At 42.4% G+C, this 71595-nt stretch overlaps 4 protein-coding genes across 11 annotated transcripts in view; 3 read left to right on the top strand and 1 right to left on the bottom strand.

Moving 5' to 3' along the window:
- Window positions 1-21158: 21158 nt before the first annotated feature.
- Window positions 21159-37750, top strand: klhl21 (kelch-like family member 21). Of its 2 annotated transcripts, none has more exons than XM_029722736.1 (5): window positions 21159-21354; window positions 28657-29781; window positions 34495-34906; window positions 35164-35236; window positions 35415-37750. In XM_029722736.1, the coding sequence occupies exons 2-5, from the start codon at window positions 28707-28709 to the stop codon at window positions 35739-35741; spliced, it is 1887 nt and encodes a 628-aa protein (XP_029578596.1). In that variant the 5' UTR covers window positions 21159-21354; window positions 28657-28706; the 3' UTR covers window positions 35742-37750. The 2 variants fall into 2 exon arrangements, with proteins under 2 accessions (XP_029578596.1, XP_029578597.1); XM_029722737.1 differs by lacking the exon at window positions 21159-21354 and adding an exon at window positions 28269-28491.
- A 2542-nt stretch (window positions 37751-40292) lies between these two features.
- Window positions 40293-50104, bottom strand: zbtb48 (zinc finger and BTB domain containing 48). 2 transcript variants are annotated; one of them, XM_029722728.1, is made up of 11 exons: window positions 49934-50104; window positions 45254-46045; window positions 44311-44621; window positions 44001-44118; window positions 43694-43786; window positions 42834-42920; window positions 42537-42691; window positions 42247-42383; window positions 41819-41983; window positions 41523-41611; window positions 40293-41383 (listed from the first exon to the last, which is right to left on the bottom strand). In XM_029722728.1, exons 2-11 carry the CDS (start codon window positions 45980-45982, stop codon window positions 40772-40774), a joined length of 2496 nt encoding a protein of 831 aa, XP_029578588.1. In that variant the 5' UTR covers window positions 45983-46045; window positions 49934-50104; the 3' UTR covers window positions 40293-40771. The 2 variants fall into 2 exon arrangements, with proteins under 2 accessions (XP_029578588.1, XP_029578587.1); XM_029722727.1 differs by lacking the exon at window positions 49934-50104 and adding an exon at window positions 46464-46533.
- nol9 (nucleolar protein 9) lies at window positions 46573-54120 on the top strand. Of its 6 annotated transcripts, none has more exons than XM_029722730.1 (13): window positions 46573-46679; window positions 47623-48177; window positions 48372-48594; window positions 48793-48923; window positions 49100-49241; window positions 50267-50363; window positions 50463-50560; window positions 50748-50909; window positions 51102-51357; window positions 51583-51697; window positions 51897-52071; window positions 52851-52984; window positions 53267-54120. In XM_029722730.1, exons 1-13 carry the CDS (start codon window positions 46677-46679, stop codon window positions 53387-53389), a joined length of 2214 nt encoding a protein of 737 aa, XP_029578590.1. In that variant the 5' UTR covers window positions 46573-46676; the 3' UTR covers window positions 53390-54120. The 6 variants fall into 6 exon arrangements, with proteins under 6 accessions (XP_029578590.1, XP_029578595.1, XP_029578591.1 ...); XM_029722735.1 differs by lacking the exon at window positions 46573-46679 and adding an exon at window positions 46712-46860; XM_029722731.1 differs by lacking the exon at window positions 46573-46679 and adding an exon at window positions 46885-47003.
- A 13474-nt stretch (window positions 54121-67594) lies between these two features.
- plekhg5b (pleckstrin homology domain containing, family G (with RhoGef domain) member 5b) overlaps window positions 67595-71595 on the top strand; it is a 79287-nt gene continuing 75286 nt past the window's right edge. The window contains exon 1 of the mRNA XM_029722722.1: window positions 67595-68157. Within this exon, the coding sequence (XP_029578582.1) occupies window positions 68073-68157 (85 nt within the window). The 5' untranslated portion in view covers window positions 67595-68072. The remainder of the gene's footprint in view (window positions 68158-71595) is intronic.

The raw sequence follows: 71595 nt of genomic DNA, 5'->3' as shown, positions 1-71595 counted from the left end.
TTTGAAAATACTTAAATACACTGATTTAAATACACTCCCATGCATTTAACCCAGGTATTTATGATAATAGTATTTGAAATATGTATTTTAAAATACTTTCAAATACAGTTTTTTTGTTTTTTTACCAAATAACCTTTCAAATACTCAAATAAAAGTACTTGTTTTGGGCTGTGTATTTTAAAATACTCAAATACACAGAATGTTTTTTTTTTATTACAAATATTCATATACACGTATTTGAACTCAGGTCTGGATTGCAGAGGGTGCTGAAGCAGTGTGGTGTAAATCCACATACTGCTTATTCCTCTTTATTGAACTAAGACCACAAGTCCATCTACAATGGCAGGTTTAAAATGACCAAATACACAAGGTATTGTTCGGCGTTGATGAATAGTGAAAATGCTCCCTTGGTGCTCCACTTGGATGGGGAGCTCATAGAAAGAAACCACCTACATTCCAGTTGGCAGTCATAAAATGCACCCCACATGAGCTCATACATAATAAGCATTTCCTTGGAGACTCACAGGAATTCACCCTTTTTGTCTGCCTGATAGAGGAAAGCCAAGGTGTTTTATTCCAAACTCCCTAAAGCTTCCACCCTATGGAAGAGCAATACTATGAAACAATTAGCATGGCATTTAATTAAGCAAAGCACATCAGAGCACAGGGAGATGATTACTATTGTCTGAAATTAAAGTGTACTAGCTCAGCAGGTTATGATTATCTGTTCCTACCCCATACTGGGTTTTTCCTAGTCCTTCTCTCTCTCTGTCTATCTCTTTCTCCCCCCCCCTCTCTCTCTCCATCTCTCTACCACTTCTCCCTCCAAAGGTGTGTATTGATATTCAATCCCACACTTGAACTGTCATATTAATAATAATTAACAATTCGACTGTGCTGAATTCTTAAATGTCTGGAGTCAACGTCATGGAAACAACGTCATCAGGACTGATGTCTAGCAAGCCGTACATTAATCAGTCCTGCTGTACCATCCCACTCCCAGCTGGAGTTATGTCTGGTTTACGTGTGTGTGTGTGTGTGTGTGTGTGTGTGTGTGTGTGTGTGTGTGTGTGTGTGTGTGTGTGTGTGTGAGTGTGTGTGTGTGTGTGTGTGTGTGTGTGTGTGTGTGTGTGTGTGTGTGTGTGTGTGTAATCACTCTTTTGACGTTGCATCCATTTGGCTGATTCACGACCACAGTCTCATGTGCATCTTTATAAATGCATAATTATATATCAATGACAACACTACACATAAAGTTTAAAAAAATGCTCCATCTTTAAAATAGATTTTGTTTTACATTTTACAAAATGTTAACTGAATAGGGAATAATCTATTTCATGACATGCCCTTTAATTTTTGTTAGGTATTCTGGTACATTTCCATCAAGCAGAGACATATTTCAGTGTGGCTAGTGATGTCAGGAGGACATCAGTCAAAGTTCTTAATGATGGGCTTTTTACCTCTGGTAATATCCTGCTGCCAGAATAAATTATTATCATCTACTCTATGTAGAATGTGATGAATGCAAGCTAAGAATATATCTTTTTTACAGATACAATTAATATCATTGGCAGTGCACTTAGGAGCCATAAGTTTGAAAGAGAAATGTAAACGTGTGATCTTGGGGCTTGTGAGTTTTGGACACTGGCTACAAAATATTGCACTACAATATGAGCCATTTTAAAGAGGCAAGCAAAATATCTGCTTGGGAATTGTTTTTGTTCACTGAACACAGCCTTATATAATTTCTGCTGGAAATAAATCATTTTACCTTCCAATATTTCTCCTACAGCTCTTGATTCAATCTTGAGCAGTCAAGAGAGACAAGGGTGCCAAAAAACTAAAAGTGAAGAATATCTCCATCTAGTGTCTCAAAGGAGGAACATTTTACATATGAAAATTAGCATTTATTTTTTACGAGTTTTAGGCGTATTGCTGCCTCAACGATTTTTTGTTGTTGTTGATTTAATTATTACGAGATAAGATCACGTTATTACAAAATAATCGGTTGCACGTTATTATGATAAATAGCCTTTATTATGCTGAAACACTAGCATAGGCTACTCTGCAGGCTTGGCTCCCTCTCATGCACAGGTTGACCTATTGGCGGTTTGCTTGAGTTGATTCACTTTTATTTTCTCCTCGGTTTGTGACATTGGGAGATATTAGTTTCGTTGAGCAATATAGATGGTGTTGTCATTAGTTTGTGTACATTGCAGAGATTTCTGAGTTGTCTTTCATTTTGTAACGGGTCGCCAAACGACCTAATGGAACTCTTTCCCCTTCACGCGATTGAGATGCTCAAAAACTTCTTAGTGATAGGCGTCCCGTCAACGGGGCAGTTGTAAATCATTCAGCACCGTGTGTCACGATCGCAGATTTTAGAGAAACAACAAATGTCGGTACATATACGTGTCTTATATCGGCTGAAAGCTTAAATTCTTGTTAATATAACTGCACTGTCCAATTTACAGTAGCTATTACTGCGAAAACATGCCATGCTATTGTTTGAGGAGAGCTCCTAACAACAAAACACTTTTTTTTACCGCAATAGGTTTGATAAATTCACCTCTGAAGGTGAAATGTGTAGTTACATTCCGAAATCTTGCTCTGATTTATCATCCCAAGGGTCCCAGAGATAACATGAAGTGTCGTTTTGTTAGATAAAATCCTTTTTCATATCCTAAAAAGGTCCATATAGCATGCACGATCGATTTTGTATTTCCACTCGTTCTATTTGCAAAGAAAGGAATCTGTGAAAAATTAACCCTAAACGTTGTTTCCAGCAGTCAAATTACGTTCGTATTTATTCCTCAGAGATCCTAGAACGTAACCAGACTTCACTATATCCATTAGGAGTGTAGTATATCCTATAGGACACCAAATTTGGTCAGAGAGGGACGCCTTCATGTCGATGACATGGGCGGCCTTCACTTGATTGACTGTAACTTTGTCAAATAAGCACCAATCGGGGTCAAACAAAGCTAGCTAGATAGCCAATGAGCTAGATAGCCAATGGGCTTTACGGGAACCCCGTATATTCATTCATCCAAGATGGCGTAGCAGTTCAGACGTCCTGTCGTGTCCCGTGTATATATATATTTACATATTTTTTTTCTTCACTTATCTTTTTAAATTTTTTTATTCTAAATATTCAACCTCAAAGCACTCTCCTGCAACCCGCCTCACCAATTTAAAAAAGAAAGTATTATTTACCTCATCTGAATTCCACAACAGAAGCTAGCCAGAGGTTAGCCATTTTCACTGGCTAACGTTGAAGTTCAGCTAGCCACGGTTAGCTGTCCTCAGCTATCCATTAGCTCGAAAAGCTATCGCCAGTTTTTGTACAGCGCGACTCAGACCAGAGCATATCGGACCTATTCTCTCTCCTTCCCCCGATTTCTACCGCAGGCTCTGGACATTTAAACCTGGATCTTGCAGCTAACTAGCTGCTACCTGAGTGACTATTGGCAACGTCGGTCACGGAATTAACACACATTATTACGGAGCTAGCCAGCTGAAGAGTTCCGTCAGCCACTCCTGGGCTATTTCTGAGCTAGCCAGCTGAAGTGTCTCCTGGGCTACAACTCACCTATCCTGACCCGTTTTACTGCCGACGCGGAGCCCCATCGGGTCTTCACGACTGGACCACCGACGTTATCTGCCCGAGGGAGTTATCCAACTGGCCCCTCCGTCGCGACGTAATCTGATCGCCCATCTGCGGCCGGCTAATCGTTAGCTGTCTTTTCGGCTGCGATCTGAATAGGTCTATCGGACACTTTTCTTGGGCCACTATAACTAACTATTTTGCCAACTTGGACAGGTCCCCCCTTCCACACGGAACCCCACTAACCCACAGACGGAAACGCACGAGGTGGCTAAAAACAGACCTCCCTCCCATCTTCCACCAGCTTGCTACCTATGGCCCGGCTAGCTGTCTGAATCTCACTGGACCCTTTGATCACTCGGCTAAGCATGCCTCTCCTTAATGTCAATATGCATTGTCCATTGCTGTTCTGGTTAGTGTTTATTGGCTTATTTCACTGTAGAGGCTCTAGCCCTGCTCATTATACCTTATCCAACCTCTCAGTTCCTCCACACACACATGCTATGACATCTTCTGGTTTCAATGATGTTTCTAGAGACAATATCTCTCTCATAATCACTAAATGCCTAGGTTTACCTCCTCTGTACTCACATCCCACCATACCTTTGTCTGTACATTATACCTTGAAGCTATTTTATCGCCCCCAGAAACCTGCTCCTTTATCTCTCTATTCTGGACGTCACAGACGACCAATTCTTATAGCTTTTAGCCGTACCCTCATACTTATTCTTCTCTGCTCCTCTGGGGATGTAGAGGTGAATCCAGGCCCTGCAGTGCCTGGCTCCACTCCTACTCCCCAGGCGCTCTCTTTTGATGACTTCTGTAACCGTAATAACCTTGGTTTCATGCATGTTAACATTAGAAGCCTCCTCCCTAACTTTGTTTTATTCACTGCTTTAGCACACTCTGCCAACCCGGATGTCCTAGCTGTGTCTGAATCTTGGCTTAGGAAGTCCACCAAAAACTGTGAAATCTTCATCCTTAACTACAAAGTTTTCAAACAAGATAGAACGACCAAAGGGGGCGGTGTTGCAATCTACTGCAGAGATAGCCTGCAGAGTTCTGTCCTGCTATCCAGGTCTGTACCCAAACAATTTGAACTTCTACTTTTAAAAATCCACCTCTCCAAAAACAAGTCTCTCACCGTTGCCGCCTGCTATAGACCCCCCTCGGCCCCTAGCTGTGCTCTGGACACCATATGTGAACTGATTGCCCCCATCTATCTTCAGAGCTCGTGCTACTAGGTGACCTAAACTGGGACATGCTTAACACCCCAGCCATTCTACAATCCAAGCTTGATGCCCTCAATCTCACACAAATTATTAATGAACCCACCAGGTACAACCCCAAAGCCGCAAACACTGGCACCCTCATAGATATCATCCTAACCAACGTGCCCTCTAAATACACCTCTGCTGTTTTCAACCAAGATCTCAGCGATCACTGCCTCATTGCCTGCACCCGTAATGGGTCAGCGGTCAAACGACCTCCACTCATCACTGTCAAACGCTCCCTGAAACATTTCAACGAGCAAGCCTTTCTAATCGACCTGGCCCTGGTATCCTGGAAGGATATTGACCTCATCCCGTCAGTAGAGGATGCCTGGTTATTTTTTTTAAATGCCTTCCTCTCCATCTTAAATAAGCATGCCCCTTTCAAGAAATTTAGAACCAGGAACAGATATAGCCCTTGGTTCTCCCCAGACCTGACTGCCCTTAACCAACACAAAAATATCCTATGGCGTTCTGCATTAGCATCGAACTGCCCCCGCGATATGCAACTTTTTAGGGAAGTTAGAAACCAATACACACAGGCAGTTAGAAACGCCAAGGCTAGATTTTTCAAACAGAAATTTGCTTCGTGCAACTCCAACTCTAAAAAGTTCTGGGACATTGTAAAGTCCATGGAGAATAAGAACACCTCCTGCCAACTGCCCACTGCACTGAGGATAGGAAACTCTGTCACCACCGATAAGCCCACTATAATTGAGAATTTCAATAAGCATTTTTCTACGGCTGGCCATGCTTTCCACCTAACTACCCCTACTGCATTCAACAGCACTGCACCCCCCACAGCTACTCGCCCAAGCCTCCCCCATTTCTCCTTCTCCCAAATCCATTCAGCTGATGTTCTGAAAGAGCTGCAAAATCTGGACCCCTACAAATCAGCTGGGCTTGACAATCTGGACCCTTTAATTATTGCAACCCCTATTACTAGCACGTTCAACCTCTCTTTCGTGTCGTCTGAGATTCCCATAGATTGGAAAGCAGCTGCTGTCATCCCCCTCTTCAAAGGAGGTGACACTCTTGACCCAAATTGCTACCGACCTATATCCATCCTACCCTGCCTTTCTAAGGTCTTCGAAAGCCAAGTCAACAAACAGATTACCGACTATTTCGAATCCCACCGCACCCTCTCCGCTATGCAATCTGGTTTCAGAGCTGGTCATGGGTGCACCTCAGCCACACTCAAGGTCCTAAACGACATCGTAACCGCCATCGATAAGAAACAATACTGTGCTGCCGTATTCATTGACCTGGCCAAAGCTTTTGACTCTGTTAATCACCACATCCTCATCGGCAGACTCAGTAGCCTTGGTTTCTCAAACGATTGCGTCGCCTGGTTCACCAACTACTTCTCTGACAGAGTTCAGTGTGTCAAATCGGAGGGCCTACTGTCTGGACCTCTGGCAGTCTCTATGGGGGTACCACAGGGTTCAATTCTTGGGCCAACTCTTTTCTCTGCATACATAAATGATGTCGCTCTTGCTGCTGGTGAATCTCTGATCCATCTCTACGCAGACGACACCATTCTGTATACTTCTGGCCCTTCTTTGGACACTGTGTTAACAACCCTCCAGACGAGCTTCAATGCCATTCAACTCTCCTTCCGTGGTCTCCAACTGCTCCTAAACACAAGTAAAACTAAATGCATGCTCTTCAACCGATCGCTGCCTGCACCTGCCCGCCCGTCCAGCATAACTTCTCTGGACGGTTCAAACTTAGAATTTGTGGACAACTACAAATACCTAGGTGTCTGGTTAGACTGTAAACTCTCCTTCCAGACTCACATCAATCATCTCCAATCCAAAGTGAAATCTAGAATTGGCTTCCTATTTCGCAACAAAGCATCCTTCACTCATGCTGCCAAACATACCCTCGTAAAACTGACCATCCTACCAATCCTCTACTTCGGCGATGTCATTTACAAAATAGCCTCCAATACCCTACTCAACAAGCTGGATGCAGTCTATCACAGTGCCATCCGTTTTGTCACCAAAGCCCCATATACTACCCACCACTGCGACCTGTACGCTCTCGTTGGCTGGCCTTCGCTTCATAATCGTCACCAAACACATTGGCTCCAGGTCATCTACAAGACCCTGCTAGGTAAAGTCCCCCCTTATCTCCGCTCACTGGTCACCATAGCAGCACCCACCTGTAGCACGCGCTCCAGCAGGTATATCTCTCTGGTCACCCCTAAAGCCAACTCCTCCTTTGGTCGTCTCTCCTTCCAGTTCTCTGCTGCCAATGACTGGAACGAACTACAAAAATCTCTGAAACTGGAAACACTTATCTCCCTCACTAGCTTTAAGCACCAGCTGTCAGAGCAGCTCACAGATCACTGCACCTGTACATAGCCCATCTATAATTTAGCCCAAACTACTACCTCTTCCCCTACTGTATTTATTTATTTTATTTATTTTGCTCCTTTGCACCATATTATTTATATTTTAACTTTGAACTTTCTTCAAACTACAAATCTACCATTCCAGTGTTTTACTTGCTATACTTTATTTACTTTGCCACCATGGCATTTTTTGCCTTTACCTCCCTTATCTCACATCATTTGCTCACATTGTATATAGTCTTATTTTTTTCTACTGCATCATTGATTGTATGTTGTTTTACTCCATGTGTAACTCTGTGTTGTTGTATGTTGTCGAACTGCTTTGCTTTATCTTGGCCAGGTCGCAATTGTAAATGAGAACTTGTTCTCAACTTGCCTACCTGGTTAAATAAAGGTGAAATAAAAATAAAAAAAATAAAAAATATGTAGCACAATTGTGCTGCTAACCTTGTGCGATAGCAAGCCTTTTTTCCTTTTGGACAAAAAAAATGCAAGAACGTGAGGAGTTATGAAAACTGGGTGTTTTGCAAATGTTGAACTTACAATATGGCTACTAATACTGGAAAAGCTAAATCAAAGTCCAAGTATAAGATTTGACGATATTCTTGCAGAAAAATGTAATGTAAATGTGTCCTTCACGATTTGCCCAAATGTACCTGGGTGACTTCACACTAAATGTCATGTAGCTTGCTCATACTTCAAGTTATCAGTCTGAAACGTTGCACATACACTGCTGCCCTCTTGTGGACACCAACCAGAGTGATGGCTAGATTTGGGACCTTTCTGTTGCATTTCAATGATGGTGGTAGACATTTTTCTTTTAAATGGTTGTTTTTTTCTTTGTATTTTCTTCTACCAGATCTATTGTGTTATTCTCCTTAAGGGCTCTCTTAAATGGAGTGCTCCTAATCTCAGCTTGTTACCTGTATAAAAGACACCTGTCCACAGAAGCAATCAATCAATCGGATTCCAAACTCTCCACCATGGCCAAGACCAAAGAGCTCTCCAAGGGTGTCAGGGACAAGATTGTAGACCTACACAAGGCTGGAATGGGCTACAAGACCATCGCCAAGCAGCTTGGTGAGAAGGTGACAACAGTTGGTGCGATTATTCGCAAATGGAAGAAACACAAAAGAACTGTCAATCTCCCTCGGCCTGGGGCTCCATGCAAGATCTCACCTCGTGGAGTTGCAATGATCATGAGAACGGTGAGGAATCAGCCCAGAACTACACGGGAGGATCTTGTCAATGATCTCAAGGCAGCTGGGACGATAGCCACCAAGAAAACAATTGGTAACACACTACACCATGAAGGACTGAAATCCTGCAGCGCCCGCAAGGTCCCTCTGCTCAAGAAAGCACATATACATGCCCGTCTGAAGTTTGCCAATGAACATCTGAATGATTCAGAGGACAACTGGGTGAAAGTGTTGTGGTCAGATGAGACCAAAATGGAGCTCTTTGGCATCAACTCAACTCACCGTGTTTGGAGGAGGAGGAATGCTGCCTATGACCCCAAGAACACCATCCCCACCGTCAAACATGGAGGTGGAAACATTATGCTTTGGGGGTGTTTTTCTGCTAAGGGGACAGGACAACTTCATCCCATGGAAAATCTGTGGAGGGAGCTGAAGGTTCGAGTTGCCAAACGTCAGCCTCGAAACCTTAATGACTTGGAGAAGATCTGCAAAGAGGAGTGGGACAAAATCCCTCCTGAGATGTGTGCAAACCTGGTGGCCAACTACAAGAAACGTCTGACCTCTGTGATTGCCAACAAGTGTTTTGCCACCAATTACTAACTCATGTTTTGCAGAGGGGTCAAATACTTATTTCCCTCATTAAAATGCAAATCATTTTATAAAATTTTTGACATGTGTTTTTCTGGATTTTTTTTGTTGTTATTCTGTCTCTCACTGTTCAAATAAACCTATCATTAAAATGATAGACTGATCATTTCTTTGTCAGTGGGCAAACGTACAAAATCAGCAGGGGATCAAATACTTTTTTCCTTCACTGTATGTGAGAGTGGATTCTCGGCCCTCACTAGCATAAAAACTAAATACAGGCACAGACTGTGTGTGGAAAATTATTTAAGACAGAGACTCTCTCCAATACAACCCAACAATGCAGAGTTATATGCATCCTTTCAAGTACACCCTTCTCATTAACCTGTGGTGAGTTATTCACAATTTTTGATGAACAATTAAGGTTTTATATGTAAGATGGTTATATAAAGAGCAAAATTATTGATTGTTATTATTATTTGTGCCTTGGTCCTATAAGAGCTCTTTGTCACTTCCCACGAGCCGGGTTGTGACAAAAACTCACAGTCATTCTTATGTTTAATAAATGTATCGTATAGTGTGTGTGTGTGGCAGGCTTACAATGAGGGCAAAAACCAACATTTGAAAGTGCGCTGACCCTGGTGCTAGAGGGGGTACGCAGCTGGTGATTGAATGTTTGAAGGGGTACAGGACTATACAAAGTTTGGGAACCACTGTTCTATGCAAACCCTGTATTCCTAAAAGTGGAATGTGTTCAGGAAGTGGTGTGTCAAACATGCGGAATCGCCATCTTCCTGACAAATTTCGGTCATTATGACTTTCCTCCAGGAGTTTATGGCTGCAGGGAAGTCCCCATCTACAAGTGTATATGGCAGCCATCTCTATGGGTCACGACCAGATTGCATGTGCATCACCAGGGGCACACCTTCTAGTATCGCAATTCATGAAAAGTGCCCGCAGGTTATAGCCCCCCAAGACTCCTTCAGTACCTTCATGGGAGTTAGATGTTGTAGTACGATCACTTAGGAGCCCACCATTTGAGCCCGTATTCACTTGAGCTATGTATGCTTTCAGTCAAGACATGCACTTTCTACCCATCCTTCATGCCTCACTTTAGCAGAAGATGTATTTAAGGCAGTGCTTCGGCCAAATCCAGCATTTGCGTTCATCATCACACGCTAACCAGTCCTTAATCATAGTGGCATTTCACCTCTTCCTCACTCCCCACAGGAGAGTCATGAGTTGCATACACTTCGCCCGGTTAGGGCATTGAGTGCCTATCTTCCTGCAACAAGAATTGTTCGTCAAACAGAACAGTTTTTTATGTGTTATGGGAAGAAATCCAAAGGGCACACTGTCTTAAAGCAGAGACCGGCACATTGGATTATCAATGCAGTGTCAGAATCATACGCTGGAGTTGACGGCGTGGTAGCACACTCCACCAGGGGTATGGTCACTTCATGGGCCTTGTTCAGAGGGGTCTCCCTGGACTCTATCTGTGCTGCTGCAAGTTGGGCAACACCCATGACATTCATGAGGTACTACAGACTCAATGTTATGTCCACACCATCAGTGGGGTCTGTGGTTCTGGACACGGCACCAAGATAAGTGAGCGTACTGTGAACCTTGTACATACTTATCAACCATCAGTGAGATGGATGTTCTATACAGAGGCCTTCCACTCTTGGTGCTTTTGTACCCAATTGAAGCCTCGTGTTTTAAGTTCTAGCTTTCAGCTTGCTTGTGTATATGGTTGTATACCAGAGTTGAAATTCTGTATTACCCTGTTGAGTAATTATATTCTATTGCATCCTGTGGTGGATACAAGGACATTCCAGTGACTAATCTGGACTAAGTTAAATGGTCAGTTATCCCACTCTGTTGTTTGAACGACCTCTTTGGTACAGCCTCTCCCATAATAGAATGACTATCTTCAAAATAATGACTCGGGACGTCGGGTTTGAAATGAAAGCATCTTTTAGTAATACTACTCATTCACGTTACATTTAACAACTTTAGATTCTACAAAACAATAAAAGAAAGTTGCTAGCGAAAGTCAGGATAATCACTTGTCACTTGTACATAAGTGACCCGTTCGCTCTATCTCCCTCCTGTCGCAAGGCATTCTGGAACTTGCCGTCAATAGCGTAATCCAGGACTAACCAATACAACAGAAATATGTATGTAGTTCTCTCAATCTCCAACACACAAATTCTAATACAATTACATATGTAAATAACTCTAAAGAAAATATCTGTAGATACAACTCAGTGAATTAACTGTAAACATTAACTCTGTAACCCATTTGTCACAGGATCCAACGAAATCCAACGAAATGCTCGGCGGTCGTCGTCGCCGGCCTATTAGCTGCCACCGATCGTTGTTTCTGTGTCTTTTAGTTTTGTCTGTCTGTTCCGCACCTGTTTTGTGTCTGTCATTAGTGGGGGCTTATTTAATGTGTGTTTTCAGTTGGGATTTTGTGCGGGATTGTTGATTGTCCACGTTGTGTTTTCCGACAGTTTTGTCTAAGGATTTACCGGGCTGCGCTCCTTGCTTTTGTGCCGTGGAATATATATTTTCTGTTTATGGGAAAGTGTTTCTCCCAGGCGAACTTTGTATAGCGCCCTGTGTTTTCGGCGTTTGTGTGTGTCGGTTTATTAAAAAAACACTCACCTCCAGCACCTCTGTCTCCTGCATCTGATTCCGCCTATACGCCAGTCCAAATCAGACGTGACACCATTAAAGTTACAACACCCATTGTTGTTTTGTGATCCATTACGAAAACAAAAGAGAACTTTGGGTTATGGATGTAGCCTTGGTTCTTCGAGTAGAGTAACGGGTCGCCAAGCTTTCATGTTGTTCCTCCAGTAATGGTGTGGTGTGACTGTAAACATCTGATATTAAGCCTCTCAATCGGGACTCTGATAATAATATTGAGGGTTATAATGTGTTCAGAGCTGGCAGACAGGGTAGAGGTGGTGGAGTGGCCATTTTTATTTATTTTTTTAATTTCTTTTCTGAAATCTATTTCCCCATGCCAAAACAATGTAGCTTCTATCTTTAAGTGTTTGTCTGGGGTAAAATTATCCATAACTGTTATAGGGGTCTACCTTCCGTGAAGGCCTGATTCATGCAGTCTCCTCTGAACAGTTGATGTTGAGATGTGTCTGTTACTTGAACTCTGTGAAGCATTTATTTGGGCTGCAATCTGAGGTGCAGTTAACTCTAATGAACATATCCTCTGCAGCAGAGGTAACTCTGGGTCTTCCTTTCCTGTGGTGGTCCTCATGAGAGCCAGTTTCATCAAAGCGCTTGATGGTTTTGCGACTGAATTTGAAGAAACTTTCAAAGTTCTTGAAATTTTGCGGATTAACTGACCTTCATGTCTTAAAGTAGTGATGGACTGTCATTTCTCTTTGCTTATTTGAGCTGTTCTTGCCATAATATGGACTTGGTCTTTTACCAAATAGGGCTATCTTCTGTATACCACCCCTACCTTGTCACAACACAACTGATTGGCTCAAACGCGTTAAGAAGGAAAGAAATTCCACAAATTAACAAGGCACACCTGTTAATTGAAATGCATTCCAGGTGAATACCTCATGAAGCTGGTTGAGAAAATGCCAAAAGTGTGCAAAGCTGTCATCGAGGCAAAGGGTGGCTACTTTGAAGAATCTCAAATAACACTTTATTGGTTACTACATGATTCCATATGTGTTATTTTATAGTTTTGATGTCTTCACTATTATTCTACAATGTAGAAAATAGTAAAAATAAAGAAAAACCCTAGAATGAGTAGGTGTGTCCAAACTTTTGACTGGTACTGTATGTTTCTACTGTTGTCTTCCCCAAAGAAAATAGTGACCATTTCCCAGTTGTTTGTGTTGGAGATGAGAGAATTCAATCATCTGAGCCTCGTGCCACCACAAAGAGGAACTTTAATCCCTTCAATGAACAGGCTTTTTTTACATTATCTTTATTTTAATGACCTTGATTGTATTTCATCAATCCCTGAACCTGATTTAGCTTTGAGCCTATTTGCAGATTTCTTCAACACTATTGTGGATAATTGCCACGCTGTATAATGATAGGAGACAGGCGCAGGAATACGTAATAGAGCTTTTTATTTCTCCACCCAAAATAAAGTACGTAATGAAAACGACGGGGACGAAGCCCAAAACAAACACATGTGTGTGTGTGTATATATATATATATATATAAAACACAGGGATGTAACCCAAACAAAAGAGCGAGGTGTAAACCTATAAATAACACATGTGACGAGATCCGTAATAACAAGTGCACAATAACACGTAGCACGAAAGCCGATACAACAGAGCACAGGTACTCACAAGACCAACGGACATGGGATAATAATCAACAAGGACAATGGGGAACAGAGGGCACATATATACACATACTAATCAGGGGGAATAGGAACCAGGTGTGTGTAATGAGACAAGACAGTAGTGGGTTGGTGGTAATGAATCCAGTTCAGTGATAAGCCCGGTGACGTAGACCTCCGGAGCTGGTGAACGGAATGAGCAGCAGTACCGGGGGATCCGTGACAATAATCATGTTCCCTTCAAAAAAATGGAGGGTTAAAGGTAGATCAAATGCCTGGTAAACTCTGGAATTATCAGAAGTCAATCATAAAAGAGATGATGCTTGGGTTAAGGCCAGGAACACAGGCTTAGGCCCGGACTGGCAAGCTTTTAAACTCTCAAGGATCTCTACAGATCGGTGTCCCACCCTCGGGATGGTTGAGCTAATGTGCGCTAATGTGATTAGCATGACGTTGTAAGAAACAAGAACATTTCACCGGACATAGACATATCTAATATTGGCAGAAAGCTTAAATTCTTGTTCATCTAACTGCAATGTCCAATTTACATTACCTATTACAGCAAAATAATACCATGCTATTGTTTGAGGAGAGTGCACAGTTATGAAAAGTTATTAATAAACCAATTAGGCACATTTCGGCAGTCTTGACACAAAATTTTGAACAGGAATGCAATGGTTCATTGGATCAGTCTAAAACTTTGCACATACACTGCTGCCATCTAGTGGCCAAAATCAGAATTATGCCTCCGCTGGAATAATACATTATGGCCTTTCTCTTGCATTTCAAAGATGGTACAAAAAAAATACAAAAAAAGTTGGTGTTTTCTATGTATTATCTTTTACCAGATCTAATGTGTTATATTCTCCTACATTCATGTCACATTTCCACAAACTCCAAAATGTTTCTTTGCAAATGGTATCAAGAATATGCATATCCTTGCTTCAGGTCCTGAGCTACAGGCAGTTAGATTTGGGTATGCAATTTTAGGCGAAAATTTAAAAAAGGGTCAAAGTACTGAGTAAAGCGTCTAAATTGTTATGTAAATGTGATATCTCCATTGTTTTATTTGTTTAAAATTTGCTAATATTTCTTAAAGCCTGTATTTGCTTCATCATTATTGGGTATTGGTGTGTAGATTGATGAGGGGAAAAAACGATTTAATCCATTTTAGAATACGCCTGTAACATAACAAAATTTGGAAAAAGTCAAGGGGTCTGAATACACTGTATATATATATATATATATATATATATATATATATAGCAGGAGCAGACGTGACAGTGACCAGTGTTCAATGACTATGTACATAGGGCAGCAGTCTCTAGAGTGCAGGGTAGGTTACAGGGTGGTAGCTGGCTAGAAAAGTGACTAAGGTTCAGGGCAGGGTACTGGGAGGAGGCCGGCTAGTGGTGACTTTTTAACAGTCTGATAGATGAACTTCATGACGATGAGCTCCTACATATGCTCCAGTATTAAAGTTGCCCTCCAGTGGCCACCAACACTCCTACAGCTGCATCTGTTGATCAATAAGAAATAACCCTTTGTCAAGGAGGTCTGAATGTTTTTGATGTCTGTAGAGCCTTAGAGAACACAGAATTCTCCGCAATATACATAAACTAATGACAACACCATCTATAATGCTCAATGACACTAATATATCCCAATGCTTCAAACCGAGGAGCAAATAAAAGTTGATCGACTCAAGCAAACCAGCCATAAGGTCAACCTGTGCTGGAGAGGAAGCCAAGCAATAATGTGCAATTGGATGATTTCATAATAGTGACATCTTTCTTGTTATAACGTTTTCTTTCTCGTTATAATGAGTTATTCAATTATTTCGTAGTAACGTGATCTCATCTCGGAATAATGACATAAAAAGTATTTTTCTGAGTGGCAGCAATACGCTACCGACCGTACATTTACTATTATTCTATTTTTTTTCATACATTCTCTGGGCAGTTTGTCAGTCATTATACAAGTCGTCCTGCCGTCCTGTACCGGTCATGGCGCTCACCCAACGTTTGGACCCCCTCCATAAGACCACAAAGTAATTGCTTGTGCCTACCAATGGCGGCTCCTTGGGAGGAGATGGCGTTGCACAGCTGGCCCAGGTCTGCTGGGTCAGTCATGGCCAGTTAGTACTATCAGGTATGAAGGTAAGACCCAGATGCAAACTGTTGAAGAAACAATGTTTAATACAGCAACAGGGGCAGGCAAACGACAGGTCAAGGCAGACAGGGGTCAATAATCCAGAGTAGTGGGGCAAAGGTAAAGGACAGCAGGCAGGCTCAGGCAGAGTGGTCAGGCAGGCGGGTTCAGAGACAGGACAGGGTCAAAACCAGGAGGATGAGAAACTGAGAGACTGGGAGAAAGGCAGGAGCTGAGACAAACCGCTGGTTGACTTGACAAACAAGACGAACTGGCAAAAGACTAACAGAGAACACAGGTTTAAATACACAGGGGATAATGTGGAAGATGGGCGACACCTGGAGAGGGGTGGAGACAATCACAAAGACGTGAAACAGATCCGGGTGTGACAATGATACATGATAATAGACATATAATGAGGTAAGTCTAACAGAAATAAGAATTACACAAAAGCTTTTAACAAATAGGATTTGGATAATATTTTTCAAGGGCAAATCTAAACCAGGAAGTTAATGAAGAATCCTACAAATTGAACAATAGCAATAAACAAAGACAATAAAGTTATCAACTCCAATCTCTTGCCTGTATCCTTAGATTCATAAGTAATGAATTGAGAACTGCAGTGATAGTGCAATCAATGTTCCGTCTATAAGTAGAGCCTGTACTGTGCTGTCAGCATTTCCCTGGCCTAAACAGCCTGAGGGAACCTCAAGTGAGCCCAGAGAAAGTTCATGGAGAGGCCAGTTTTAATTGCACTACAAGGGGTCATTTAACACTTATTTTACATTCAAGACTCCCTTTTCTTTGCTCATTATCTTATTATTGTTCACTTACCAACAAGTGGTACAAAGAATGGTCTGAATTATAAGCAGTTCTGTAAATTAAGCATGAAGGTCATGTATACCACTGTTTTCCTTCATATGCTTCAAAATGGTTATTGAGTGACTAGTGACGCCTTTACAAGCTGCATTTCCTGCCTACTGAGACCTTTACAAAGAGGATTAGCTTTGATTGACTATCACCAGCATATATCAGTCTCAAGACAACCAATTAATTGTAATGCGAAGAAAAAAAAATCATACTAAAACATTTTTTTATTTATTTTGTTATTATGTATTGAGGATATGGTAATACAAATTGCTGTATGGATATTGTTCTGTCCACTCGAAACCAGTCGGTCTTTGGATCAAGACAGCCAGCATATTCCAAGACAAATAAAAAGACAAATCAAACAGCAAGGCACATCATTAAATGCCATACCACAATCTAAAAATAGACATCTCACGCATCAGAAGCTTTTTGGATTAAAAGTGAGAAGTGGGCATGAATATATGCACACATGTTCTACTGACATCAAGATAAGGTTTGACAAGCCTTGAGGCAGAGACTTTATCTAAATAAATATTTATTTCCAAGCTGGGCCCTGGCTAGGAGCAAGCCCATGATAATGAGGCCTGGTTTGGTTGCAAGCCAGGCATTCATTAGACAATGTGGGACTTTGACCACCCACCCAAAGACATGATGGAGGAGGCTGGAATGATTCACTGAATACATTCAGAAGACAAGAGACAATACACCATCTTGATGAAATAATTCTTAAAGGCCCAGTGCAGTCAAAAACGTGATTTGCCTGTGTTTTATATATTGTGTGAATATATACAGTGGGGGAGAAAAGTATTTGATCCCCTGCTGATTTTCAACGTTTGCCCAGTGACAAAGAAATTATCAGTCTATAATTTTAATGGTAGGATTATTTGAACAGTGAGAGACAGAATAACAACAAAAATATCCAGAAAAACGCATGTCAAAAATTATATAAATTGATTTGCATTTTAATGAGGGAAATAAGTATTTGACCCCCTCTCAATCAGAAAGATTTATGGCTCCCAGGTGTCTTTTATACAGGTAACGAGTTGAGATTAGGAGCACACTCTTAAAGGGTGTGCTCCTAACCGCAGCTTGTTACCTGTATAAAAGACACCTGTCCACAGAAGCAATCAATCAATCAGATTCCAAACTCTCCACCATGGCCAAGACCAAAGAGCTCTCCAAGGATGTCAGGGACAAGATTGTAGACCTAAACAAGGCTGGAATGGGCTACAAAACCATCGCCAAGCAGCTTGGTGAGAAGGTGACAACATTTAGTGCGATTATTCGCAAATGGAAGAAACACAAAAGAACTGTCAATATCCCTCGGCCTGGGGCTCCATGCAAGATCTCACCTCGTGGAGTTGCAATGAGCATGAGAACGGTGAGGAATCAGCCCAGAACTACACGGAAGGATCTTGTCAATGATCTCAAGGCAGCTGGGACCATAGTCACCAAGAAAAACAATTGGTAACACACTACGTCGTGAAGGACTGAAATCCTGCAGCGCCCGCAAGGTCCCCCTGCTCAAGAATACATATACATTCCCGTCTGAAGTTTGCCAATGAACATCTGAATGATTCAGAGGACAACTGGTGAATGTGTTGTGGTCAGATGAGACCAAAATGGAGCTCTTTGGCATCAACTCAACTCGTCGTGTTTGGAGGAGGAGGAATACTGCCTATTACCCCAAGAACACCATCTCCACCGTCAAACATGGAGGTGGAAACATTATGCTTTGGGGGTGTTTTTCTGCTAAGGGGACAGGACAACTTCACCGCATCATTTGACGGGGCCATGTACTGTCAAATCTTGGGTGAGAACCTCCTTCCCTCAGCCAGGGCATTGAAAATGGGTCGTGGATGGGTATTCCAGCATGACAATGACCCAAAACACACGGCCAAGGCAACAAAGGAGTGGCTCAAGAAGAAGCACATTAAGGTCCTGGAGTGGCCTAGCCAGTCTCCAGACCTTAATCCCATAGAAAATCTGTGGAGGGAGCTGAAGGTTCGAGTTGCCAAACGTCAGCCTCGAAACCTTAATGACTTGGAGAAGATCTGCAAAGAGGAGTGGGACAAAATCCCTCCTGAGATGTGTGTAAACTTGGTGGCCAACTACAAGAAACGTCTGACCTCTGTGATTGCCAACAAGGGTTTTGCCACCAAGTACTAACTCATGTTTTGCAGAGGGGTCAAATACTTATTTCCCTCATTAAAATGCAAATCATTTTATAAAATTTTTGACATGTGTTTTTCTGGATTTTTTTGTTGTTATTCTGTCTCTCACTGTTCATATAAACCTACCATTAAAATTATAGACTGATCATTTCTTTGTCAGTGGGCAAACGTACAAAATCAGCAGGGGATCAAATACTTTTTCCCCCCACTGTATACACTACAGTTCAAAAGTTTCGGGTCACTTAGAAATGTCCTTTTTTTTGAAAGAAAAGCAATATTTTGTCAATTGAAATATCATCAAATTGATCAGAAATAAAGTGTAGACATTGTTAATGTTGTATATGACTATTGCAGCTGGAAATGGCAGATTTTTTATGGAATATCTACATAGGCGTACAGAGGCCCATTATCAGCAACCATCATTCCTGTGTTCCAATGGCACGTTGTGTTAGCTAATCCAAGTTTATCATTTTAAAAGGCTAATTGATCATCGCTCAGTCTCTCATCCTCCTGGTTTTGACCCTGTCCTGTCTCTGAACCCGCCTGGCTGACCACTCTGCCTGAGCCTGCCTGCTGTCCTGTACCTTTGCCCCACTACTCTGGATTATTGACCCCTGCCTGCCTTGACCTGTCATTTGCCTGCAGCTATTGCTGTATTAAACATTGTTACTTCAACAGTCTGCATCTGGGTCTTACTTTCATACCTGATAGTAATTGATCAATGGGGCGGCAGCGTAGCATAGTGGTTAGAGTGTTGGACTAGTAACCGCAAGGTTGCAAGATCAAATCCCCGAGCTGACAAGGTACAAATCTGTCGTTCAGCCCCTGAACAAGGCAGTTAACCCACTGTTCCTAGGCTGTCATTGAAAATAAGAATTTATTCTTAACTGACTAGAAAACACTTTTGCAATTATGTTAGCACAGCTGAAAACTGTTGTTCTGATTAAAGAAGCAATAAAACTGGCCTTTAGACTAGTTGAGTATCTGGAGCATTAGAATTTGTGGGTTCGCAAAACACCAGTCTCAACAGTGAAGAGGCAAATCCAGGATGCTGGCCTTCTAGGCAGAGTTCCTCTGTCCAGTGTCTGTGTTCTTTTGCCCATCTTAATCTTTTATTTTTATTGGCCAGTCTGAGATATGGCTTTTTCTTTGCAAGTCTGCCTCGAAGGCCAGCATCCCGGAGTCGCCTCTTCACTGTTGACGTTGAGACTGGTGTTTTGCAGGTACTATTTAATGAAGCTGCCTGTTGAGGACTTGTGAAGTGTCTGTTTCTCAAACTAGACACTCTAATGTACTTGTCCTCTTGCTCAGTTGCGCCTCCCACTCCTCTTTCTATTCTGATTAGAGCCAGTTTGCACAGTTCTGTGAAGGGAGTAGTACACAGTGTTGTACGAGATCTTCAGTTTCTTGACAATTTCTCGCCCCCTTCCTTTCCAGAGGGAGGGGGGCACTTCTAATAAATAAAATGTACCTTTTATAACAAAAGCATAACTAAATGTTGACAATTCATGTGTGCAATATGGTTTAATTTGCAACAGAGTCTCTCAATTTAAATTTTAAAAAATAGCCCATAACTGCATGATGCAGATTCAAGCAACAGCATGAAGAAGACACCAAAAAAATGGATTGTTAAGGAGAAATATGGTGATAAAAAATATATATTTATCCAGTAGTGTTTAGGTTTTAGGTTCTTGCTACATTGTATGTAACCACATTGTAACAAGTTGTGAATGTCACACTGTGCCAACTACTGTATCCAATGAGGAGCATTTGGCACAGGGTCAGTGCACATTTTTGAAACTTGTTACGTCCATACCCTAAAACGTAACCCTACCCTGACCCTAAAAATAACCCTTACCTTAAACCTTTTTAAATGTTCGCTTCAAAGGGGTAGGAACTTTCAAAGGATCCCGGATAGCACAGGCCTTTGGCACAGTAGGTGGTGGCATGCACCCTAAACGTTTATTTTTGTGTGGACCGTCACTATACCGAAGAAGACGAAGAAGAAGAAGAAGAAGCACGTTTTGAGGCTGTACCAGAGAGGAAGAGTCGAAGCGAGAGGGATAACTGGCCCCAAAATGTATCATCTCCAGCAGGTGGCGGGTTTTCGTTTTTTTCACTCACCAAGCGAGGAGTTTTTGTGTGGTCAATCTGTGTCGAATTTGGTGAACGACACATGTAATGGTTTATTTTCTACGTGTGGCTTATTTGATCAAATATACGTTTCGTAATGATTAGGTTGTTACGAGTGTACTGATATAAGTAGGAGAGGTGACATCCCGGCCACTTTGAGAAAAAAATAACACTTTATTGGGGAGTTATGCCTGGTCGTCACTAGTTACCTTAGCCACAAGTCATCTTCCTAACATTTATCACGCTGCTGACCTTATGCCTAACCCTAACTTTCAATGAAGACGAAAAAGCACATTTATTTTTATTTTATTCATCTTTACGATAGAGCCGATTTTGACTTTGTGGCTTTGGTAACCAGTGGAAACAGTTGTACCTGTTGTTCACATGCTTCTGCCCTCTCATTGGCTAGAATGATCTTGCCTCCTGCCTCCTGCCTTCCATTTTTGAAGACATTTATTTTCATGGTTAGAGCGGCCACTAGAGTATCTGGGAAATATGGATAATCTGTGGCTGTCCCAATTCTTCACACGACGCGGGATCATGGCGCAGATAACTGGAGAAGAGAAGCAACATCAAAGTTTATTTTCAGATAGGAAACGTAAACACATGTAAATCTTTTAAAACTATAACCCATTCGTTGACTAGAATACGTTACATTTGGTAAGTGTATTTACTTAATGATTTATATATTTTATGTCTGCGAAGAAGGATTTGTTTTTCCACGATGGAAAGGAGACAGACCGTCGTGATTGGACAGTATACTGACATTAAATAATAATGGAGTTCTACATGATTTAGGAGGTGGTATATGCTGTTATATCGCATAAACAAAGACATGGGTAACTCGTAGGATACTTGTCAATCTTTAATAGTTTTCCTTGTTTATAATGAACAGAATCTAATGCGGATTAGGCCTACTCAGGGGCGACATGCACCCCCAAAATCGGAGGGGGCACAAAGTGAATGCCTGTGTGGTAGCCCCCGTCCATAAATTAGATAATTTTCCATTCAAACACCTGAAACAGCTTTTTCTTGCAATGTAGAGCAATAATCATTATGCCCAATTCTATGTCTGTATCCTCCTGACTGTTTTTTTTTTTTATTTTTTAAAGAAACTAAATATGCTTATCTGCATCTCTGCTAAAATCTGGGTAAAAAAGGAATTTCAGTGTTATTCAGTAACTTACAGGGTTCGCGTTAAAACAATTCTGCGTTTTTCACACAGAAAGAAATATAAAACACAAAATAAATATCTTATACAATATTCTTCTTATTGTAATTTCTGCTCAGCATCAGACTCATTTTGTGTTTCAGTTACACTTCTCCGCTCTGAGAATTCACCAACAGGCATTCTATCAGCAGACAGCGCTCTGATTGATGTGGAGCTACTTTTCTCTCAGTGTAGCCTTCATTTCTTTGGTAAAATGTAAGATTGATTTCAACCAAAACACTAGGAAATGTGGCTGGCTACATTCTTTCTATGATAAACATTAGAAATATGTGCAATGTTTTTGCGAAAGATACCTTGCTTTTTCATTGTAAGCTCATGTGTGGCTGCTAGTCAATAGCATTGCACTTCTGTTGTCATCTGATGAAAATGAAGCTATTTTCAGCCGAATGTGTTCTACTAATGTATTATCTGTGAATGAAAACTATAGTTGCACGCCCCTGATCACTATTGAAGCAAAAAAAATATACTTTTGACTTTCAATATAAAACACAGGAGAAATGGTTTAAAACACCATTTTTTTATTTTGAAGGTCTGAGTTTTGAAAATGCAACCCCTGCGTTTAGTTATTGCATACTTTTCTAAAGTCTACCAACCTTGCCAGCAGGCATGCCAGCTAAGATAGTTAGACAAGCTAGTTGCCTAAAGTTCAGCCTGTTACCATGGTTACGCCATGGATTTTCAGTCTGGCTGAAGTCGCCTTACAAAAGATGCTATAGTCTCTACAAGCCAGAATGTTGAATAACATTATTATTATTATTATTGGCAGTAGGAGGTGGAGATAGGGTATCCACAGGAAAGTGATGTTTACCCAACTTTTTGCGACGCCGGTAGGTTCTGTCGCTTGTATTTTCTATCTCTTGACGCATTGCACCTGGTGCACAATATTACAATATTAAACCAAGACGTTTTTCCGCCAACTTTAGCATCCCGCCAACTTTTTGTCAACTTTTCTTTATAAATGAAAGGTATTGCCGGAGACAAAGACTTTACTTTTATTTCCGCCAACCGATCTAGTCATGATTGTGGTAAAGTTCTGCCTACGGTTTAGTATGAAATGCAGCCTTAATGCTTAATTGGCATGCACTACGCTCTTAAGATCTTAATGGTTGCTAGGCATGTTACTTCATCCATCTCTTCGCATAGCCCACCACATGCACTGTTTTCTTAACCACAACTGGATGGATCCATAAATAATTACTGTGTGGAATAAATATCACTGAATTATGAAAATATTGGAATGAAGTAGGCTAATGCAATTGAAGGCATCAAATTGTTGCTTACTGAAACTCCCAAAGTCATCCAAATGTTATAATAGATTTGAAGCAACTCCCTACCTACTTGTGGTCAACTATTCCAGCACCGTTTCAGCTGCTTTGAGACAAGCATGTGAACTCGTCTTGATCAATCAATCAATGTCAGATTTTTATTTTCACTGAATCTCTGTTTGAATATTTGTTAGCTAGCATTGCTACAGCCATATTGTAGCCTAAGTTGAGGTGAGTGCTGCTCATGATCATCTTGTTTAGTTGGCTCATTTATTTGCACTGATCAACATTTAGCCAGCATGTTATGTAGCTTAACAAGTGGATTATTTTGCTCTTTACTTGCAGTAGTTTAGTAGCCTAGGCCTACTCCCGACCAAAAGACTGTTACTTGTATTAATCAATCCAATGTGATCTTGCCAAGTGGCTAGGAGCTAGTATTTCATAGAGAGAAAAAAAGTAATAATAAAGAAATGAATGTTTATTTTCTTTAACAGGACAAATCTGATTGGGCACGTGCCTCTGGGCCTACTGTCTGTACTGCTAGAAAGGGGAAAAAAATATTCATGCCGTGGGGTTTATGATATTGTAGTAATGTAGTCTTGATACATTTCTTTGTATCATAAATTGAAACACTTGCATGGATTTGGGTTGGTGAACTACATTGTAAACATTTTAAATATTTTTTTTAACATTTTAGTCATTTAACAGACACTCTTATCCAGAGCGACTTACAGTAGTGAATGCATACATTTCATGCATTTTTTTTGTACTGGCCCCCCGTGGGAATCGAACCCACAACCCTGGCGTTGCACACACCATGCTGGCATTGCAAACACCATGCTCTACCAACTGAGCCACAGGGGACCTACAGAGAGAGGTTCACTAAAGTCTGAACTGAAAGCAGGGAATTGGGGAACAGTTAGCTGTAGATATGGCTCTGACTAGGAACATTATTCTAATCCATCACCTGTACACTTACTTACACAATCTCACCACGCACACACCCACCACTTATGCCGCTGCCATACTATTTATTATTATTTATCCTGCTACCAGTCTCCTAATCCCTGCCTATATCTACCTCAATACTCTAGTATCCCTGCACATTGTAAATGTGGTACTGGCACGGACCCTGTATAAACTGTAGCTTGTCTCTTACTTCATGTGTTTCTTTTATTAATTCTATTTTGTTATTAGTTATACTTTTTTGATATTGAATACTGCACTGTTGGGTACGGCTTGCCAGTTAAGCATTTCACTGTACTTGTGCATGTGACAAATAGAACATGAACTTGAACTCACCTTTTATGGAAAAGTACTTTAAGGTTATAGGTTGGTGAGCAAAGACAATGTGCTATCAGTCAGCATACAAGGCTTTACCCTCCACCACTCCACCCAGTGTTACTCTTATCTAAGTAGCCCCACCACATTCAGGGCTCAAACTGTCCCTCTTCTCTCCAGATGGAATGTGAAAGTGCTTGACTGGGTTTGTTGCCTTTTTAAATCCAGGCTGCATGGGGATCGGCTGTGGAGAACGCGGAACTTTAGCTCGCTCCACTCTGTTGGTTCTCCGGGCCCCTAGTATGCAGGCCCTGCAGCATCTGTGTTGTCACGGACGTTTACCTACCAGGTGCAATATTAGCCTGGTCCCAGCTCGGTTAGTGCTGTCTTGCCAAACCATATGATGTGGCAATTAGAGAGCACTAACAGATCTGCGACCAGGCTTATATTGGCCTGCTGGTGGCTAGTACTTTTTCAAATGTATCCTGGGTTTCTAATCACTGTTCTTTATTTTTTTATATTATTTATAGCTCAGTTTAAGTGATGACTAGGCACTTTATGGAACCATGGTTTTGGTGTTGGTTTTGAACTGAGAGTAATTAGGTATAGGATTTTGCTTCTTTGGTGTTTACCAGGGCCTACCAGCAGGGGGCCAACAGAATATGTTGTTGTTTTGGCTGAGTAGTGAAGTAGGACCCACTGGAAGGAAACAGTTCAGTCTGGTTTTGATTTACCCTAACCATGTACACAGAATAGGCCAAGATTCCAAATAAACATTTCATAGCTGGATTTGAAGACTTTCTGAAACCACACTTCATAACATAATGACTCTTTTGGCTGTAGGCACACATTCATGGAGATCAATGTTCTTCTTTCCAGGATCACTGGGGAGGATTTTTGAAAAAACATTTTGTTTACGGTTTCACTCTGCAGCTTCAGGATGTGTGCCATATTATGTTTCTAGAAAAAGAACCTAAAGAAGACTTTCAGGCTGAAAGTGAGGCCTTGTTCTTCTATGTTCTTAACAAATTGTTTGTGACCATGTGGTCTGACATTTACCTCTTGGTATTTTGAACTGTCAACCCTACAGTCATTGGTGTCAACAAGTGTATTTAGAAGGAAATGGCACATAGCAATTCATCTATTACAACTATATTACCAAGCTTAGCTCATCAGCCATTCCCCATTTCCACCCAAGAAAAATAGTCCAGCAACTTATTAGATGACGACTGGCTTTTTATTGAGAACTATGACTGACCGTGTTGGTCCTATCTTAGGAAGTATGACCTCCTTGGTGAAACCCCCTAACTATAGAGCATGATTCAAGATCCTAGTTCCTGGGCCAGCCACACAGGCCACTACTGTTATGAAACGTGGTGAGGGTGGTGGCATGTATCATCCACGTTTGCCAATAAACATAAAATGCTTCCTGTGTGGGTTGGTGGGTAGGTTCTAGTCACATGGTGCCTGATGGTCACAATACTCTCTCTGTATTCCTCTCCTGGTCCTGACATACCAGCCAGTTAGTCCACCGACCTCTGCTCTTTCCTTCCACCCACCTCTGCTCTCTCCCTCGCTCTGAGTGAAGGCTATCGCTTTCACTCTGCTATTCTAGGTTGGTAAACAATACTCGTAAATTGCTTAATACCTGTCTCGGGTCTTTGGAAATCACTTACCTACTCTCTATGTTGTGTCCCACAGATATAGTACTAACATGTATGTTTGTCAAAAAACAGTGTTGTTCATGTACAGTTACAGAGTATCCAGCTAGCACATAACGTTCTGAGAACCATATCTTTCTTAGAGCTTGGTGAGAGCGTGGTTGTCCTATGTTTTATTTTGCATTCAACCTTCCCACAACTTTCTGGGAATGGTGCAAGATAGTTGCTTGGCTTTTGAACATTCTCAGCACATTTAAGGAATGTAAACAAAACAACTTTATTTTCTTGACATTTCATTACCAGACGAATTCCAGGGATAGAGAACAGAAAATCATAGGTTTGAATCTCACTGATACCGTGTCACAATCAAAAAAAGCTGTTCACATGATTAATGTCTAAGCAAATTCATTTCCATGTGTCCTACAGTATCTGTGCTTGAAGTTCAAAACAGTTAACCCAAACTAAGCAAGCAGTGTTTCTTAAAAGTCTTATTGAAACATGTTCTCAGAACATTATTGAATTACCTTCAAATAACCTATAATTTCTGTTCTCAGAACATTCAAAAAACCTCCAAGGAAAACGTTCAGGGAACCATAGTAAAACATTCTCAGAACCTCCATGCAAACTAAAAATGTACGTTCTCAGAACTGGCAAAATATTTACTTCCGTTCTCAGAATGTAAAAAAAAAAGTTCCGTTTTACTGGTCAGGAAACTTATGGCTTCGTTCCCAGAACCAACAAGAAACCGAAAATGTATGTTCCCACAACTTCCAAGGAAGCAAAGGTGCTAGCTGGGTAGGCTATCATACTTACTTGCACACCAAGATGAGGGTGAGAAGGAATAGTAGTGTGGATTTATATTGTCCAATTGAATGTACTATAATGTGATATGGCAAAATGCAATTTAATAAATGACCAGAAAGGCAGTTGCTGGCTTGTATAATAATGCAGTACTATAGGAGTTATAGCCTAACACATTGACTTCATAGACGTATGTAGAATTGGTGAACCAGATCCTAGTACAGTACAAGGAAATGCAATTATCCCTTTCAACCTGAAACAATCACTTACCCAGAAGTATTAAAGAGCAGAGCAGACTCTAGAGCAGGTTTCAGACCTCTGTAGAGTATGCTAACCTTTAGGGGGCCCACTCTGTCCTTGGGGGGAGTTGGTTTCATTGCTCACCGACTGACGGTTGGCTGCATTGTTGAATCCTGGTGTGGAATGTGAGCTGTGTGCTCCACTGAGGTTCTACACTCTGCATCTTTTGTTTTTTTTGTGCCATGGAAGGCCTTTATGAAGCTCGTCTCTGTAAAGACCTGTGTATTTTAAGTAGACATGATTTTCCTGTAATCCCACCTGGAATCATGTTGGATACTAATAGCCATGAATCCATCCCAAAGGTTTTACTGAACCTTCTGATGACTGGTTGTTGTTGAAGCTCCCCAATGACATAACATGTAGAATAGCATTGATGATGAGTTCACTTCCGTGTCGATGTTCAATATGAATTGTACAATTTGACCTGATAATCGTCTTACAAATAGGCTAAGTCTAGAAGATTACAGATTAGCAAGAAATAACTTTCCAGTGAGTGTGTGAATCTTGTGACTCAGTTTTAAACCAGCTCCTAAAACGTTGTAACATTTTCTTTTGAGACTCCCTCCTTGTCATGGATGTTTTCCATTAGAGCAGACTTGTTATAACTTTTCGGTACGAAACCAGGGAGCTCTCCTTATGTTGTGGCATGCTAGGTGATTAATAGTTTTACAACAGTTTTCAGAGAACTGTGAGACTTTCTTTTTGTCAAGTAGGTATTTATTGTGTTTGGCCTGGTTAGAACACATGGTTGCTTTTGTCTGTCCGGTGTTTTTAACAAGATGATTTGTGGGTATTATGACAGGGAGTGCAATGTTTGGGTCTGAGGGTGACTGTCAGCAGGCCAGTGGCAGGCTGGCTGGCTTGCAGGCTGGCTCTAGTTTGACACTAACTTCGGGGGGGCTGATAGGAGGACGTATGTTAGGCAGACAGAGATATGGGAGTTGAGGTAATCCACAACGTATTAGGCGTACTCCACACACACACACCCCTCCCCACACAGTGGAAATGGACACTGCCTGTCGGTGTATTTATAGACCCAGAGCTCTCTTTCTTAAACACGGACAGGGAGCTGCTCATAGTCACTGGAGCTGTCCAAATTGCAGTGGTACCTTCTAGAACACAGGCAACTGATTTTTTCACTGTGTTGTTTTCCTGTTTTAATTTGCCCAGTAGGTCTCATCAGGCAGGGGGATCCTCATCGTTGGTTTTACTGTAATTTAGCTAGTTGTTATTTGTGTTGAAAATACCACCGGTTTCTGTAAGTAGCCTGCCTTGCTAACTCTGTTGAATTCTTAGTGTTGCTTATTTATTTAATGTGTTTTTGGTTTGTAGGATATGTATTAAGAGTATGGTACAGTGAGTGAATCTGAACCCGTTAAGAAGTGATTGTAAGAGAAATGATAATGCTGTTTCTGTTTTTCAGATTAACCCAGTCTTCTGAGTACAACCTCTTTGAGATATCCAAACAGAGAGATGGAGGGAGGAGTGATGAACAGAGGGGAGTTAGAGGGAGGAGTGATATCTGAGAAGCCAGTGATCCAGACGCAGCCGTCCACGCTGCCCTTCTTCGACACGGCCCATGCCTTCAACCTTCTCCGGGGGATCCACGAGCTCCGTGCCGAACGCAAGTTCTTCGACATCACTCTGTGCGCCGAGGGCCAGGAGTTCCACTGCCACCGCACCGTGTTGGCCGCAGCCAGCACCTACTTCAGGGCCATGTTCGCCGGGACATTGAGAGAGAGCGCCATGGACCGTGTGGTCCTTCACGAGGTGTCTGCTGAACTGCTGGGCCTGCTGGTGGACTTCTGTTATACAGGCCGAGTCACAGTCACCCAGGATAATGTAGATCTTCTGCTGAAGACTGCTGACCTGTTCCAGTTCCCCTCGGTCAAAGAGGCCTGCTGTGCCTTCCTTGAGCAGAGGTTAGACGTCTCCAACTGCCTGGAGATCCAGGACTTTGCCGAGGCCTACGCTTGCCGTGATCTAGCCGTCAGCGCACGCCGCTTTGTCCTCAAGAACATTGTGGATCTGGCCAAAGGCAAGGACTTTGAGCGGTTGCCCTGGAAACGTTTGCTGGAGTTTGTGTCGGACGACGCACTGTGTGTGGACAAGGAGGAGACGGCCTATCAGATTGCGGTGCGCTGGCTCAAAGCAGACCTACAGAGGCGGCTCCACTACTGGCCCGAGCTGCTGCAGCAGGTCAGACTACCCTTCGTGCGCCGGTTCTATCTACTCGCCCACGTGGAGAGCGACCCACTGGTCTACCTATCCCCCTCCTGCCTGAGAATGGTGAGTGAGGCCCGGAGCTTCCAGTCGTGTGAGTACGACCGCCACGACAGACCCTGCCAACGCATGCGGCCACGGCCCTCAACCGGACTGGCGGAGATCCTGGTTGTGGTGGGAGGCTGTGACCAGGACTGCGATGAGCTGGTCACTGTGGACTGTTACAACCCTCAGACTGGACAGTGGCGCTATCTGGCTGAGTTCCCTGATCACCTGGGAGGGGGCTACAGTATAGCTGCCCTGGGCAACGATATGTATGTCACAGGTAAGTTGACAATGTCCTGACATACTGTACACTTGCCCACACTATTTAAGTTTTGGTAACACTTATCATTAAGGTGTACTTTATAATGGATTTATGATGGTATTAAGTAGTTTCACATGTGACAAAGTATAAAAGGTATTGGAGTTTGATTTTACTGGATATAGCAGCATATCATCTTTCTTTTAAGATTTAACACAGGCTATATGTTTAAACACATTATTGTATCCAGCTATAATCTACATTGAGTTTAACTTTACAATGGACTGCAGTGTACGTATGTGGTTACAGTTGCTGTGTGGTGTCTTAGTCACTCTGTTACCAGAATGCTCTGCAGCTTTCCAGCCATTTTGCATCTTGTGAAATAGCAGGCAGGCAGTGTGAGTATAAATAAACCACAGCAGCTAGCTACTCTTGCTATATGTGAGAGAGAAGAGAATTGTGGTGAGTTAGCTAGGCGGGAGGGATATGGTGTCCTGCTAAGACTGCAGCAGTGGTCCATGGGCTCATCACTGAGAGACAGACCTGGATACACATCAAATATTTATATATACACTAGATGACTGACACTGTTTAGAGCCACTGTTCCTCCATCTTGGCACTCCCCCACTGTTGTAAAAAGTATTTTGGAAGATATAGGAATGCAGTTATTAATGTCTACATTTGTTTTTCCACGTTTATACTATTACAGACACCTTAATGCATAGTTTAGAAATTATACTGAACATAAATATAAACGCAACATGCAACAATTCCAACGATTTAACTGAGTTACAGTTCATAAGGAAATCAGTTAATTGAAATAAATTAATTAGGCCCTAGTCTATGGATTTCACGACTGGGCAGGGGCGCAGCCATGGGTAGGCCTGGCTCTCAAGTGGGGCTGGGCCTGATAGCCAGGCCCAGCCTATCAGAATGAGTTTTTCCACACAAAAGAGCTTTATTACAGACAGAAATACTCCTCCACAAAACACCAGTCTCAACGTCGACAGTGAAGAGGCGACTCCAGGATGCTGGCCTTCTAGGCAGAGTTGCAAAGAAAGCCATATCTCAGACTGGCCAATAAAAAAATTAAGATGGGCAAAATAACACAGATGCCTAGAAGGCCAGCATCCTGGAGTCGCTTCTTCACTGTTGATGTTGAGACTGGTGTTTTGCGGGTACTATTTAATGAAGCTGCCAGTTGAGGACTTCTGAGGCGTCTGTTTTTCAAACTAGACACTCTAATGTACTTATCCTCTTGCTCAGTTGTGCACCAGGGCCTCCCACTCCATTTTCTATTCTAGTTAGAGACAGTTTGCTCTGATCTGTGAAGGGAGTAGTACGAGATCTTCTGTTTCTTGGCAATTTCTCGCATGGAATAGCCTTCATTTCTCAGAACAAGAATAGACTGACGAGTTTCAGAAGAAAGTTCTTTGTTTCTGGCCATGTTTGAGCCTGTAATCGAACCCACGAATGCTGATGTTCCAGATACTCAACTATTCTGAAGAAGGCCAGTTTTATTGCTTCTTTAATCAGAACAACAGTTTTCAGCTGTGCTAACACAATTGCAAAAGTGTTTTCTAATGATCAATTAGCCTTTTAAAATGATAAACTTGGATTAGCTAACACAACGTGCCATTGGAACACAGGAGTGATGGTTGCTGATAATGGGCCTATGTACGCCTATATTCCATTTCAAAATCAGTTGTTTCCAGCTACAATAGTCATTTACAACATTTAAATGTCTACACTGTATTTCTGATCAATTTGATATTATTTTAATGGACAAAAAGTGTTTTTCTTAAAAAAAAAAAGACATTTCTAAGTGACCCCAAACTTTTGAATGGTAGTGTACATCATTGGTTCAAATACAATTTGAAATCTGTATTATACTTTGAGTATGTATTTGAAGCTGCCTGTAGTGCTAGACATGCAGGGTTTACCATTTTGGGACTATTGTTTTGTTAAGCCAGACAAGCTCAATCAAGCACAGATAACATATTGGAAGTGATTTTAAATAGTAGGCTACTTAAACCCAGGTCTAAATGAGGGGCAATCATCATTACGGCGTGGCCTTCAGGTTCAGGAGAAGACAGTGTTTCCACTGAGAACATCCCAGGCCCTCGAACACTGCCTGTAATTCTGGTCAGTGATAGGGGTCATAAATCATTAGCAGTGCTCTCATATGTACCATCGCTGGCAGCAGGATCAGAAGGAGCAAATGGCTGCAGCACAGGACACATGATTGGGGAATGGGCTGGTTTTATGAAAGGTGTCTTCATGCTGACAGGTTGATTTAGTAGGGTACCTTTGATTCAACGTCCTTGTGGCAATATTGTCATTACATCTATACGGACACAGAATGTGAGTACAGCACATGGCCAGGAAACTGAAAGAAGATATTGCATTTGATTAAAGTATTGAAAGTGTATATCCCCATTTAGCTGTTGCGAAAGCAGCAGCTGCTCTTCCTGGGGTCCACATGAAACATGACATAATACAGAACTTTAATAGACAAGAACAGCTCAAGGACAGAACTACATCAATTTTTAATAAGTCACACGTAGCCTACATATCAATACATAGACACAAACTATCTAGGTCAAATTGTTGTGCCATGTGGTGTTGCATTATCTGTTTTTTGAAACCAGGTTTGCTTTCATTTGGAAAATGAGATGGAACGGAGTTTCATGCAATAATGGCTCTGTATAATACTGTACGCTTTCTTGACTATGTTCTGGATTTGTGGAAAGACCCCTGGTGGGATGTCTGGTGGGCTCGTAGCATTATTCTGTTTCCAAGTTATTCATCATGTAAAAAAACTGCAAATATTGTGGAGGGCCACTTCCACATAAAGCTGATACCCAGATCTCATGTCAGGTTGACCTCTTGGGGATTTCCTCTCTGCTCGAACAGCAAAGGGTTTTCAATAAGCACCACATTGCATTCGGAAAGTATTCCGACCCCATTACTTTTTCCACATTTTGTTACGTTACAGCCTTATTCAAAAATTGATGAAATTGTTTTTCTCATCAATCTACACACAATACCCCATAATGACGATGCAAAGACTTGACATTTTTGCAAATGTATATTTAAAAAAAATGAAATATGACATTTACATAAGTCATCAGACCCTTTACTCAGTACTTTGTTAAAGCGCCTTTGGCAGCAATTACAGCTTCAAGTCTGCTTGGGTATGATGTTACAAGCTTGGCATACCTGTATTTGGGGAGTTTCTCACATTCTTCTCAGCAGATTCTCTCAAGCTCTGTCAGGTTGGATGGGGAGCGTCGCTGCACAGCTATTTTCAGGTCTCTCCAGAGATGTTTGATCGGGTTCAAGTCCGGGCTCTGGCTGGGCCACTCAAGGACATTCAGAGACTTGTCCCGAAGCCATTCATGTGTTGTCTTGGCTGTGTGCTTAGGGTCATTGTCCTGTTGGAAGGTGAACCCTCGCCCCAGTCTGAGGTCCTGAGCACACTGGAGCAGGTTTTCATCAAGGATCTCTCTCTGTACTTTGCTCCGTTCATCTTTCCCCTAGTCTCCCAGTCCCTGCCGCTGAAAAACATCCACACAGCATGATGATGCTGCCACCACCATGCTTCACCGTAATGATGGTGTCACGTAGTGACATGACATTTGGCATTCAGGCCAAAGGGTCAATCTTGGTTTCATCAGACCAGAGAATCTTGTTTCTCATAGTCTGAGAGTCTTTAGGTGCCTTTTGGCAAACTCCAAGCGGGCTGTCATGTGCCTTTTTACTATGGAGTGGCTTCCATAAAAGCCTGACTGGTAGAGTGCTGCAGAGATGGTTGTCCTTCTAGAAGGTTCTCTCATCTCCACAGAGGAACTCTGGAGCTCTGTCAGAGTGACTATCGGGTTCTTGTTCACCTCCCTGACCAAGGCTCTTCTCCCCCGATTGCTCAGTTTGGCTGGGCAGCCAGCTCTAGGAAGAGTTTTGATGATTCCAAACTTCTTCCATTTAAGAATGATGGTGCAGAATTGTTTTGGTACCCTTCCCCAGATCTGTGCCTCGACACTCCTGTCTAGGAGCTCTACGGACAATTCCATCGACCTCATGGCTTGGTTTTTGTTCTGACATGCACTGTTAACTCTTGGACCTTTTATATAGAGGTGTATGCCTTTCCAAATCATGTCCAATCAATTGAATTTACCACAGGTGGACTCTAATCAAGTTGTAGAAACATCTCAAGGATGATCAAGGATTAGCCTTCCCTGTAGCTCAGTTGGTAGAGCATGGTGTTTGCAACACCAGGGTTGTGGGTTCGATTCCCACGGGGGGCCAGCACAGGAAAAAAAAAATGTATGAAATGTATGCATTCACTACTGTAAGTTGCTCTGGATAAGAGCGTCTGCTAAATGACTAAATGTAAATGATCAATGGAAACCGGATGCACCTGAGCTCAATTTCGAGTCTCATAGCAAAGTGTCTAAATACTTTACTGAATACATAAGTTATTTATTTATTTATTTTTGCAAACATTTCTAAAGACTTGTTTTCACTTTGTCATCATGGGGTATTGTGTGTAGATTGAGGAAAATTTTTTATTTAATTCATTTTAGCACAAGGCTGTAACGTAACAAAATATGGAAAAAATCAAGGGGTCTTAGTACATTCCAAATGCACTGTAGCTACTTGACTGCATATGAGGAACAGGATGTATTTTTGTGGATCTCTTCCATCTCTGACACCCTTCTCTCCTGTCCTTAGGAGGATCTGATGGTTCACGACTCTACGACGGCGTGTGGCGCTACAACTCCAGCGTCAATGAGTGGACCGAGGTGTCGCCCATGCTGAAAGCCCGGGAGTACCACAGTTCCTGTGTCCTCAAGGGCCAGCTGTACGTGGTGGCGCCAGACAGCACGGAGCGCTACGACCATGCGCTGGACTGCTGGGAGGCCCTGCCCCCCATGCTGCACGCCATGGACAACTGTTCCACCACCACCTGCAGGGGGCGCCTTTACGCCATTGGCTCCATGACCACCACGGGGGAGGATAACATGGCCATCCAGTGCTATGATTCGGAAGCCAATCGATGGACCCTAGTCAACTGTGGCGAGCTGCCGCCATGGTCCTTCGCTCCCAAAACGGTCACTCTCAATGGGCTCATATACTTTGTCAGGTGAGGAGAATATGGACAGGAATGTGCGACTGTATAAAAAAAAAAAACGTTTTTAATCTCAATGGGATCAACTTTATAACAGTTGGATGAGATTTCTTTTAAATAACTCTACATAATGTGGTATTACATACAGGTCAATTATTCTGTTCTAATGTTAAAAAAAACTGCCTATCATCAGCAAACAGACAAAAGGAGGATGAATGGTATATGATTTTGGCTAGGCGTGACATTTCTCACTGTAGATTCTTGCGTTCTAGGGATGACTCGGCAGAGGTCGACGTCTATAACCCTCAGAAGAATGGATGGGACAAGATCAGCCCCATGACACAGGTATGTGACACACTCGAGGTGTTAAGTCTTATGGCTTGACCCACTTTTTACATCAGCCTTGACAATAGTATTTCTTATCAAAATATGTAATGCATGTGTATCTGTAATTGCAGACTACACAAGTTTTGTTTTAAGATTGGCGTATTCTCAACTGATAATCACATTTTTTCTCCTTCAGGTCCATGTAGGAGGCAGTGTGGCAGCGCTGGGCGGTCGTCTCTTCGTGTCTGGTGGCTATGACAACACGTTTGAGCTGTCTGACGTGGTGGAAGCTTACGACCCCTCAACCCGTACCTGGACCCCCACGGGCCGCCTGCCCCAGCCCACCTTCTGGCATGGTAGCGTCAGTATCTTCCGCCAGTTCATGCCCGCCGTATCCAACACTTTCGAACCCATCGACCTGCCCGAGGCCAACTCCATCCACCTGCACCGACACCACCGCAATCAGGCCCTGCACAACCACAACCTCAATCTCAACCAGAACCACGACGTCAACCCAGTGTAACACACTACATGGACTAATGGTTCAGGGGATATCATCCTGACTGTTTCAGCCATTAGTGCCATTTTAGGTTTACTGTGAAAACATACACCTCATTATGATACTACAGACAGACGGTAGAAAAACGTTATAGTGCACTCTGCTTATAGTGAATGCGGTTATAGTGATTAACTGCTTATAATGATCAAATGCATAGATGCATGGATGAGATCACTATAGGACTGTCATTACATTACACTGTGCCCCTTCTGTGACAGAGCATGTGTGCAGTTGTGTCATCCCCATGTTATTTACTTGCCTGCCACTCTGTCAAAACTCACGATCAGTTTGCCTATTATTGACTGGACTAATAGACTGGCTGGGTATGAAGGTCTCATGTTGGGGAAAGCACAAGCTGCCCATACATGGGCATCTAGGGCAGGCAGTAGTAGTGTTTCGTCTTGATTACGGTTATATCATTTTCTTTTTACATAATCAAGTAACTATGGAGCTGTTTTCCACTTTTCGGTTGTTTAAAGTGAGAGCCAACATCATCCTTCAGAATCAATAGCATGAGCCCATACATTCCAAAAGCCAACACAACCACAAAAAGGTTTTTGAGCACTAAACCAGATTTGATAACCGTTGAGAGATGTATCTGGAGATTTGTCCAGAGCTATACTGCTAGGAACCTGTTATGGAACCATAGGGTGGAATCAGAACATGGTTGCATATGATGCGACTGGGCTGATGGATTCCGTAGATGAGTTCTCATTCTATTTCTATATCCCTGTTTTATACCTGGTGCTAACATGGGTCCTTTGTCCTGATCTTGTCTACATTCTGATTGTGCAAACATTTCATGAAACATGTCTACACATGGTATTAAAATGTCTGTTATTCGTCCAGGGCAGCAGGTAGCCTAGAGGTTAAGAGCATTGGGCCAGTAACTGAAAGGTCACTTTTTCAAATCCCTGAGCTGGCAAAGTGGAAAAATCTGCTTTTCTGCCCTTGAGCAAGGCACCAACAATAACAACTGCTCCCCAGGCGCCTTGAACGTTAAGGCAGCTCCTCTCTGATTCAGAGGAGTTGGGTTAAATGCGTACGACACATTTCGGTTGAATGCATTCAGTTGTGCGACTGACTAGGTGTCACCTTTCCCACTGTGTCGGCATTGTGACCAGATTTCCTGGTCCCTTCCTTTTTATACAAATTATTTCATAGCTATTCTTTCAAAATAATATTGATTTATTGTAAGACATGTTGATCTAATCAGTTAATGGTCCCACCTGTCAATGATTTTAGAGGGCGGAATAATTATTATATAAATGGTTTCTCTGTCCAGATCTGTCTAGACTTGTAAGATATCCAGACACAATGCGTGTCTGACTACATCTGGAGGTAGGCAGGATGATCAGATCACAATGTGTCTTTTGATTATCTACACCTGTCTAAAAATGTGGGCACAATCAGAATGTGGACAAGATCAGGACAAAGGATGCAGGTATAAATGGGGCTAATGACAATATTTTATCAGATGCTGATCACCATTTTCCTCTCCCTCATCCGGACTGTGTTTCAGATTTTGTTGGCATGAATACCAATCTAGCCTGCATGAATTACTGGTCATATATTTTCTTTGAAGATTGCCTTCATTATAGATGCTTTATTTTATTAGAATGGTTTAATTTTATTTATGAAAATGTATATGTTTTTGTAGTGTTATTTCTGATTATGTTACAGTTTTTTCTATTGCAACAGGAGGCACAGGTACATATGAAAATAGATCATGGTAAAACAACCACTGTCAACTGGAAGTAATAACACATTCTCAGCTTATTTCTGTAACATTGTTTGACTAAAGTCATTTTTAGTATTGTTTACTTACATTAATGCTATTCTGTTTTTTTGTGTTTTCTTAGTTTTCATACAAGTTGTTTGTGTTCAAACATTTTGGGGTTGGTATACTGTAGTGATGATGTCCTTACAGTGAGTGTTATCACAATAAAACTGCAGGCAGGACTGTTACTTCATTCTGTTTACCGCTTGACTTGATGATGCAAGACAATCCCATTCATTTACATTCACTTCTCACAAACTGACCTATTGGCTTGATTTGTCTCATCACTGATGTAGTGTAAAAACAAACTTAATAAAAACCTTAAAATACATAACCTTTTATTTATCAAGGTGAGACAAGAACAAATTCTAATTTACAATGATGGCCTGGCCAGTGACGACTGGAAGCAGCCTAAGACGAGTTGTAGTTCATTGTCAGACCCCATGCACAGGCAAGATAAATATGAAGTCCACAGAGTAGGGAAATGTCTTGAGGGGTTTCATAGTCTACTGGGCTGAGTAGGAGGCTTCCACTGGGTGAGGTCCTTCTGTACAGTGCAACTCTCCAAGTGTGCCATTCATTTAGACAAACATGGCTACTACAATACCCACTGTGCCGGGCACACCACGGCATTTCAACGCAGATAATTGTATAATTGGTTGATAACGTTGATCAATGACATTACAACCTATATTCACCCAGTCTGAAAGACAGCCAAAAGTTAGTTGGAATTTCCAATGTATTATCACTATGCTTTCAACCATCTATAAGCACCACCAAATTCCAATGGAAAAACAATGTCTGATTTTTAGTTTAGCTGTCACCCAAATGTCCATCACTATGCTTTCAACCATTTAAAAGCACATGTCAGATTTTCTGTTTATTTATACAACAGATTGGGTTATCATCTAATAGCAGAACCAAATGACCTAGATTGCAGTTGAGATTACATTAAAAGTACATGGCGCAAGTGATCAATGCTGTTCAAGATTCTGGCAGATTATTACAGCAATTGTGAACATCCCCACAGACCCGTGACTGGCCTATGCATGCTACAGGTAACTAACAAAATAAACACCAACATAAAGTGTCTTAATAGGGAGTTGGGACACCACAAGCCAGAACAGCTTCAAGGCATCTTGGCAGAGATTCTACAAGTGTCTGGAACTCTATTGGAGGGATGTGACACCATTATTCCCTGAAAATTCCATAATTTGGTGTTTTGTTCATGGTGGTGGAAAACCCTTTTTCAGGCGCCGATTCAGAATCTCCCATAATTAATCAATTGGGTTGAGATCTGGTGACTGAGACGCCCGTGGCATATGGTTTACATAGTTTTCATGCTCATCAAACTGGTCAGTGACCACTTGTGCCCTGTGGATGGTGCCATTGTCCTTCTATGGGGGCATAGCCATGGGAGCCAAAATAATAGCCTGCCCAGCATTTTTATACATGACTCTAAGCATGATGGCATGTTAATTGCTTAATTAACTCAGGAAGCACACGTACCTTCATTAACTCAAGTGTTTCCATTAGTTTGGCAGTTATCTGCATCATGAAAATGCATGCTTTATATGATTACATAAGAAGAAATGTAAAGTTACACTAACCTCAAAATGTGGCCATGGATGTGTTACTAATTTGAATGTTACATTATTTTGTAAAATGTTCTTAACTTTAGGCTATTTACTGTATTAGAAAAGTGATATTGAATTGTGTTTGGTTGAAAATGCAACAAAATGTCAACATTTGAAGGAGATTTATCTTCTGCTTGGATAGTTCCATCTGTGCTGACTTAGTCTGGCATTAATTCCAGTTTGTCTACAAATTAATTAATGACTTCGATAGCAACAGTGAATCTATTTAGATCTCTTAACAATCATTCTCTAGATAGCGCATTGGTAATAGTCAGTGACAGATATCATAGCTAAGCAGGGCTAGGCTTGGTTAAAACCCTGGATGGGAGACTAAAGGGTAACTAGTGCAGGGGTCCTCAAACTTTTGGGCTTGGTGGGCCAAAGTATAATCTGAATGGTGGGCTGAACAAATAGACATAATTTATTTAGAAATATAACAATTTAAACAATCGCTTTTTAGGGTCTTAAAACAATTGCTTTTTTGTAATCATATAAATACATTTCAAACATTAACCAAATTGTAGCCATATAACTTGACACCTAACAACACATTCTGATTGCCAGCATTAAACATGTATTACTTTCTATGTTCATAACGCTAATAACTTGGAAATGTGCAGGGCCCTAGCATTTTGGGGGCCCCAAGAAAGATTTTTACCCATCTCAAAGGCAAAACATTTTAGTGGCCACCCTCTTGGCGTGCAGAGAGAAAAATGTGCTACTTTAAAGTTAATGTCCTGCAATTCGACACATTTTCCTTGGGGCGTGGAGAAAATGTTGCAGTTTTAAAGCAGACTTTCTGCAATTCTACAATTTTTTTTCATGGGGCAGAAATAACAGTTTGCCATTTTAAAACTAATTGAATGCAAAACTAATTGAATGCAATTCTACTCATTTTGCCATGGGATGGAGAGAAAATGTAGCAATTTTTATGTGAATTCCCTGTATGTTCTTATGATATCTGTGTGAGAGTGACTAACAAAATCAATGGGGGCCCCTTGGAGGTCAGGGCCCCTGGGCACGTGCCTTGGGTGTCCGGTCAGTAACTCGGCCATGATTACAACAAAATTTAGATAGCTGGCTAGACTGACTTACCTAGCAATCTATAAAATGTTAGCTGACATGGGCTAATTGATTGACCGTCAGTGACTGACATAGCAAGAGGAAAACTATTGAAATTGCACATTTTGTATTCTACTATGCTATCTCTAAACAGTAAGTTGAGACCCCGACTGACTTCGTAAAAAATAAATAAATAAATTCAAATTTTTAAAAAACAAGCCCCAGTTTGGTCAGCCCTGCTGTAGATAGATTCTCCACTAGGTGCTGCCTAGCCTGTTTCTTTTTCCTGATAGTGGACATAACGTTGAAGATCTGACGTTGTTTCAAAAGGTACAAATTCAACATATTTTATACAAGGTTTGTCTATGTTGAAATTTGGTTACTATGATGACATAATCCTGTGGTTGAAATTTCACCCTCAAAACAACAGTTAATTACTTTTTCAAATCCCATGTATTTTCCCAAGTAGATTCCACGTCATAATACGTTGCCTGTCCCGTCCTCAGGCCTTGCTCTTAGCAGGAGGATCCTCCCGTATGTTCTTTCAGATCCACCGTGGTCTCAGGGATGGGGAAGTCGCCTGCTACCAGGAGAGTCTGGTCCATCACATCTGTCACAATGAAACCATGCCCCACCACACCCAAACCCTGGGAGGAGAGCACCTCCACCTGGCCATGTCCCTGTCCCACCCCAACCTGGGGAAAGCCCACCTGGCCATGGGTAAGGCCCACTTCTACCTGGCCTACCACACCTTGGCTCCGGGTTAAGCCTACCTCCAACTGGCCTGGCCCATGCCCCACAACAGCCTGGTTAAAGCCCACCACCATCTGCCCTTGGCTGGACACCACCTCCTCCACCAGGGGCTGGATAACCAACCTGAGGATGTCACTGGTTCCTGGTACAGTTCCAGGTCCAGACACACTGAGTCCAGGTCCAAAGACAGGAAGAGGGACACTGGGTCCAGAGACAGGTGCCAGCCCCTTCTCAGTGGGTGGTGTTGGTGAGGGGCTAGTCTCATCCTCCTCCTGCGACCCCTCATCCTTTACTATCAGGTTCCGTAGCTTCCTCTCCCGCGGGTTGTAGTTCTCTGTACGGTTGTGGACCTGAATATGACGTCGTAAGTGGGCCTGGAGGAAAAGAGGAGAGACTTCCGTATTCAATTCAAATTTTATACAGCTTAATTTATCCCCTCAGTGGCTGGGTGAGCATTAAACATGCATGGAAATTTGAGGAACCAAGCTAGCACACTGGAAATGCATGGCTTACCTGTCTGGTGAACTTGTAGCCACATTTTTCGCACTCAAACTTCCTCATGCCCTGATGGCGACGCACATGGACGCGGAGCTGCTCGATGGCTGGAGGATTTAACAAACAAGACAATAAGAAAACACACAGTAAACTTGTTTTGCTGCATTTTGTTCAACTAAAGTCAGGGTTGAATCTTTTCAGGAAGAAATCTACTGATTAGATTAAAACATGACAGAAAATATTATTTCAACTGAAAAGGTAGTATCATCAGTGATGCCACAATCTCTTGTCAACCATGACAGTTCCTCTCTCACCCTTGAAGGTCTTGCCACATATCTTACAGCAGTGAGGGCGGTCGTCCTGGTGCTTGCTGGCGACATGGCGGAGCATCGGGCCCTTCTCTGTGAAGCGCTGGTTACAGAACTCACAGCTATAAGGCCGCTCTCCCGTGTGGGTGCGATGGTGCTTGTCAAGACTGGCTGGAATGACATACAAACACACACACACAGGCATCGGCACAAGCACAATGTTAAAGCGTTGGAATAGGCAGTGTGAGAGCTCACTGGATGTTAATGTGAGAGTTTATGTGTTAGTCTGAGACAGAGAGTGTGTTTACTCTAGCTAAATGATAACTATGAGACTAAATCATACTCTATGACCTGTGCAACTATGTTCGTTGTTAGAAATGGGTGTGTCCTGCTACGGTATCTGCAGGGCCTAGTGAGAGGACGGCAGTTCTTACCCTGTGTCCGGAAGGTCTTCCCACAGAGGTGGCACTGATAGGGCTTCTCTCCAGTGTGAACGCGCAGGTGCATGTTGAGGTTGGCCTTCTGGGTAAACGCATGGTTGCAGTACTCACACACAAATGGACGCTCGTTTCTGAGAAAGTGAGACAAACAAACAGGGACATCCCATTATTCGATGCATTACGTCACATTATACGACAGTAGGCTATATCGGTTCAGTCAAACAGCCTAGGTCCCCCACGGTAACAAACTCCTCACCCACTACCATGCCCAGTCTCAGCCCCACCTGTGAATGGCTTTGATGTGCATCTGCAGGCCGTTTCGGCTGGAGGCTCGATGGCCACACTCTTCACACACAAAGAGCTTCTCGCCTCGATGCTTGGACGCCTCATGCAGACGCACCTCCGTTTTAGACAGGTAGGCTTTGCTGCACAGAGAGCACTGTGGGAAATATTAGTCACAGGTTAGACGTTGAACAGCAAGCAAGCAGTCATAAATCATAAATCAATAATGCAGAAGCAAAAAAGGTTTGAATACAGGAAAAGGCCGACCAATTAACACAAAGGAGAGAGAGAAAACTTACTGCATGTGGTTTGGGTGCGCCGTGGATTTTGATTTCGTGATTTCTCAAATCTTTTTTACGCATAAACTGTTCCGAGCATGACGTACACTGAAATAGATACAAGATCAGCGATAATTTGTCAATATGAGTTTGATACAAAGCACACCAGAGAGAGAGAGAAGTCTTCAAATGTAAATTAATGACATGTTCACCAGGGTTGGGGTCAATTTGGAATATATTAATTCAATTCAAACAATTCATTTTAAATTGGCCACAACCCAAAGGAAGCAGAATTTGAATTGAATTTGAATTGGGGGAAGTATAATTTAATTCAAATCAATTCAAACTATTTCAACTGAGATGTGAAACATGAAAGTCTAATTCATTTGACAAATGTTTATCAAAAGGATATGCCACTTAATTAATGCAAAGAATACACATACCATTTAAATATTAGTTCGATTATTTTTTTTTTTTACACGAGATTTTAGATTGTTCCCTTTCATATTGCAGTGTTTGATCTAATGTAATCTGGGAAATGTATTTTAGTTCTGATATTTAAAAACAAATGTACAATTGTTTTAGGAGAATGAGTTTTACAAATGGAAATATTTCAACCTTATGCTACATGGTATTGGTAAACATACAGTACATGATGTCAAAATAGTCATTACTATGGTGATGTGTAGAACAAATCATTTGAATTTCATTGAATAAAATTCTACTTCCTTTAATTCAAATTCAATTCAAATTATGCTTCCTGTGGTGTGTGGCCGGTTGGAATTAAAGAGCAATTCGCAACTCAATTCAGACTTGACCCCAACCCTGATGTTCACTGTCCTGTGGGCGTGTTCAAGGGTGTGAGGTGGTAGGTGCTGGACCTTATTGGGCATTTCCCCTGTATGGGAGACAGTGTGCAGACGTAGATCCACCACTCTGTCAAATGACATGGGGCATTGAAGACAGTTGTGCACCTGTAGTAACAACAAGAATACACACATACAGTGCACGAGGGAAAATGTAAGGTATTGTATAATTTAGGGCACACAGTGTCAAAATGTTTTACAACCGAAAACAAAAAAATAAGCATTTCTTATTGGACAAGTCATGGTAGTCCCTCCCCTTTATGCTCACTTTTCTTCCTTTTGATGACTAGCGGACATTACTTTAGTCCTGCTGATCACTCACCGCTTTTACTTTTTCATCACATTTGCAGTTCCGGGCCTGGTGGTCCATCAGATTCTCCTTCCTGTAGTACCTCTTCCCACACTTAGAGCATGCAAAGGGCTTCTCACCCGTATGACGCCTGGTGAACAGTGGAAGAACATAAATAACACACCAACACTAGTCACTCAATAATACCAGTCTTTTTCATTATTCAGGTCTCTCTTGCAAGATATTTTTATCTCAACAGGACCAACCTTTAAAAACAAAGATTGTATAATAAAGTCAGAATCAATGCAAAGTCAATGCAATGTGATAGCAGTGAGTTGCATACCTGTTGTGTACTTTGAGATAGTATTTGCTGAGGAAGGTCTTATTGCAGGTGGGGCACTGAACAGAGCCCTTTTTGGAGCCCTTGGCCGCCTCCTCACTGTTCTCTTTATTTACAGCTTTACCTGGTCCTTTACGTCTGCCTTTGGGGCTGGAGGTGGTAGTCGGTAGGGCATGGGGCACATACTCTTCATCAGTGTCCTCATCCATCACCTCCATCAAACCATCATCATCGTCATCATCATCATGAGGCTGCAAATGAGAATTAGCTTTATAGCTAACATCTGGTACAATGGCAGTGACCATGTCCGTTACCTGCGAAATAAACAAACACAATGAATCATCATCTCTATTGTCATTCATCACATCTTCTGACCCATCCACCTGTAACTGGGAGACACAATATTTCATGCATATTTCATGCATTATCCATCATATTGTAGCTATAGCCTAAGCACTTGCAGTAAGGTATAGGCCTACTGCAGGGGTCGGCAACAGGCGGCCCGCGGGCCAAAACCGGCTCATGAGTGATTTTCTTTGGCCCCCAATGTTTTTAGTAAATTATTAAAACTTTTTTTTGGGGGGGGACACACCAGGAATTCAGCCAAAAAATATATCTAATTTAGGAAATCTGTTCCCAAGTATTCCCACGAATAAAAAAAAAAAGAGACGTGATTGTGTCTTAATGAAACAAGGTATGAAATTCTTTTCAAATACAATCTATTTTTGGGCATAGTTTGGCCAATTTGCAGTGTACAAATTCTTATAAATATGTTCCGGTCCCCCAACCATTTGCTCTGACAAAAATCGGCCATTGGCTAAATCTAGTTGCCTATCCCTGGCCTACTTTATAGTTCTAGTATAAAATCTACAAATCTGTAGGAACATACCCTCCTAATATATTCTTACGTTAACACTTCAGGATAAGGTTACGTATTCTAGCCTACCTCTGTTGTATCTGTAGGCTGAGGGAGGCTTTGTCCCTCGTCCTCAGCCCCATCACTTTTATCCATTAGGCTGATAACTAGTTGTGGTGTTCCCCTGTTGGTGGTCCCCTGGGGCAGGAGCTGCGGCCTGGGGCCCTCTCCAAGCAGCCTTCTGGAGACCTTCACCTTACGCCCAGAGCGAGTTGTGGTGGTGGTTGCTTCTGGAGGATCCTTCTTACTTGAGCAGCTACTAGGGGTTTGGGATTTTTTGGGCCTCCCTCTTTTTTGGGGGACCTTGGTTTCCGTAGAAGTTACAGGTGGGATTAGGCCATCATCTTCACCCAGAAGATCTTTAGACTGAGGTTCTTCTGGAGAGACTGTCCCTTCTGTGGCGAACTGCTGACAGAGGGTGAGCGCATCTGGTACACAGAGGCTGTCTGCAGCCTGTTGCACATTGTCCAGATTCAGAGAGTCAAGCTTCAACTTCCCTGTGTAGAAAAAGTCTAGAAGTAGTTCCAGGCCGTCAGTGGGGCACTCCTTTGGGAGGGAGACCTCCTTAACCATGGTAGTGGTTGGCTCAGATTCCTGGAAAAGCTTACTAAAACAGGCCAGGATGTTGCGATGGGCATTGTACACCCTCCCATCTCCTCCTACAGTCAGCTTGGCATCACAGAACCATCCAAGACCCCTCTGCTCATTCAGAAAAGACAACACCCGTTGGGCATGGGTGCTGCTCACCTGTGTAAGCATCTCTCACCCTTGACAGTAGATTGCTGCTTCTCAAGGGACACTGGATTCAGTGTCATGGAGTTGCTTGAAAGAATCAGAAAACAGATGACAATTGAAGAAATGAATAGAAAATAGGCTACTGTCTGTAACTTCTATTAATATCATTAGGCTATTAGTATTCTTGCTATCTTAAGTCTTAACTACAGCATCATCAGTCATTTGTCATGCATAGTCCAGACTTCAGATGCATTATTAGCAAGATATTCACTTAAACCTGGTATGGGACATTTGCACAAGGGGTTGAGTAGTACTAAATATGCCAACACATATGAGATAATAATACTGAAATAAATAGAATTTGTTTAAGATTAGACAAATGTATTACACAGAAATTATTAGTAGGTAGGCCCCTAACTAGCTACGCACCTCGACGTTTCTGACATTATACAGACGCTCCCTAAGCTTTCATCTGTTCAGTAGAAACCACAGAGACGGGATTTACCTTTGCAGGATGCTGGCAATCGTGTCACTGCTATCGGTTGTTGGAATGGTGCATTGCATTAATATAATTTATAAACAGTTATTTTGACTAACGTATCAAGAACATGTATTGCGTTATGTCTCGTCCAGGCCAGGCGGTAGGGACCGGATGTGACGGTTAGGCTAGCATCATGCAAGCGAGCTAGCTAACCATAAATACACGCTTTGCAATTGAATGGTGGGTAGCATGCTAACATCACTTTCAAATTACACGATTGTGTAGTTATATAATTGCATTATTTGGGGATCGACTAACTAATGATATTTCGAGCTAATGTTCTCTTTGGTGGATGCATGGTTAGCTGTCTACGCTAGCAGCTAGCTACGCGAACAACTGAGCATGCGTGAACTCCGTGAAGGTATTTACTGTCCATCCTATTTTATCGATAACCCCACCCCCCAAATTAATTGGGCAGTCTAGCCTGAGCTACAGTTAATATTTTGTATCCAGGTTGTGTTCATTTAATAAATGCCTATTTTAGGTATCTATAACTAATATAAGGTAGGTAACTACAAAACGAGCTTGCTAACTTTGAAGTAAACGCTGTAACCGCCGCTGTGGGATACCGGTTGGCCAATTATTACTCAGAATGGCGTCTGGCTGGCTCACATGGTGAAACCACTACGCGATCTAGCTAACAGTATACCGTAGCAATGTGCCAACACGATTTTTATTCGTTCGCTATAGAGGTCCTCCAAGCATATTTTTGAGAAGCTACGGAGAGGTACTGCTTGGTATCCAACCTTCGTCTTGCCGATCGTGGTATATGCTCTCCAATACAACACAAGTAATGTTTGTTGGCAAGCTAACTAATGTAACAAAAGCTATCTTAGCTAGCTAACCAGAGATACATTGACATCAATGTAGTATTGGGCAGCAACTGTGTTCATTCACCTTAGCGAAGAGAAGTTCAATTTGTTACTACTAGTAGTTAGGTGAGCTGAGTTAGCTAGGTAAATTATCTGTAGCTAGCTAACGTTTTATCTATTTACACCAACGTTAGTTAGCTAGCTAACAACAATCAATCTTAACTTGCCTGCTAGTATAGTATGTACAGATGGCTAGATCGATGCTTGCCCATTGCATTAGTCGTGTTCATTTTGTACTATTCTCTCTCCAGGGTTCCCCACCTTACATCTTACTTACAAAGGGAAAGCCATTAATAACCATGAAAGTGCAGAAATCTCTCCCCAAAACCAAGCAGACGTCCAAGAGGCAACAATGTAATGACAAGTGGTTCAAGTCCAACAGAATTCCCAAAAACTCAGACTCTTCAAACCTCAGCCCAAGCACAGCCATGGCCAAGCTAGAGCACCGCGCATCTAACCTTAGAAAGGACAAGCCTAACCTGAAGAGACTGAAGAAGAAGGCCATGACTGTGTCCTTCAGACAGGTCAAGACTCCGGCTACCATGGAGAGGACCCCCTCTCGTCCCCTGACCAACGGCGGAGCAGGTCGACCAGAGCAGGGCAGTGACTCAGACGAGTCCCAGGACTGGAGCTCCTTTGCCGAGTCTGTTTTACATCAAAATGGTGGTGGAGAGAGTATGGAGGACCAGGAGAGTTTTGTCTCAGCCAAAGCTGCGCCTGGCAGGATAGAGGAGGAGGCTTTTGTTCACTGTGCAGAGCGAGACTACATCCATAATCGCACAGTGCTGGTCATGCAACAGGGTCAGGTACTTGCGCAGTATTTTCAGCTACACTTTTTACTTTTCAGTGGCAACTACACTCCCCGCTATAAGCTACTTCCTGTGTGCTTTCACTAATGCCTCCTGCTAGAGTTTTGTCTCTTATAAATGGTATTATTAATTTAGTCCATGCTGTGTGGATTAAAGTTATTCTAAGTCACCCTGATCTCTTTCCCCTGCAGACCCTGTGTTTTAGGGGGAAGTGCCTTCTGTCATGTCTGTACGGTCGGGTGGAGGTGCATGGTTTCACCCTTGAGGAGGGTCAGCAGTCCTACCCACTTTTTTCCCCTTCCTCACATTGCCCCCTCACCGTCACAGCACTGGGGGATTCCCCTAACCCCAGCAAGACCAAGAAAGCGGGCCGTCTAGAGGCCAAAGCCATTGTCCGCAAGTACCTCTCTGCAGGTAAGGAGAGCCTTTGAATGAGACCATCCACCCTTTAAATAATTTGCATGACACTATCCTCAGCTGCCTTCTTTTTGTGATTTGTTTCCAATTATAGGCCTAGTTAGATCACCCTTGAGGGAGTAAATTGTTGGTTTGAGTTTGAAGCAACCTTACAAACGAGCAGCATTTAATCTCTATTTTCTGTGTTCTGTTTAGAGACATGTAAAAGGTTGTTGAGTGAAGTAGATTCCGACTCCTGTGTGATCCTGCTGGAGCCCCTGGACACCCCTCTGACACGCTTCCTCAACAGTTTCCCAGACCTCAAAGAGCTGTTTGGACTCAGTTCGGTGGGTTGACTCTGATAATCCGATGTCATCCATCTACAGCATGTTACTACTGGCCTTTTCATAAAGACTTTTTATTGTACCGACCTCTTCTTTTGTAGAGTTACTGTAAGGCACGTTTTCACAACTACTGATGTAAAAATGGCTTTATAAATGCATTTGATTTATTTGAATGATAGAGGGACATCCGAGACAGTTCGGCGATGCTGGACACTCCGCTCTCTGGCCTTGGCATAACCCCACTGCGGAAAACAGCTGGTGGCATGGTTATGTCACAGACCTACAGGGAGGCACTCAACGGCCTGGTTAACGCCTGTGCAGGTAAACACACACACACACAGCCCTGCTATCTTAAAGAGGAACCCAAAAAACCGACTTATTTGGTTGAAAAAGATCTACGTGGCATCAGTGTTATTTAGAAACACTTATTCTAGTGCCAACATTGACTACAAAGGGTAAATAGTATACTTTTGGTTGTAAAGTCAGTATCTTCCAAAAGGGAGATTTGTGACATTTAGGGGAAACTATTACACTCCTAAATCCTTGGATATTTGAGGGTTGTGTTTTGATTTCAATCGTGCCCAGTCTTGTGCACTAACACGGGATGGTAATGCCTAGGGAGTATTGTCATGCACGGCGAACCGGTTGCGCCCAGTGCGCTCTATCCAATCATAGCAGCAGACTCAACCTACAGTAAACCCATTAGCATGCACCGCCTCGGACTTGTTTACGTGAGACAACAATACATACATCGTTGCCAATGTTATGTTGAAAGAACGAGACTCTGTGTTTATCAAGGTCTTGGGTTTTTTCCAACTCAAACATCCTCACATTCGTGAGCTAACGTTAGCATCACAAACACAACTGTCATCAAAGACACTGATACAGGAAATCCTCTGAGCTTGGTATTCTTGACCAATCACGTTCATATGCTGTGTCACCAGGCCGCGTTCAGCAGGACACAATCTTTGGGAACGTTCAAATAGGAATATGTAAAATAGAACAAAACATACCTCTGACATGTAGACCAAGCAATCATGAACGTGGCCCAGGTTGCTAAGCCATTCGTCACGTGTACGGTGGCTGTTTGGGATATTTCAAGTAAACGACACACAACGGTAGAGAACATAACACACCCACTTCAAACTATCATTGCTTCTAGCATTTCTTAATGAGGGTGTGGAAAAGTGAGGCGACATGAGTGAGTTCAGCCCCTATTTAACATGACAAACAGGTCCCCTCCAGTTCTTTTCTACAGACAAGCATGTCAGGTTTCTGTTGCATTCCACATGATGGAGACTGAGATATTTCAACCTGATGACCTATGGACTGTTTTTCGTCTACAGAGGAGCTCGATGGCTGTCCAGTTATTCTTGTATGTGGTGCTAAGAATGTTGGAAAGTCCACCTTCAACCGTCACCTCATCAATACCTTACTGAACCAGTGAGTAGTGTGTTTTTGATTTATGTTTGTTCGGTTGGAAGTTTCTTCAGTGACACAATGCTTATAGCAATGACCCTCCCTGTGTGTCTGTGTGTGCAGCACTGCAAGTGTAGAATACCTGGAGTGTGACCTGGGCCAGACAGAGTTCACTCCCTCAGGTTGTCTCTCCCTGTCTACTGTCAGAGAGCCACTGCTGGGTATGTATCGTAACGATTTCCTTCACAATCGTGTACAATACATTTTAGTGCAGTGAGTGAGTGAGTTTTCATTACACATGGCAAATACACTGGAACTACCTGTATTTCCCAATATTTTCATAGGTCCTATAAATGTTTGGGGTCTTAACTAATCCAAACTAACCCTGGTCTGTCATGTTGTTTCCAGGTCCCCCCTTTACACACCAGTGTGCTCCAGAGCACATGATCTTCTATGGCCAGTCGTCCTGTGAAACAGACCTGGACCGCTATCTGGAGTCCCTCAAGTCCCTGTGGCGCTTGTACAACCGAGAGACGCCCATCGTCATCAACACCATGGGCTGGGTCAAAGGTCAGTAACACAGTATTCTTGGCAACCTGGGGGCAACATTTGTCTCAAATGCCATGTTCATGTATAGCCCAATCTTTAAAAAGGGGGGAAAGCAAGCACACATTTTAACATAAATAATTTATAGTAATTCATACTTGTATTATTTACAAATATTTTTCATACTGCCATTTTAACATGTGCCTGCTTCTTCAGGTTTTGGCTTTCAGTTGTTGGTGGACATCATTCGCCTCTTCTCCATTTCTCACGTGGTGCAGCTCAGTAGTGGGGATAAAGTCATGTGCCCCCAACTCACCCCTGAGTTCCTGAGGTCATCCCACGGCTGGCAGACACACCCTCCTGTCCAGTCAGCTTTGGGGGAGGACAACTCTGGAACTCATCCTGCCCAGCGGAGTTACACTCTATTCAGTATTCACTCCGAGTTTGAAGGAGCAGGGCGCCCGGGCGAAATGTAAGAGTCCTAACAACACAACCGCTTTCTTGGTTGCCATGGATATAAAACATTTTGCTGATGGAAGAAACTTTCCCTTTTACTTTTAGAGAAAAGACAAACCCACCCTGCACTTCTTGCCAGGAACACTTGTCCATTAAGCTGACGTATCAGCCTTCCGTCTGCCCTACTTCTCTGACTTCCTTTCTCTCTCTCCTCTGCTGTGTGTGTGTTATTCTTCCAAAGGAGACACCAGCGCAGCAACGAGCAGCGTGACCTGGCTCTGCTGGGCTACTTCAGCCAGCTGCAGTCCCCTGAACCAGGCCCTGTCAGACCTCTACACTGCTTCACCCCCTACCAGGTAAAAAATCATCACTTTTTGAAGAAGAACGTTGCCACAATCTGAAGCTTTGATGCAACCCATTCTGAAGTGTCCTGTTCCGCCAGCCTGCGTGCGTGCGTGCGCCAAATCATGTTTATTTATGATAAGCATTGGATTCAAGTCTGTTTATTGTTAAATGCTAATTCCACTACGTCCATCTCTTGTCCTCTCCCTGCAGGTTCCCCATTCAGCGGTGGCTGTGGGTGTGACACACTGCGAGGTGGCACCAACTCATGTGCTCTACACTGCCAATGCCAGTCTGGTGGGGCTGTGCTGTCTGAATGAGAAGGTATCAGGCAGGGGAAGCCCAGTACTGCTCTCCCAAACCCCTGTCTGTCCTTGTGTGGGCTTTGGTACGTGTATATACACTATATTAACCATAAACACATTATCTTTCATTCTTCTGATGGGTGGTAACAAAAGTAATACTGTAATTTCCGGACTATTGAGCGCACCTGAATATAAGCCGCAACCACTGAATTAAAAAAATTATATTATTTTGAACATAAATAAGCCGCACATGTCTATAAGCTGCAGGTGCCTACCGGTACATTTAAACAAATGAACTTTACACAGGCTTTAACGAAACAGGGCTTGTAACAAAAACAAATAGGCTTTAACGAAACACGGCTTGTAACAAAAAATTTGCAGTAAACAGTAGCCTACCAAGAAAGTCATTGGTCACTCTCTTCCTCCTCCTGTGCACTGAAACCACTGAAGTCATCTCCTTCGGTGTCGGAGTTGAATAGCCTCAGAATTGCTTCATCCGATATTGGATCGTTTTCATTGTCGCTCTCGTCACTGTTTGACCTTAACCCGTTCGGCAATTTCATTGGTCTAATGAAAGCTTCATGCCGCCAAAAAACTGAGCACGTCACAGAATGTGTTTTTTAGGAGAGAGAAAAATTGGAAAGCGGGAAAAATCCATATATTAGCCGCGTCATTGTTTAAGCCGCGAGGTTCAAAGAGTAGGGAAAAAAGTTGTGGCTTATAGTCCGGAATTTACGGTACATGTATATCAAACCTAGAACAGTAACAAAGTTTGGCATCTCCACATGGATGACTACCTCCTTGGATAGATGACAAACTGGTGAGAGCAATCTATTAAGTAGTGTTTCTCTCTGTTCCGCAGGTGTCCTTCGTGGTGTGGACATGGCACGGGGCCTGTACTTCCTTGTTACACCTGTAGCTCCCTCGGTCCTCCGTCAGGTCAACTGTCTTCTGCTGGGGGCTGTCACACTGCCCAACACCCTCCTCACAGGCCAGGTAAGACGAGATGATACCTCCGACACACTAAGCACTCTAAACACTTCGCCGACGTACTCTCTGCTCCTCAAACCTCTGTTCAATGTCTTTGTTTGACTTTCACACTTGGATATCAACTATAATAAAACGTGAAATCACAACTGCCCCAAACTATTCAATTTTTTTTCGTACTGATTTGTTGTCCTGTTCCTCTCCATCGGTGTATGCTTTTAGCCAACAAAGCATTTTGGTTCAGTCACTCATGCTTGCGTCATCTTAGTCCATATTCTCTTTCTGTTACAGACAGGAATTCTGGGAGAACCTCCCTACGTCACAATGGACTACAGCTTTGAGCTAACCGGGGCCGGGAAGCTTCACGTCTTCAAGGGGCTTGCAAGACCTGGCCAGATGAAAAACGCAAAATGATTTTTTTTTGTTTTTATGGTTTCACAGTAAGAAATCTGAATCTTTTTTTCTTTTCTTTTTTTTTGCCTTGTTTATTGACTTTAAACACCAAGGCCAGAGTTAAGGTCGTTGAATGTACAGAAGAGAAGGTTCAGGAGACGGTGTACCGTAGAGTTGGCGTGAGTGACTCGAGGCGTACTCGCGCTCCAGATCAGAGTGCTGAAGACGGCCCAGGCTGTGGAGGTCAACTCCCTCTTGTAGGCGTGAATTGGGTTTACCTTTTGGTCTACAATCATGAGATCATTTTTTTGGGGGGGGGGGGGTTGCTCTATTCAATAGTTTCGGATGTTAGAAACACGTTCAAACACATGGACTATATCTAGACATGCAGTTAAAACTCTGTCTGCATCTGAAATGGCACCGTATTCCCTAGCGCACTGGTCAAAAGTAGTGCACTATATAAGGAAGAGGGTGCCATTTGGGACACATACTGGGTTTAATGTCTATTCCTCGTGGGTCACATTCCAAAGCCAAGATTGTACACATTATCAAAATGTAAACAAATTGATATACTTTTTGTTGTTGAAAATGTGAGCTTTTCTTGTCACTGTCAGGACTTTATAAATCTGTTGACCGTTGGTCTTTTTAAGTGGCCCATCATGACATGTCCCTAGCAGATGTGATATCATGGTTAAATGTTCAAAGTTCCATGTCATAATATACAGTACCAGTCAAAAGTTTGGACACACCTACTCATTCAAGGGTTTCTTTATTTTTACTATTTTCTACATTTGTAAAATAATAGTGAAGACAAACTATGAAATTACATATGGAATCATGTAGTAACCAAAAAAGTGTTAAACAAATCAAAATATAAGTAGCCACCCTTTGCCTTGATGACAGCTTTGTGTACTCTTGGCCTTCTCTCAACCAGCTTCGCCTGGAATGCTTTTCCAACAGTTTTGAAGGAGTTCCCACATATGCTGATGACTTGTTGGCTGCTTTTCCTTCACTCTGCGGTCCAACTCATCCCAAACCGTCTCAATTGGGTTGAGGTCGGTGATTGTGGAGGCCAAGTCATCTGATGCAGCACTCTATCATTCTCCTTGGTCAAATAGCCCTTACACAGCCTGGAGGTGTGTTGGGTCATTGTCCTGTTGAAAAACAAATGATAGTCCCACTAAGAGCAAACCAAATGGGATGACGTATCACTGCAGAATGCTGTGGTAGCCATGCTGCTTAAGTGTGCCTTGAATTCTAAATAAATCACTGACAGTGTCACCAGCAAAGCACCACCACCTCCATGCTTCACGGTGGGAACCACACATGCAGAGATCATCCGTTAACCTACTCTGCGTCTCACAAAGACACGGCAGCTGGAACCAAAAATCCCAAATTTGGACTCATCAGACCAAAGGACAGATTTCCATCGGTATAATGTCCATTGCTCGTGTTTCTTGGCCCAAGCAAGTCTCTTCTTATTATTGGTGTTTTTCATTAGTGGTTTCTTTGCAGCAATTCGACCATGAACAGAGGATGTTGAGATGTCTGTTACTTGAACTCTGTAAAGCATTTATTTGGCTGCAATCTGAGGTGCAGTTAGTTGCTGATTTCTGAGGCTGGTAACACTAATGAACTTATCTTCTGCAGCAGAGGTAACTCTGGGTCTTCCTTTCCTGTGGCGGTCCTCATGAGAGCCAGTTTCATCATTGCGCTTGATGGTTTTGCGACTACACTTAAAGAAACTTTCAAAATTCGCAAAATGTCAAGAACTGACTGATCTCCATGTCTAATAATGGACTGTCGTTTCTCTTTGCTTATTTGAGCTGTTCTTGTAATAATATGAACTTGGTATTTTACTATATAGGGCTATCTTCTGTATACCATCCCTAACTTGTCACAACACAACTGATTGTCTCAAATGCATTAACTTTTAAAATGCCACACCTGTTAATTGAAATGCATTCCAGGTGACTACCTCATGAAGCTGGTTGAGAGAATGCCAAGATTGTGACAAAGCTGTCAAGGCAAAGGGTGGCTACTTTGAAGTATCTCAAATAGAACGCTTTTTTGGTTACTACATGATTCCATATGTGTTATTTCATAGTTTTGATGTCTTCACTATTTTTCTTCAATGTGGAATGTACGGTGAAGGACAATGTCTCAAGTTATGAATACATACACACACCCCCCCCAGTGAAAGTGATGATAAACAATTTGAGTTCATGTTACATGTCTGATTTGTCCAAAAAAACATTTTGGCCATATTACAGATTAAGATTCACTCTAAAAGTGATATTAATGAAAAGCCTGGAGTAGGACATGAAAGTGCTTGCAGGGGTCTTCTCTGACAATTAAAACAAAGGAAAACAATGTCACTTGCTTAACAATCCAACTATAGAGCTATTGGATAACACCTGTCAAAAATATTCCAGGGCAAAAAAAAAAAGGAGAAACCTGTACACACATTGTAACTGAATAGTAGTTCACTATGAATTGTTACAGTTTTCCGTCCATGTTTTATTAAATGTTTTTTTTACCATAGTAATGGATGTAGATGCTTCAAGTAACATCTCTGTTGCATTTCTGAGAGTACTGGATTACTGAACATTGATTTACCTATTTATTCATCTGACCTTGGGACAAAATATGAACTATGGCATTGATGGTGCGATAAAGGACAGAGTGGAAATGAGAACTACAGGCAAGAACTGTTACCAGTCTATTCTTTTTTCCCCATTTTGCTTCTCTCTCTTTCTCTTTTATCCCTCCTGTTCCATCAGGAGTTTTGTTTGACAGAAGTTGGTAATAGTAGGCCTAAATAAAACTTCCTTTAAGTTCTTTGTTACTTGGGTGTGTAGGATTGTTTTGTGTCCTGAAAAGGGCAGTGATTTACAGGTTCCCGTTTTTTTTGGGGGGGGTGGTTTTACATTTCAAGTAACCTTATACATTCGTACCAGAGTGGATCATACAGTAAAAGGGGATAAGAAGTCACACAAGTATTACGAGGTGTTGTCTTTGTGTCCTGAAGAGGGAAGTGTTGTTCAGGTTTATTTTTCTAATGTATCAATCTTAACCTCACAGTCCTGGGAGATTTTATGGGAAGCCACACGAGAGTATTATGAGTGTATGGACACAGTTTAGGAGCCTAATGACAAACACACACAGATTGAGTGAATCCAATCATTTCAAGTGATTAGACAGGTGGGTCTCTAAATTAGTCCCCCACCCCCTACACTTATGCATGCATGTCTCTTTACAAGGAAGGCTCTTGTCTGATATGGTTTTGTGGTCATTGATTGTTTTGACTTGAAAGAGAGAACAAGGACTCATTGTGAGCATACTCTACATTCACATACAACTGTGGAGACTTGCTAATTTGTTGTGGGCCGTTTATATAATCTCCCTATTTACCACCTTGCTTTGCTTTGTTTACCGTTTCCCTCCCCTTTGTTGGGGAGGGGAGCATACAAACAACTGGAGCTGCATTGTGGTCACGTAATTATTTTAGCTTTGTCAGGGCAGACATCTTTCCTGAGAGTCCCATGCAACCCAATGAGAAATCTCCCAAGTTGGAGGTCCAACTCAGACAGTCCAAATAGAGCCTAAAGCCCGGGAATAAACACATAGGATTTATGTGATGAAATCCGCTGCTCACACTGTAGTAGACTAAACCATTGGGCTATTTTTCATGAGTAATGTACATGGAGATTGGTGTTAATGTAGAAATAGAGGAATGCATTTAGTATGAGGGCATGTTCTTCTTGCCCAGTGGTCAATCCATCACAGTTCAGCCAAAGAATGTTTTATCCTTCTTGTCTTGTAATGCTGGTAGGATTGGCACCGTCAACGGTTTACAGTAAGCTAGAGATTTGTCATCTGATTGTATCATTTCCCACCACCCACAAAGGGACACAGACTGATATCTGCCTTTGCTTTAATTGAAACAACTGACCAATCCTTCTTCGTGGAATCCCTATACAACCACTAATATGAATAAAAGCCTGAGGACTGAAAGGCCTGAGTCTCGAATGTCATCTAAGAGAAGTGTAAAGACATTACAGGTTAGATCATGCAGATTCTAGGCTTTTTTGCTGGTGAACCATTGGTGAACCATTGGTCAATCTTGGGAATAACCTTTCCCTAAACCAATCTGCCTAAATCTGAATGGCATGTGACTGTGTGAACTACTGGCTTTCAATACAAACATCCAAGCACAACAAGAAATTATTGTTAGTTTCAAAGTGTGCATAATAAACATAGAGACAATGGGTATGTAAGGGGGTACGTCATAGCCCACAATGGCAACTTCTGCCCCAAAAGTCCATGGGAATCAAATATAATATTTAGCTAAAACTAAATGAGGCATTTTTTTCAATGTAATTTCCGAGGCCAATCAATCAAGAGACAATTGCATGCATCAAATGTATCCATTGTTAGCTGAAGCAGGGACCTTGAACGTTTTCTTGCTACCGACCCACTTTCAGGCAAACCGGCGACCCCCATCATACGCTAGCAAAATATGATGTCTTGTCTTATCATCAGGTGAATGATAATGGCAAGGTTAAGTAATCAACATTTATAGATTCGGTAGATAGATTTTCATTCGTTTGACCTCCCCACATTATAATTGGAAGAGGAAGTGTAAACTCTAACATAGCCTATTAGCTAAGAAAGAAAGAAGATATTCTCATCTCTTTTATGGTAAGTAATTCAAAAGGATTTATTCTGTTGTTGCTAGCGATATTCAAACAAATTTTTTGGGGAAAAGTGTTCCACTTTCTTCTTTTCACATATATATATATATATATATATACAGTATATATATAGTTTTTCTTTCGTGGATCCCCTGCCATACCTGCAATACGGAACCCCAGTTAAATTCCCCTGAACTATGGAATGTTTCCTGAGCTAAAGGAATGTTTGATTGAATGAAACAGTATCTGAATTTTGAAACATTGTTTAAAGTGAAACCTTGGATACTTTTTCCTCACTATCAATTTGTTACAATAACCAGGTTTCCATCCAACCTTTTTATGTGAGTAAAGTAGCCTACATGTCGGATAAAAAATGTCACAACAGGACACATATGTCGGTAAACTTTCCAAATGTTGACAAAACAAAATACACAAGAGAAAGTGAAAGTTCTTTTATGTCTTTAAAATTAATGATGCGATAAATGGCGGTGGAAATGCCTTTATGCTTAAATATTGATATAATAACCATTATATCCCTCCAGGACATCTACAGGTGTCACAGGATGGCCAAAAACATAATCAAGGACCTCAGCTACCCGAGACACCTCGCTACCATCCAGAAGACGGAGACAGTACAGACTGAAAAACAGCTTTATATCTCCAGGCCATTAGATCGTTAAATAGTCACCACTAGCCGGCCTCCGCCCAGTTAGTACCTTGCCCTGAACTTAGTCACTGTTTCTAGCTGGCTACCACCCTGTACTCAAACCCAGCGTTTCCCAAACTCTGTCCTGCCCCCCCACACATAGCACTACACAGCTGATTCAAATAACCACCTCATCATTAAGCTTTGATGATTTGAATCCGCTGTGTAATGCTAGGGCAATAACCAAAACGTGCACCCAGGGTGGGGGGCCCAGGACCAAGTTTGGGAAACCCTGCTCTACCCTGAACCCTAGAGACTGCTGCCCTATGTACTGTACATAGTCATTGAACACTGGTCACTTTATTAATGTTTACATACTGTTTTACCCACTTCATATGTACAGTGGGGGGAAAAAGTATTTGATCCCCTGCTGATTTTGTATGTTTGCCCACTGACAAAGAAAGTATCAGTCTTTAATTTTAATGGTAGGTTTATTTGAACAGTGAGAGACAGAATAACAACAAAAAAATCCTGAAAAAGCTCTCCAAGGATGTCAGGGACAACATTGTAGACCTACACAAGGCTGGAATGGGCTACAAGACCATCGCCAAGCAGCTTGGTGAGAATGTGACAACATTTGTGGTGATTATTCGCAAATGGAAGAAACACAAAAGAACTGTCAATATCCCTCGGCCTGGGGCTCCATGCAAGATCTCACCTCGTGGAGTTGCAATGATCATGAGAACGGTGAGGAATCAGCCCAGAACTACACGTGAGGATCTTGTCAATGATCTCAAGGCAGCTGGGACCATAGTCACCAAGAAAACAATTGGTAACGCACTACGCCGTGAAGGACTGAAATCCTGCAGCGCCCGCAAGGTCCCCCTGCTCAAGAATACATATACATGCCCGTCTGAAGTTTGCCAATGAACATCTGAATCATTCAGAGGACAACTGGTGAGTGTTGTTGTCAGATGAGACCAAAATGGAGCTCTTTGGCATCAACTCAACTCGCCGTGTTTGGAGGAGTAGGAATGCTGCCTATGACCCCAAGAACACCATCTCCACCGTCAAACATGGAGGTGGAAACATTATGCTTTGGGGGTGTTTTTCTGCTAAGGGGACAGGACAACTTCACTGCATCAAAGGGACGATGGACGGGGCCATGTACCGTCAAATCTTGGGTGAGAACATCCTTCCCTCAGCCAGGCTCATTGAAAATGGGTCGTGGATGGGTATTCCAGCATGACAATGACCCAAAACACACGGCCAAGGCAACAAAGGAGCGCCTCAAGAAGAAGCACATTAAGGTCCTGGAGTGGCCTAGCCAGTCTCCAGACCTTAATCCCATAGAAAATCTGTGGAGGGAGCTGAAGTTTCGAGTTGCCAAACGTCAGCCTCGAAACCTTAATGACTTGGAGAAGATCTGCAAAGAGGAGTGGGACAAAATCCCTCCTGAGATGTGTGCAAACCTGGTGGCTAACTACAAGAAACGTCTGACCTCTGTGATTGCCAACAAGGGTTTTGCCACCAAGTACTAAGTCATGTTTTGCAGAGGGGTCAAATACTTATTTCTCTCATTAAAATGCAAATCATTTTATAACATTTTGACATGCGTTTTTCTGGATTTTTTTGTTGTTATTCTGTCTCTCACTGTTCAAATAAACCTACCATTAAAATGATAGACTGATCATTTCTTTGTAAGTGGGCAAACGTACAAAATCAGCAGGGGATCAAATACTTTCCCCCCCAAAGTATATACTATATTCTAGCCAATGCTCATCTTACATAACTAATGCTGTACACACCTTTCCTATTCATATACTGTCCATACACACCATCATTATATATACTGCTCAAAAAAATAAAGGGAACACTTAAACAACACAATGTAACTCCAAGTCAATCACACTTCTGTGAAATCATACTGTCCACTTAGGAAGCAACACTGATTGACGAGCATGACCGGTTTGGCGGTGGGTCAGTCATGGTGTGGGGTGGCATTTCTTTGGGGGGCCGCACAGCCCTCCATGTGCTCGCCAGAGGTAGCCTGACTGCCATTAGGTACCGAGATGAGATCCTCAGACCCCTTGTGAGACCATATGCTGGTGCGGTTGGCCCTGGGTTCCTCCTAATGCAAGACAATGCTAGACCTCATGTGGCTGGAGTGTGTCAGCAGTTCCTGCAAGAGGAAGGCATTGATGCTATGGACTGGCCCGCCCGTTCCCCAGACCTGAATCCAATTGAGCACATCTGGGACATCATGTCTCGCTCCATCCACCAACGCCACATTGCACCACAGACTGTCCAGGAGTTGGCGGATGTTTTAGTCCAGGTCTGGGAGGAGATCCCTCAGGAGACCATCCGCCACCTCATCAGGAGCATGCCCAGGCGTTGTAGGGAGGTCATACAGGCACGTGGAGGCCACACACACTACTGAGCCTCATTTTGACTTGTTTTAAGGACATTACATCAAAGTTGGATCAGCCTGTAGTGTGGTTTACCACTTTCGTTTTGAGTGTGACTCCAAATCCAGACCTCCATGGGTTTATAAATTGGATTTCCATTGATTATTTTTGTGTGATTTTGTTGTCAGCACATTCAACTATATAAAGAAAAAAGTATTTAATAAGATTATTTCTTTCAATCAGATCTAGGATGTGTTGTTTAAGTGTTCCCTTTATTTTTTTGAGCAGTTTATATACATATACACAGTTGAAGTCAGAAGTTTACATACACCTTAGCCAAATACATTTACACTCAGTTTTTCACAATTCCTGACATTTAATCCTAGTAAAAATTCCCTGTCTTAGGTAAATTAGGATCACCACTTTATTTAAGAATGTGAAATGTCAGAATAATAGTAGAGAGAATTATTTATTTCAGCTTTTATTTCTTTCATCACATTCCCAGTGGATCAGAAGTATACATACACTCAATTAGTATTTGGTAGCATTGCCTTTAAATTGTTTAACTTGAGTCAAACGTTTCAGGTAGTCTTCCTCAAGCTTCCCACAATAAGTTTGGTGAATTTTGGCCCATTACTCCTGACAGAGCTGGTGCAACTGAGTCAGGTTTGTAGGCCTCCTTGCTCACACACGCTTTTTCAGTTCTGCCCACAAATTTTCTATAGGATTGAGGTAAGGGCTTTGTGATGGCCACTCCAATACCTTTACTTTGTTGTCCTTAAGCCATTTTGCCACAACTTTGGAAGTATGCTTGGGGTCATTGTCCATTTGGAAGACCCATTTGCGACCAAGCTTTAACTTTCTGACTGATGTCTTGAGATGTTGCTTCAATATATCCACATCAATTTCCTCCCTCATGATGCCATCTATTTTGTGAAGTGCACCAGTCCCTCCTCCAGCAAAGCAGCCCCACAACATGATGCTGCCACCCCCGTTCTTCACGGTTGGGATGGTGTTCATCGGCTTGCAAGCCTCCCCCTTTTCCTCCAAACATAATGATGGTCATTATGGCCAAACAGTTCTATTTTTGTTTCATCAGAACAGAGGACATTTCTCCAAAAAGTATGATCTTTGTCCCCATGTGAAGTTGGAAACCGTTGTCTGGCTTTTTATGGCAGTTTTGGAGCAGTGGCTTCTTCCTTGCTGAGCGGCCTTTCAGGCTATGTCAATTTGGGCTTGTGTATATTGATACTTTTGTACCTGTTTCCTCCAGCATCTTCACAAGGTCCTTTGCTGTTGTTCTGGGATTGATTTGCACATTTCGCACCAAAGTACGTTCATCTCTAGGAGACAGAACGTGTCTTCTTCCTGAGCGGTATGACGGCTGCGTGGTCCCATGGTGTTTATACTTGCATACTATTGTTTGTACAGATGAACATGGTACCTTCAGGCGTTTGGAAATTGCTCCCAAGGATGAACCAGACTTGTGGAGGTCTACAATTATTTTTCTGAGGTCTTGGCTGATTTCTTTTGATTTCGCCATGATGTCAAGCAAAGAGGCACTGAGTTTGAAGGTAGGCCTTGAAATACATCCACAGGTACACCTCCAATTGACTCAAATTATGTCAATTAGCCTATCAGAAGCTTCTAAAGCCAATACATACTTTTCTGGAATTTTACAAGCTGTTTAAAGGCACAAGTCAACTTAGTGTATGTAAACTTCTGACCCACTGGAATTGTGATACAGTGAATTATAAGTGAAATAATCTGTCTGTAAACAATTGTTGGAAAAATGACTTGTGTCATGCACAAAGTAGATGTCCTAACCAACTTGCCAAAACTATAGTTTGTTAACAAGACATTTGTGGAGTGGTTGAAAAACGAATTTTAATGACTCGTTTTATGTAAACTTCCAACTTCAACTATATATATATATATATATATATATATATATATATATATATATATATATATATATATATATTCCAGACTCTGACATTACTCATTCTGATATTTCTTAATTGTTTTGGGGGGGATGTGTGTATTGTTTTGTATTGTTGGGTTTACTGCACTGTTGGAGCTAGAAACATAAGCATTTCGCTGCATCTGCGAGAGCATCTTCAAAATATGTGTAGGCTATGCTACCAATACATTTTGATTTATCGAAGTTTAAATATGTCACAAGATGATCTTGTGTGCTCCTCCCTCTATGACTCCGGAAAGCATGCAGTTTATTAGGCAGTTTATTAGGCTACAGATGAAGTAAATTATGATGAACTTCCCAGGGTGGTGAAAGTGCACGGTGATGAGATTGATGTTTCTTTCCAATAAATATCGAGGGTCTTATTCTGATGACATGATGATCGATGCTTGGCTGCCGTTTGACAAATACAAATAATCTCACTCTTTTTGTCCATAATAATCTCATAATGTCGACCAGGGTTTCCCAGATTTTGTCCTGGCCAGGGTTACAACTAAATTGTGAAACGTCTGGGGGTCCCCAAGGAGAGGTTTGAGAGCCATTGTGCTAGAGCGCACATGCCAAGACCAGAGTGGCACATTCGCTATTTAACGCAACATTTTTATTGACAAAACCATCAGTAGAGTTGAAAATGTATGGGAGCTCATTCCCGCCACCAAAATACCATAACAATTTCAATACTATCTCAACATTTCTAGAAGTGTAATTCAAACTTTCGAGATACAGTACAGTCTACAATCTCAGGATATAATCTCAAAATGTTGAGATACTAAGTCAAAATGTTGAGATACTACAAATAGGATAGGTTTCTTCATTTGTTGCATTATGTGGCTGGCAAGCTGACATTTGCCCCAGCATTTTTGATTTGATTTAATGAAAAATATTAACACAACAGCGTTGAAAAGAGGGACAAAGTACTGTTGTTTAGACTGATTTGCCTCATAATTTCTCAACTCGTGCACAATTAATCTGTGCTTGAGTCTGATCAACTGTAGTCTACTGATAGCTACCGGTAGCCTAGAGATGCCTATGCACTCTGATCTCCTCTGGCCAAGGGAAAAGAAGCAGTAACATCATATATTTATTGCCTAAGCTATGTATGTATAGTCTAAAATAAAAAAAGCATACATGATTCAACCCAAAACAGGAAAACGCTCATCCAGAGGCGGCCGGGGACTTTAATGCAGGGAAACTTAAATCAGTTTGACCCAATTTCTATCAGCATGTTAAATGTGCAACCAGAGGGAAGAAAACTCCAGACCACCTTTACTCCACACACAGAGACGTAAACAAAGCTCTCCCTCGCCCTCCATTTTCAAATCTGACCATAATTCTATCCTCCAGATTCATGCTTACAAGCTAAAATTAAAGCAGGAAGCACCAGTGGTCAGATGAAGCAGATACTAAGCTACTGGACTGTTTTGCTAACACAGACTGGAAAATATTCCGGGATTGTTCCGATTGTATTAAGGAGGACACCACATCAGTCACTGGCTTCATCAATAAGTGCATCGATGACGTCGTCCCCACAGTGACTGTACGTACATACCCCAACCAGAAGCCATGGATTACAGGCAACATTCGCACTGAGCTAAAGGGTATAGCTGCCGCTTTCAAGGAGAGGGACTCTAACTTGGAAGCTTATAAGAAATCCCGTTATGCCCTCCGACGATCCATCAAACAGGCAAAGCATCAATATAGGACTAAGATTGAATCGTACTACACCGGTTCCTACGGATGTCGGATGTGGCAGGGCTTGCAAACTATTACAGACTACAAAGGGAAGCACAGCCGAGAGCTGCCCAGTGACACGAGCCTACCAGGTGAGCTAAATAACTTCTATGCTCACTTCGAGGCAAGTAGCACTGAAACATGCATGAGAGCCTCAGCTGTTCCCGGGCGACTGTGTGATCACGCTCTCCACAGCCGATGTGAGTAAGACCTTTAAACCTTTAAAGGTCAACATTCACAAGGCCTCAGAGCCAGATGGATTACCAGGATGTGTACTCCGAGCATGCGCTGACCAACTGGCAAGTGTCTTCACTGACATTTTCAACCTCTCCCTGTCTGAGTCAGTAATACCAGCATGTTTCAAGCAGACCACCATAGTCTCTGTGCCCAAGAACACTAAGGCAACCTGCCTAAATGACTACCGACCTGTAGCACTCACGTCTGTAGCCATGAAATGCTTTCAAAGGCTGGTCATGGCTCACGTCAACACCATTATCCCAGAAACCCTAGAACCACTCCAATGTGCATACCGCCCTAACAGATCCACAGATAATGCAATCTTTATTGCACTCCACACTGCCCTTTCACACATGGACAAAAGAAACACTTATGTGAGAATGCTATTCATTGACTACAGCTTAGCGTTCAACACCATAGTGCCCTCAAAGCTCATCACTAAGCTAAGGACCCTGGGACTAAACACCCCCCTCTGCAACTGGATCCTGGACTTCCTGATGGGCCGCCCTCAGGTGGTAAGGGTAGGTAACAACACATCTGCCATGCTGATCCTCAACACGGGGGCCCCTCAGGGGTGCGTGCTCAGTCCCCTCTTCTGCTCCCTGTTCACTGATGACTGCACAGCCAGGCACGACTCCAACACCATCATTAAGTTTGCCAATGACACAACAGTGGTAACGATGAGACAGCCTATAGGGAGGTCGTCAGAGACCTGACCATGTGGTGCAAGGACAACAACCTCTCCCTCAACGTGATCAAGACAAAGGAGATGATTGTGGACTACAGGAAAAGGAGGACCGAGCACGCCCCCATTCTCATCGACGGGGCTGTAGTGGAGCAGAAAGAGAGCTTCACGTTTCTTGGCGTCCACATCACCAACAAACTAACATGGTCCAAGCACACCAAGACAGTCGTGAAGAGGGCTCAACAAAACCTATTCCGCCTCAGGAGACTGAAAAGATTTAGCATGGGTCCTCAGATCCTCAAAAGGTTTTACAGCTGCACCATCGAGAGCATCCTGACTGGTTGCATCACTGCCTGGTATGGCAACTGCTCAGCCTCTGACCGCAAGGCACTAGAGAGGGTAGTGTCTATGGCCCAGTACATCACCGGGGTCAAGCTTCCTACCATCCAGGACCTCTGTACCAGGCGGTGTCAGAGGCAGGCCCTAAAAATTGTCAAAGACTCCAGCCACCCTAGTCATAGACTGTTCTTTCTGCTACCGCACGGCAAGCGGTACCAGAGCGCCAAGTCTAGGTCCAAGAGGCTTCTAAACAGCTTTTACCCCCAAGCCATAAGACTCCTGAACATCTAATCAAATTTCTACCCAGACTATTTGCATTGCCCCCCCCCCCCCTCCACGCGGCTGCTACTCTCTGTTATTATCTATGCATAGTCACTTTAATAACTCTACCTTCATGTACATATTACCTCAATTACCTCGACACTGGTACCCCTGCACAATGACTCTGTACCGGTACCCCCTGTATATAGCCCCACTATTGTTATTTACTGCTGCGTTTAATTCATTATTTGCTATTCTTATTTCTTACTTTTTTTTGTATTTTCTTAAAACTGCATTGTTGGTTAAGGGCTTGTAAGTAAGCATTTCACTGTAAGGTATACACTTGTTGTATTCGGCACATGTGACAAATACAATTTGATTGGATTTAGTCCCCCCATGTGAAGGTGTCATGAATATTTGGACAAATTCACTTATAGTGTATTACATTTGGTCAAAAGTTTAGTATTTGATCCCATATTCCGATCTCGCAATGACTACGTCAAGCTTGTAACTCTACAAACTTTGATTTGATTTTTTTTATACACATGACCTGATTAGAACAAATCTGTTCCCATCATCGCCCATATACAACTGTTTTACAGCTGGTTTATTCTATGTCATAGGTTGGTTATTCAATGTCACCAGATCATGAAAAACTCTGGGCACCAGGAAAACACCTCTCTCCCCAACTCTGGGACTTGTGGTGCCACCTCTGAAATCACAGCACAAAGTTACAAATGAAGAAACATTGTCTATAATTATGGTATACTATAAAAAACATGTTTTGTTCGTTTCTGGTAATGTTGACTTAACCGTATCTAAAACATGTCGACTTAGTATCTCGACATTTTCACCAATGTATCTAAAAATGTCGATTTAGTACCTTTACATTTTGAGATAGTATAATGGACTTTCATACTATGGCGCCCCTAGCTGCAACGTAATGCCAACTTGTAAAGGGAAAGAAAATAAGGTAGCCTGAATGAATGGAAAATGCTTTTAATGGTTGAAAAGTGGAGGGACAGACGACGATACTTGGCGGGGAGTATGTGTCCGACCTCAAGTGCTTTGCCGAAAGCAACGAAGAAGTCAGTGGCCAAAATTGCAACAGAGTAGCCCGCGTGCTTCACCCATGCAATAACCGATGATTAAAACAAAGTGTATAGTGAGCGGGTGAGAGGGAGGGACTAACGCTACGGTGGTGATTGGGCAAATATGATATTTCGGACCTGGACGACGAAGATAATGCTTTTCGTGAAGCAACAGGTTACTGCTGCATAGCGGAGTAAACAAAAACAGCGGCGTCCAATTTGCCATATTGGAGAATTGACCTTTAATTAGGCGGTGTTTATTACCTTGAATGAGACATATTCTGCACCAGTCAGCCAATCGTGTAACAGGTTAGTTTGTCACGGTTGGATTATTATTTCAATGGATTGTTTTTTGTAACAGGTTGTTTGCGTTCAAACTGATCTACAAATAACGTCGATCCCGGGGAGCGCTCCAATATAGAACATTATTATGTGTTTTACGGGAGCGATCATAAAGATGATGCCACCTAGGCGAAACGGAGAGTGATAAAATGGCACATTCAAGTTAGATTCAAACTTCAAGACAAGACCATCGGAATCTACCACCATTGACTTGAGAACAGACAGGAAGATGACCAACCATTGATATTGGGGGATTTTCAGCATAAGAACCAAGAATAGGAACTAAATGGTTCCAAGCAAGTGGACCATGAATTCAGTTCTACAGCACAAGTCACCTCAAAGGAGTTGGCTTAGTCTCCGACTACGACTCAGTAAGTAGATCCTATACTCAGTCACGTTTCTCTTAGCTCTTAAATAAATCATTCATAAACGCATGTATTATCCTTCAATGTTTCATGCATGTACTCATATGATTTGACGTTAAAGGATTGCCTTGCCTGCTATGCCCATTTTAGATGCACTTGGATATTTTTCACAGTCATCTTGGCTATGCCCTTGTGGAATTATTTCCGTGCACTGGGTCAGGAGTCCTCCATTAGCGTGTTTTATGTTAATTATAATTGATGTAAAATATGAGCATTTACATATTATATCCCTAGTAAGTATGACTAGTGTTTACAGGGGATGGATGCTGTTTAGTTGGTCTGAGAATACATTCATTTGACCAGACTCTGATAGAGCTTTGGCCAAGAAAGTCAAAGTAGGGTTAGCCCAGGTAAACAAGAACACCTTGTAACTTTGAGCCCAGTGCACCAAGTCTTTGCTTGACACAGTTCAGTTTTGAGTTGACCAGCACCAGTTTACTGAGGCAAGTAGCCGACACCTCCCCAAGTTGATGCCTTTCCTTGGCAAATGACCAGAGGAGGGAATCATCACAGCTGATGGCTGAAGTATTTTGGTCTCAGATTTGAGCTAAAGATGACTTGACATCACCCGCGATGATAGTCTACTGGGAAACGGTGTTGTTGAAAGAAGAGGAATTAGAATCACCTGTTTGTAGATCTCCCTCTAATATTATTGATTGAATTTAACCAAAATGTTTGTTTTGGCCTGCCAGCACACCTTCTCCCAAGCACACGTCAGAGCGAGCAGGTTAAGTTTGCATTGAAAAAAACATTCACGACTTCAAAGTCTACTAGATATTCTTTCATTTATACAATTCTGCGAAAAGCTGATTCTTACAATAATGCAATGCAAGTATTTGGCTTTTCCCCCAATGCCCACTTGTACACCTTTCGTCCTATAGGATGTACAGCCAGTATATGACGGTGACTGTGGGTTTGAAGTTGAGTAGCCTAATCGGTTGTCTCAACCGTCTGTGTTCCAGGTCTTAAGCCTCTGCGTTTAAACACACTGGTCTAATCTGGGACCAGATGTCTTGTCTGGTCGCTCTGTGGACAAGCGCAACAAGAAATATACATGGCTAAATATGGATAGAATTATGGATGTACACAGGCTAAACAATATTATGGACAAAATGACATAATTATGATACCTGTGTGTGTGATTGAATGTAGTTTTGACAAGTGACGTCACCAACAGTGTGTGGTGTTAGTGTATGTAGAGCCTAGAGGGAACATTGGGATGTTCAGTCAGTGTTCCACACACAGGAGGTTGGTGGCACCTTAATTGGGGAGGATGGGCTTGAGGGTAATGGCTGGAGTGAAATTGTTGGAATGGTATCAAACACATTGTTTCCTTGTGTTTGATGCCATTCCATTTGCTCCGTTCTGGCCATTTATTATGAGCCGTCCTCACCTCAGCAGCCTCCACTGCTTCCACGCTATCGGACATAAAGGGATACTTCGGGATTTTGGCATTGAATCCATTTATCTACTTCCCCAGAGTCCGATGAATTCATGGATACATTTAGTATGTCTCTGCATTAAGTATGAAGGGAGTTAGAGATAGCATTGGCTCACAAAACTAACTAGCGTTATCTACTAGTATGCTAGCAGCAATGCAAACGTTTTATCTCAATATCAAATCATTTTTGGTTGTCAATTAAGTACCAAACCAAATAGAGCAACTTTGGGATAAGATGGAATGGGCTGTTCGCAGCATGAATGTACCATCTGCAGCAACTGTGTGATGCCATCGCGTCAGCATGGACTAACATCCCTGTGGAATGTTTCCGACACCTTGTAGAATCCATGCCTCGACAATTCAGACTGTTCTGGAGGCAAAGGGTGGTCCGACCTGATACTAGATGGGTGTACATAATAAAGCTGTCCAGTGAGGGTAAATCGAACACAGGGAAATTACGTTTTGACTGCACTGGGCCTTTAAGCTTGTTTTTAAACACACTGTCTGGTGTAATCTGGGAGCAGATGTCTGGTCTCCTTTGTCTGGTGTGTTTGGGGGTCACTGGCTCTTGGCTCGTTCTGGTTTCAACATCCTCCTTTGGACGCGTGTATGTCTATTGTTCCACTTTTTCTCCAGTGATTTCCTTTTTATTCTCCTCCTCTTACTTTCCTGACACTTCCTGCTGCTCTCTCTGGTCTTCAAATCAAATTTTATTTGTCACATGCTCCGAATACAACAACAAATGCTTACTTACAAGCCTTCAACCAACAATGCAGTTAAAAACGATGTCAACAAAAATGTATAAGAATAAGACATAAAAGTAATAAATAATTGAAAGAGCAGCAGTAAAATAACAATAGCGAGGCTACATACAAGTGGTACCTGTGCGGGGGCACCGTTTGGTCGATGTAATATGTACATGTAGGTAGAGTTATTAAAGTGATTATGCGTAGATAATAACAAAGAGTAGCAGCAGCGTAAGGGGGGGGGGGGGGGGTCAATGCAAATAGTCTGGGAAGCCATTTGGTTAAATGTTCAGGAGTCTTATGGCTTGGGGGTAGAAGCTGTTTAGAAGCCTCTTGGACCTAGACTTTGCGTTCCGGTACCGCTTGCCATGTGGTAGCAAAGAGAACAGTCTATGACGAGGGTTGCTGGAGTCTTTGACAATTTTTAGGGCCTGCCTCTGACACTGCCTGGTATAGAGGTCCTGGATGGCAGGAAGCTTGACCCCGGTGATGTACTGGGCCGTACGCACTACCCTCTGTAGTGCCTTGCGGTCGGTGGCTGAGCAGTTGCCATACCAGGCAATGATGCAACCCGTCAGGATGCTCTCGATGGTGCAGCTGCAAAACCTTTTGAGGATCTGAGGACCCATGCCAAATCTTTTCAATATCCTGAGGGGGAATAGATTTTGTTGTGCCCTCTTCACGACTGTCTTGGTGTGCTTGGACCTTGTTGGTAATGTCGACACCAAGGAACTTGAAGCTCTCAACCTGCTCCAATACAGCCCAGTCGATGAGAATGGGGGCGTGCTCAGTCCTCCTTTTCCTGTAGTCCACAATCATCTCCTTTTGTCTTGATCACGTTGAGGGAGCGGTAGTTGTCCTGGCACCACACGGCCAGGTCTCTGACCTCCTCCTTAGGCTGTCTCGTCGTTGTCTGTGATCAGGCTTACCAAATCAAATCAAATCAAATTTATTTATATAGCCCTTCGTACATCAGCTGAAATCTCAAAGTGCTGTACAGAAACCCAGCCTAAAACCCCAAACAGCAAGCAATGCATGTGAAAGAAGCACGGTGGCTGGGAAAAACTCCCTAGGAAAAACTCCTGAGAAAGGCCAAAAACCTAGGAAGAAACCTAGAGAGGAACCAGGCTATGAGGGGTGGCCAGTCCTCTTCTGGCTGTGCCGGGTGGATATTATAACAGAACATGGTCAAGATGT

Source organism: Salmo trutta, chromosome 30, assembly GCF_901001165.1.
Source record: "Salmo trutta chromosome 30, fSalTru1.1, whole genome shotgun sequence".
NCBI lineage: Eukaryota > Metazoa > Chordata > Actinopteri > Salmoniformes > Salmonidae > Salmo > Salmo trutta.
The sequence above is the reverse complement of the archived record's forward strand: the minus strand, read 5'-3'. Positions and strand labels throughout refer to the sequence as shown.

Bases quoted from the DNA above. Each gene is read 5' to 3' on its own strand.
- klhl21 (XM_029722736.1), top strand. From the start codon at position 28,707: ATGGAGGGAGGAGTGATGAACAGAGGGGAGTTAGAGGGAGGAGTGATA. The intron at 29,782-34,494 runs GTAAGTTGACAA...TCCTGTCCTTAG, and splicing joins CAACGATATGTATGTCACAG to GAGGATCTGATGGTTCACGA. The intron at 35,237-35,414 runs GTATGTGACACA...TTTCTCCTTCAG, and splicing joins AGATCAGCCCCATGACACAG to GTCCATGTAGGAGGCAGTGT.
- zbtb48 (XM_029722728.1), bottom strand. From the start codon at position 45,982: ATGCTTACACAGGTGAGCAGCACCCATGCCCAACGGGTGTTGTCTTTT. The intron at 44,622-45,253 runs GTAGGCTAGAAT...TTTATTTCGCAG, and splicing joins AGCCTACAGATACAACAGAG to GTAACGGACATGGTCACTGC. The intron at 41,984-42,246 runs GTAAGAACTGCC...ATGTCATTCCAG, and splicing joins GAAGACCTTCCGGACACAGG to CCAGTCTTGACAAGCACCAT.
- nol9 (XM_029722729.1), top strand. From the start codon at position 47,269: ATGCTCTCCAATACAACACAA. The intron at 48,595-48,792 runs GTAAGGAGAGCC...TGTTCTGTTTAG, and splicing joins CCGCAAGTACCTCTCTGCAG to AGACATGTAAAAGGTTGTTG. The intron at 49,242-50,266 runs GTAAACACACAC...TTTCGTCTACAG, and splicing joins CCTGGTTAACGCCTGTGCAG to AGGAGCTCGATGGCTGTCCA.